Raw genomic sequence first — 72,089 nt, forward strand, 5'->3', positions numbered from 1 at the left:
GTGAACATGAAAACAATTTCTTCAATTCTTTGGGGTTCACACACAAAGGTCCCTCGCATCGACGAAGATGATGAAGTGAACTTGAACTTTTCAACATTGAGCATGCCTTTGCATGGACCGTTTGTTTGCGGTCTTTACAAATACAAAACAAAACAAAACAAAACCTTCAAAAGATAAAACGGAGGGAAAGTCAATGAACGCCAAATGAGAAGGAATTTAAAAGTAGTAATCCGGTTAGGGCTCATGAACGGCAGACCCCTGATCCAGGGGATTCACCCTCCACACAGCTTGTTGCCAAAATAGTTGAGCTGTTCGAGTTCATCAAGGACAAGCAGTCCCGAAAAACGGAACTAAAAGCACCGAAGAGAGGAAGCAGGTCCCCACGTGCGAGCTCTGGCAATCGAATCGGCAAAATCCAAGTGGAATGAAAACGGTGGAGGGATCAAGGTAATCAATAAAAAGACGAAGAAAAAGGCAAAAGTAAAAATTCGCCCAGAAGCAATTGTGACCTCCAGCAAGGGAAATTTGTCCTTCGCAGAGATACTGAAAAAGGTCAAAGCTGACTCGGACGAAAAAGATCTAGGCGGAAATGTCAGCAAGATTCGAAGCAGGCAGAAGGGTGACTTCATGTTTGAGCTGAAAAATCCAGCTTGAGAAAAACTGATGACTCCCAAACGCAAATTAAAAACTACTAGGTGTACATACAATGCAAGGATCTCGAGGAAGTGATATCCAAAAGAGAAATTTTGCACTACCTTGATGGATCAGTTCAAGTTGGAGGAACTTACCGAGGAGTGTTTCAAGTACCTTGCATTTGAGCACTTCGCGAAGGCATGCACCAGCGGCATTGATCGGTCCGATCGATGCAGAAGGTATGGGGAGAAAGATCACATTGCCAAAGAGTGCAATAGAGACCCCAAATGCCTATTGCGTGAAGCAGGGGCGGGACGGGATGACCGGCATATAGCCGGAAGTGCTAAATGCCCGGAATTTAGGAAGGCGCTGACTTCAATGAAAAAATGAGGTTTATTCAAATAAATCTCAGTCATTGCAGGGGCGCTTAGGATTTACTCCATCAGACCACATACGAATCCGAAGTGGAAATTGCCATCATTAGCGAACCCTATAGAAACCGTCACGGTGAGGTATGGGTTACAAATTCGACTGGTGGAGCGGCAATATGGGCATGTGGTCGACAAACCATACAATGTACTGGGAGACAGACAGCCAGCCGCTTTCTCTGGGCAAGAATAAACGCGGTATATGTGTGCAGCCGTGACGACACACCAAGCCTGACACTGCCCGAATTTGAGAAAATGCTTGATAGTCTTGTGCTCGATGCAAGGGGTCGTAGTCCAAGGGTGATTGCTGTTGACTTCAATGCTTGGGCCCGTGAGTGGGGTAGCAAAAAGACAAATGCAAGGGGCCGCAGCCTATTAGACGCTTTGGCACAGTTGGATATAATTATGGCCAATGAAGGTTATGTAAACACCTTTCAGAAAGGGGGGTCTGCCTCAATCGTAAACTAGTTTTTGTCAGCCCTGCACTGGTACGTAGTATGTCCTGGTGTGTCAACAAGGAGTACATCCATAGCATTTTCGCCGAGTATTTCGAAGCGTGCATGTCCGAGGGGATATTTTCAGCATCATGGAAACGAAAGAAGTTATTACTACTGCGTAAGCCTGGTGAACCTTCAGGTGAACCGGGTAATATATAATAAATTACTCTCGGTTGTTGAGAGCCAAGGTGGCCTTTCAGATCGGCAATGTGGGTTCCGTAAAGCCAGATCAACCATTGATGCCATCAAATCGGTTGCTGGCTTGGCCGAAGATGCAATTGACGGAAAGAGTTGTACCTGCAAGTATTGCGTGGTAGTAACCCTGGCCAACTGGAATCTAATTCGCGAATCCCTAGCGAAGGTTGGTATTCCCGTCTATCTGGCTGCTATCCTTGATAGTTATTTTGCTGAAAAGAGGTTCTGGTATGATACGATGACGGACGTTGTTTCCGCGGGTGTCCTACAGGGCTCCGTATTGGGCCCACTACTGTGGAACATCATGTACAATGATGTATTTATTCTTCCAATTCCGGGGGAAGTCACGGTGGTGGGTTACTTCGCCGACATAGCGCTTGTTGTTGTCGCAAAGTATCTCGGAGACGCTAAGTTGTACTCAGGCGAGACAATCAGTGGTGTCAAAAGTTGGCTAGAGAGCTCTGGTCTGATACTTGCGGAGGAAAAAACGGAACCGGTTCTCATCTCTAAGCGGCGTAAGAGAAATTACGTCTGTATTAGAATCGGAAATCATATTATCACTTCCAAGCCGACCATCAAATACTTGAGGATAGTGATAGACAGGAAGCTCAGTTATAGGCAACACTTACAATATGTTTGCCACAAATCATCCATCACGAACGTGGAAGGGCCGTGGTATACCTCTAGGTTGCTTATAGCAAGGTTGATAACGTCAATCATGTTCTATGCAGTTTTGTGGGAGGCGTTGCCGATGTCAGGTAACACTAACAAACTGAGTGCAGTGTACAGGAGGACAGACTTGAAGGTATGTTTTGCTTCCAGGACTCTCTTAGATGATGCAGCATTCGTCTGGAATGGTAGTGATTGACATCTTGGCAGATGATATGGCGAACATACATAAAGCGAAGCCAATCTCTCCCTCATTGCAGATGAAGAAGGCTGAGAGAGAGAGATCTGTAAATAGATGGCTAGAGTGTTGGGAGCGCTCGGGAAAGAGTCGGTGGACCCACAGACTCATTCCTGCCCTCAATGAGTGGTTGGAGAGACGACATAGTGAGATCAATTATAATCTCACCCAGTTTCTCGCATTGCACGGAGGATATCGTTAATACCTGCACAGGTTTAAATTGGAGACCTCACCCGACTGCCCAAATTACGATGGAGTCCCAGAGGACCCGGAGCATGTAGTCTTCCACTATTTGAGATTTGTGAAAGAAAGGAAGAATCTAAAGGAGACTCTAGGAGACTCTGGTACCAGAAAATGTGGTGCCGAAAATGGTAGCACATCAGGAAAATTGGGATGCGGTCAATTCCATGATCGCTTCTATCAAAAACAAACTGCGAAAGGCAGAGGAGATTAGAAAAGCGCGGTCATGTACGCCGCATATATAAGAGAGGTGATTAAGCTAGAATGAGCTAACTTCGCCCCGTGATGTAATACCTTATGGTGGTTCCGTGGGGCAGGGAGGGAGTTTGTGGTGGTTCTAGTGGGTAAAAATCCCACACGCTGGTGCGTCCAGGCCAGTGTCTTTTGCAGATTTCCACCTCCTCAAAAAAACAAGTCGGGAAACCGGAAGCTGGCCGCTTCAGGTATGAAAGGTTTTGTGTATTTGTTTTATAAAGACATTTTAGTGTGAATTTGCGCCATTAGTACGTAACACATAATATACGCATATATTATGTGAGAATATTCACTATCGGGTGATATTGACTTTTAAAATCTTGAATTTCCAAAGAAGTGACAATTTCGGCCTATTATAACTTTGTCAGTAATAATGCGATTTCCACTGAACTTGGTAGGATCAAGCTCTATAATATAGCCTATATAGCTGCAAAATTGCGTGATGCTGGATTGAACTTAAGGTGGGTTCTGTAGCCAATAATTGAACATTATAGTAATCTGCTGTTATTAATTTGATTTGAACAGTTATCGGTATGAAATATATTTCGGAGCCTAGGTACCATATAGTGGCAGTCTCTTGGTTATTTGCAGATTTTTCGGTAGTTTCTGAGAATGGGTCCGTTAAAGAAATGATCACTTTCGACCCCCCTCCCCTCACCACCTTTATAACAAATGTTAAAACTCAAAAAAAAATTTGCACCACCCTTTTGCCTGTATGTTCACAGTTCCCACTGTTCCTCCAAATTTGGTGTCAATAGCTGCTAGTCTCCGAGAAAAATGCGTGTGACGGACAGACGCCTGTCCGTCGGCGGGGTCCCAGACGACCCAGCGCATGTAATCTTCCAATGTTTTACGTTCATGGAAGAAAGGAAGAACATAGAGACAACTCTAGGTGAAGTGCTATCACCGGAAAATTTTGTCTGGAGTATGGTAGCTTACCAGGAAGATTGGGATGCGATCAATTCCATGATCGCAGTAATCCAGGATAAACTGCGAAAAGCCGAAGAAGTGAGGAAGGCGTGGTTACGAACCCGCCGGTAGACGGAAGGAGACCTAGCTAAAGTAAGCTAACTCCGCCCCGTGATATAATCCCTAAAGGTGGTTCCATGGTGTAGGGGGGGAGTTGGGGGTGTTTTTAGTGGGTAAAAATCCCACACTCTGGCGTGCCCAGGCCAGAGTCTTTTGAAGATTTCCACCTCCTTAAAAAAAAAGACAGAGTTTGTTTTACACAAAACCTTAAAAATGCTACTTTCCCCATTCTCTAGCTGTTAATTATCGTTCCATCTCCTTTTTCTTCTCTCTCTCCAAAATTCTCGAGAGATACGTCAACGACTAGTTGATCACGCACTTAGGTCACCTCATTATCAAAGAACAGCATGGTTTCGTGAAACATATACCTACTTCTTCAGACCTTTTGGTTTTCACCAATTTCGTTGCTAAATGTTTTAATTCACGACAGGAAATACAGCCCCAAAATATTCTCCTCTCCAACATTCATATCGTTCCTGCAGAGTTTCTTTTCATGGTTAATCATCCGGGTTTTATATACGGCCCTTTATTTTCCTGGTTTTTAATTGATGACCTCACTTCCCTACTCATCTGCTCGTGTTTGTTTTACTTTAAATTATTTGCTTTTGTTTAGTCTCCGCCGGACTGCCCTCTCTTGCAGTCCAATCTTGGTACTTTAGTCCGTTGGCGCTTGATTAACAACTCTGGACAGCCCCTTTCACTGCTGGCCTGCTTCCAAGACCCAGTTGTAATATTCGATGACAAATTTCGTTTCAGTTCCCACTTTTTTGACATCATCAATCGAGCTTCCAAAATATCTAGTTTTATCCTACGTTACTTCTCCGACTTTACTTCAATTAAGGCCTCCTTAGCACTTTCGTGTAGTATGGTCCTCCATCAGAAACCCTCTTTTTCAAAAATAACTTTCTCCATGAGGTCTATCGCAGCTCCGCACCCTTAATCTCCCTTCCTTGATATATAGGGTACACACGTCTTCTTTCAAACTCTGTAATTGCCTGATGGATTGCTCTGCCAACTTTTATATTTTCCGTTCCGTCACTACTGGTACACGTAGTACGGACATTTTTGAAGTCTCCTTCGATATTTACTTTTACTCTTCAACCCCGAGACTATGCCGGTCCTACAACGACCTTCAGCTTGGGTTTTTTTTTGGGAGATGGTCGTTTAGGAAAGAACATTGGCAGCACCACGAAGATATACCCCAGGGTCAATCGCTCACTGCTGATGTTCTAACTCACGAGATCGATGCTGACTTTATACAATTTACTGGTATACGCTTAAAATCTCATCAAGCCTTCCTTTCATTGGGGTCAGAAAACAATTGGGAAACTTGTAATATACTTCTGCAAATAACAGGGATCAGACCTTCCAAATCTAACATTCTATCCGGAGAAAACCTAAACGCTCAGAACTCAAAATCGGAGAAAGCACAGTGGGTAGGTTATGAATGAGTCCTTCAGAATTGCTTAAAATTTGAATCCATCTTAAACCCCTTTTTTGTAGGAAAGTGCGTTGTGGTACCAAATCTGAATTGATTCTCTATAAGGCCATAAAAAACCTGTCACCTTTTACGTAGTATACCTGTGAGTAAACTCTTGATCATTGAATTCTCCCAATAGATTAAGGTCGGTGAGTCACATCCTTTAATGCTGGGGGAATCCGCTAACATTTCCGAAAACATTTAAGTCATACCCATTACAACCCCCGGATTGCATGCTCTCTGGGGTTTTCGGAATTACAACGAATAGGCTTAGAGATACTGCCTCCGCGTGAAAATTGAAAAGCTTTTACATGAATTTCATTTATCTTATCGATTATAAATTGATATCTATTCACTGATTAGATATTGCGTTTTGCGTAGATATGTAGGTGTCTAGCGTGGCATGAATGTTTGTCTGATTCTCAGCCAAATATAAACTTTTTACTAGGCGTGGGTTCCTTCAGTCTAGTTGGTAGTACTCTCCGGATAGCATTAGTTAGAAATTAAATTCGACCCTGAAAATTCCTTCATTAAGTGCTTTCGTTTTTGGTTAGAAAGTGTTAAGTGAAGGAGAACGAAGATGAATAATCAAGGAGTTTCCGGAGTACCTGCTACTGCAGGGAGAACACAAACAAAAAGACAGGAACAGGCATTTTTTGGAGGTGAGAGATGTGATTTGGTGTAAAGAAATATCTGATTCGGGGTCACGTGTTAATCAACTTATAGAGATACATAATTGAATCTTTATTGTAATGGAAAGTGTTTACATATATGACTAATTGTGGATTATTGAAAATGTTTATATGTTGCTCATATGTGAATGAGCATACCCAATTTTCACAAACAGATAATTCTATGAATGGTGTGTGGCTACATACTGACAGATTGGCAAAAATAGATTTCGCTTCAAGAACCGCGTATCATTTCTGTGCCTTGTGGCTAAGGAGAAAGTGTAGTATTATATAACCGTCACATTTTTTTTAGAGTATATCAAGCAAGCTTGCTTTCATTGTTCTTTAAAAATACTGAGTATTAATCATGAGTTAAAAATGAATGTAATCTAGTGGTGGAATATCCAGCCAAGTTCCACAACTTTGTAAAATGTTAGTTCGTGGTGCTGCCAGCGTTTTTTTACATTTCGAATTTCCTCTGTTTTTTGTTGTGACAGAGACTGTGCTACACTTAGCAGGACAACCGGTGGATATATCGTCTCCTTTTTCTTCAGACTTTGTTCGGTTTACAAGTGGGGTCAGCTCGTTGTGATCGGTTTCGCCATTTGGCTCAATCAAATGCCTGATATGGATGCAATCTCGAGCCTTTTCAATCCCCATCTCACGTATCAAGCCACCGTTTTTTCGGCCTGCCTTTTGGTCGTTTACCATCAACTTCGATGTTCAGACCAATTTTGACAAGTGAATTCCCGTTAGCCCGAATTGCGTGACCATACCATCGAAAACGCCTCTCTTGCAATCTTTCCATGAACGGTGCAACCCCATATCGATCACGGATATCCCCATTTCGGATGGGATCAAAACGTGTCATGCCACTAGTCTAACGTAACATCTTCGCCTTCATTAGCGCAAGACGCCGTTCATTGTCTTTTATAGTCGACCAACACTCAGAACCCTAGAGGGCAACAGGACGGACGACATTGCGGTAAATTTTAGATTTGAGACGTTCGTTGATACGTCGATCACAAAGAACACCAGTTGTAGAACGTCACTTCATCCAAGTTGCATTAATGCCTGAAGCAATTTCATAACGTAGTTCTTCATTGGTCGACAGCGTTAACCCGAGGTATTTAAATCGCTCAGTTCTGAGCAGCTCACTGCCACTGACAGTAATTGTGCCTGTCTCGTGGGGATCGGTCGTTAAAAATTCAGTTTTGTTTAGGTTCAATCTGAGACCATGTTGCATGAGGCGATCATTCCATTCTCGGACAAGTTGCTCGAGATCATTTTTGCTTTTAGACGCTAGAAAACATCATCTGCATAAAGCAGTGTGTAGGGCGTTGGCCATTGGATATCCCGTGTGGCGGTGACGATAACAAGAACAAAGAGGAGTGGTGAGAGGTCGCTTCCTTGATGAACATCGACAGAGACACGAAGCGGTTTTGGTACACCAGCCACATGGCGAACTTTAGTTTTCGGATCGTGGTAGAACAGTTGTTCTGGCACTAAGTTCTTCTGGCACTAAGTGTTGTCGTAAAACATACCAGAGAAGTTCGTGTGCACACGGTCAAATGCTTTCTCTAGATCCAGAAATGTAATGTAAAGAGGGCGATGCTTTTCACGGTGTTTCTCCATGAGTAACCGCGCAACGTGTATTGCGTCAGTAGTTCTGCAGTTTTTGACAAATCCGGCTTGATTCACGGTTATCTCAACGATTTCACGAATACGGTTGTCAAGAATGCCTTCAGATGAGACAATCGTTTGATGAACCATGTATTCATAAGTACAAGGTAATGAGTGTCCGCAAAATCGATTATACGCTCGGCACCCTCATTGCGCGCTCCGCACCCCTTCCCACCATGGCACCTATTACCGTCTGCCTTTTCACCCACATGCCCATTAAGGTCGCCGGCAATAGTCGCCAGCAAGAACGTGACAAATCTTTTCATCGAGAAGTTGCCAGAAGGCATCTTTCTCGGCATCAGGTGGACCTGTCGGTGGTGTGTACGCGGTGAAGAAGTGAATAGTGCGATCAGCTGATATAATGCTGAGCTTCATCAGCTCATCATCAAATCGTTAGACTTCTTTAATGGCATCACGGAAACCTTCTGAGATGTGTCAACACCATATTGAATAGAGGAGTTTATAGCCATTTTTATCGCGTTCGTGGTCAATGTCGCAGCTTTTGGCACAATACCATCGGGTTTCTTGCAGAGCGCAGATATCAATACGCCTTTTCGGAAGAGCTCTTGCGAGTTCCTCGGTCCTTCCAGTTAGAGTGAAAACATTTAGCGTGCAGACTCGTATTTGTTTTGCTCGAACTAACTTGCTTACGTCCTGACGCCGTCCATGCGTCAAGAGCCTTTCCCCATTTCTCGACAGGACCGGGGCACGTCCTGCCGCGTCGACTGAGGTGGATGCTCTAGCATTTCGCCGAGGCTTATGACTCAATCCGATCATTTTGTTTGTAACGACATTGTATGCATTTTCTTGGTCGGTCTGTCGCGAGACCTGCGAGCAAGAGAGATCAGGTAGGATTTAGCATAATGGAATAACTCCAACTATACTCTATTTATCTCTTTTCCTCATCTCAGCTTTTATTTTTGTTGTACTGTGGATAGTACAAAATACGTTGCCTGAAAACCCTCCCCCTTTACCTGTGCTTGGGACCAGCATAATATGTTAATAGCATGGCGGAGTTAACCGGTGGATGCACTCTGATAGCTGTTAAGTCCTCTTTCGGTCCCTTTTTCCTCCTCCTCCATCTACGATTCTGCCCCTTCATCATATCCTGTATATATATTCCCTGCCCCAGCTCCGTTCTCTATACGAAGATTTCTTCAACAGATTATCAGAAGTTCTATCCGTTTTATTCTCCCCTCTGGCCTTCAATCTCTGTGGCGATTCTAACCTTCCTATGCTCCTCTGGCCTACTGCTTCCGGCCTTCCTTTCCTGCCGCACTTCAATTGAAGTTTTGCCGAAAGCACTTAAACCGCACTATTGATCTTGTCCTCTCTAACCTTCCTGTGCGTTGCTTTTCTCAATCCCCTGACAAATCCTCTTACGTTGCTCCTGAAGTCCATCATCTTCCTCTCGAGTTTGAAGCTCAGATAACCTGACTCTACTTTTCTGTTGGGCGAAGCATGTCAAGTTTAACTTTCTTAAGGCAAATTGAACTCAACTCTCCCTTTTAACAAGTTTGCAGTGTTATCTCAACCCCGCTTGCGAACGGGACAAAGGCTGAAGGAAAAGAAAAAGAAGATTAGGTTGGGACTGTTCTTTGATAGTGTTTTCTCTGTGTTGCTACATGGGAGTTACACATGGAAAGTAAACTCCACTGTTACACAAAAGCTTCAAGCCTTCGTGAACACTTATCTGAGTCATCTAGTCGGAATATGCCGGCCTGATACTATTTCAAACGAAGAACTTGTTCGACGCATACGTGGATGGCTAGTTGCAATAAGTAACCGCGATCAATGGCGCGTAGATCTCGTTGACATGCTATACTATAAGGGGTAAATGAGAGCTATGTATATATATGTATAATGAACGAAACACGCCCACAGTCCATTCTGTCCATCAAGACAGTGTGATCCTTCAGAAGTGTAGAGTATATCAAGTGGTTCTGTGTCCTGATAAAAAAAAAATTGTCGATGATCTAAAAACACATGGAGCAACTCCTTGCACATTGTGCGCAAAGTAAACACTGATTGACGAGCGTGACGAGTACCGTGTGTATAAAGTTAGCATGACCAAATCGGTGCCAGATTAGTTTCTTACAAGATTACACTTCCTGCATAGAATGCAGTACTTTCAGTGGTGGAGTTCCACAAAGCCTCTAACCACATTCCAGTGGAACCAGATGATATTCCGAACATGGCCATCGTTACACCAGTTGGGTTTTGCACATGGACGTTTCACCACTTCATACAGGAAGTTTTATGAGATCAAGACCTCGTATTTGTCTCTGTTGACCACATCTTAGTTTATAGCTAACAATTATTGAGGAACGACTGGGAACGACCCGTTCTCCCTCCCTTAGCACAAGGACAACCACTTCATTAAAAGTCATAGGTGGGGTATACCCGTATCAGAATTTTTCAAACGGGATCTAGGATATAAGGTATTTATGAATCTGTTTTCGACCGTGGGTTATTTCTGTGTATACTCAGCACTCAGTATCGGTACAGATTTGAGGTAGTAGGTTAAGTCTCCCTCAACGACACAGCTTACGAATTCTTTCCTGTGGGAGTTATACATAGGACATAGGACATCTTAGAAAATGGTACGTATTAAGTTCTGTCACCTCGTTTTTCAAAACGGTAAGGCCTTCCTACAACCTTTCATTGGATTGCGTATGTATTCAAAAATTTCAGCAAACAAAAACAAAAGCCATGCCAACCTCACATAAACAAGCTACAACCTCATCAAAAGAAAAAGCACTTGTATAATTTAGTGCTTAACACCTTCTATTCCATTTTATCAGATGTTCTTCCCTACTACGTCCTTAAGTTCCTGTGCTCTTATTTTGTTTTGCTCACCACAGAAGTTCACAAAGAATTCATCAAAAATTTACTGCCACGGAAAAGTTGAGCTTGACACCAATGTAGACCTTAGTCACGACAGTCGTCTTAGTCTCTTTCTGTTTAAAGGTGGTCAACTCAGAGCCTCGAAGAGAACCATTTTCCTAACCTGTAAAAAGAAGCTCTTATTATCCACTTTCACGAAAGTGGCGATCACAATTTTGTTGAAAATTACTGTCCCACTTCGCACCACTCCTCCTATTCCAAAATCTTTGAAAGGTGTGTCAGCGACTCGTTGTCGGCCCAATTTGGCCACTTCATAGTGAAAAAGCAACACGTCTTTGGTAAGCGTAGGTGCAGTGTCTCTAACCCGGTCGACTTACCTAACTTCGTGGCCAAATATTTAAATTCATGTTAGGAAGTACTTATTATCTACATTGATTTTTTCAAGAACTTTCGACACTGAAAATCACAAGATACCTTTTTCCAAACTCAACTCTCTTAATCTTCCCATATTAGTTCTTTGAAGGCTTGCCTCTTACCTTTCCAACCGGTTCAGCTGCGCCTTTTTTTATGGCTGCACAGCCCGCTCCTTAGCCTCCTCCTTTGATGTCCCACAGGGCCCTATTCTGAATCCTTTATTATTATTGGTCTTTATCAACGATAATTTTCTCTTACCTGCATTATGCGTACACTTTTGCAAATTTGAGAACAACCCTGGAATTGGCCTACAATCTACGGAATTTTGTGCCTGACGACTGACAATGAGGCATTATCTGTCCTAAACAAAAAAAAAGGAGACATCACGCAATGCAGCAATTATAGAGATAGCGCGTTGCTGAGTTCCATCTATAAGATATTCTCTGTTATCTTGCTAGGCCGGATAGCCCCATATGCCCATAAAATCATTGCTCCATACCAAAGAGCCTTCACTCCAGGCAAATCAGCAAAATATCAGATTTTCTTTGTGTGGTAAGCGATGGAAAAACTGCTGGAATACGGACATCAGTTGTACCATCTATTCACCGACTTTAAAGCCGCCTATAATAGCATAGCCAGGGTAAAACTGTACACCGCCATAGGAGAATTTGGTATCCTGACGAAATTGATAAAACTGACTAGGCTGATCCTGACCAATGTGCGAGGCCAGATAAAAGCAGAAGGATCACTCTCAAGACCATTCGACATCAACAACGGTCTACGACAAGGAGATGCCCTATCATGCGTCCTCTTTAACCTGGCCCTGGAAGAAGTGATCCGTGACGCTGAGGTAAATGCAAGAGGTACGATCCTCTTCAAGTCCACCCAACTACTGGCCGATGCTGACGATATCGACATCATGGGAAGAACCACCCGAGATGAGCAAACTGCCTTTATTCAGATCGAGCGGGCGGCGATTGACGCGAGATCTAGGGCTGCTCAATGAAGGCAAATATATGGTGGAAAACCCACAGCACCAAACTAAACTGGTCAAACGAGAAGAACAAAGATAGGAGACTACAACTTTGAGACCGTTGATAATTTCTCCTATTTAGGGTCGAAAATTATAACTAATAACAGCTAGGATGAAGAAATTCACGCACGGTTATTGGCAGTCAACAGAGCCTATTTCAGCTTACAAAAACTATTCCGCTCGAAACGTCTTACCATAGGGTCAAAGCTCTTACTATACAAGACAATGATCTTTCCAGTCCTCATCTTTTCCTTCTGTGAGCGGTACCATGATCATCAGGTTGTGGATCCGGCTCAATAGGTTATGGTGGGCGGGTCACTTAATCCATATAGATTAGGCTGATCCAGTCCGGAAAGTCTATTAGGGCAATATCTATGGTAGAAAAAGAAGACGGGGCAGATCCTGCCTAAGATGGAGCGATGGCGTAGGTCAGGACGCCAGACAGCTTTTAGGGATATCGAATTGGTGGACCTCGGCGCAAAACCGGGATGTCTGGAGTTCCTTATTAAGGCAGGCCTAGACCGGATACCGGTTGTTGCGCCGTTGATGATGATGATGATTTCACTAAAGTTTAAGTTAGTAATTTCAATTAAAAATTTTCTCTTGATAACATAGCCTCTTATCAAGTGAATGTTTATACTATCTTTCAGATTTCAAAAATTCAATAAAACCTTTGCAATGTTGCCTTCTCGTATCTTTGATTAGATATAATACTATTGAGATTGCCAATATCCGTTGTATTTAGTCCACAATCAAAGCTATGCCAAACGAATGAAAAAGTGAGTAGAGCCATTTTCGGCAATCACTTGGTTGATATGACTGTGTCAACAAAAATGGACGGACAGTCATCTATATATACACTTCAAGCTAATTTTTATTAATTTATCGGGAATATACTATGGTAGACTCCCATCACTTTGGATTTCAGTAGAAATGACACTGAATGGTGAACATATTTCCTGATAAATTAGTAATCAATGTCGCGGATGCTGATAGTAAAGGAATGGGTCCGAAGGTTAAGAGTTCTAATGCTTTTACCTCAGATAAGAGGGGACGGTATTTATGGTTTCCATGTGCGATTATATCACAAATATTGCGGTTTAATTGGTTACATCCTCTAGAACAATAATTAGATATGAGTCCAAACTGACAGTTAAATCCTTTCATCTTGAATTGTCTACTAAAGTTACACACAGGTATCTTAGTGTCAGATTTTGGTGGCAGATATTCAAAGTCTATCTCAACTTCCCAAATAGCTTGACGATATGACCACATTTTGTCACTACTACTCTGGGTTATACCCAATTTCTTCTACACCTGATAAGACATTCAAACACTATATGTTATCAAATACCGGCGAATTATATTTAGCATTTATGCTATTCCACCAAGGGGGATTTTTTCCTATCTGTTGGTCTCGGTTGGTATCTGATATACTCGTAATCTGACAGTTGAGTAGAATAAGTCACAATTTGAAAAGGACTTTAGATTTGGAGGAATACAAATTAGTGAGTCATCCAGGAAAGTGTACCAGAATCAGACCTTTTACTGAAGGAAACACCTCAATCCCAAGTTATGATATTATCAAAAACTACAAATGCAGTAAGATATACCACAAAAGATAAAAGGTCGTAATTGAGACTTTTATTTTGTTTGAAAGCAATGAAATAGGATTTATTATAGGAAGTAAAGCCATTTCTGTTGAATTGTTTACTATCAGATTAGAAATATAAACAAATTCCGCGGACTTTCCCAAGAAACTGACTCATTTTAAATGGAAAAAATAATGAAAACTCCCCAATATAAACAATATCAAAACAGGGTAACTATTCACCGCTTCTCAGAATGAACGTAAAGATAAAACAAAAATGTTCTACTATGAAATAATTGATAGGGAATATCGCAATTGGCCTCCAATATAACAGACATATGAGGAAGAAATCAATTTTAGGATAAGCCATAAATACGAATATTGTAGGGTTATATGTTGATAATTGAAATAGATTAAAACATTGAATACATCTTTATCTACAATTTTTTTTAAAATAATCTTAAAATGGAGGGGGTGAATGAATGAAGGTTGGTATTATATGGGGTATTATTTGTGGGGGTGATTAATCATTTTAATCGAAACGAAAGAAACACAATAATAGCAACATAGTAGCGATATTAGCGATCGCATCAAAGGTGGTGGGGCCTGTGTGGAGTTGCAGATCTCCCATCAGATACGTCCCTTCGTGTGGATAAGGGAAAGCTCGGTGGATGCGTTATGGGCATGCTTATGCGCAGGCCGGGTAAGTGGAATGTAAACGCCCACCCGTGGATGCAAATTGGCTATGGGAAGGACACCCAGAAATCAAACCAAATATGGAGGACGAGAAAGGTAGTTTTTTACGGTGCAGGGCTTCAGAAACTCAGTACCGGCGGTTTTTGGGAGTTGGCAAGCGGACTCCCGGCCGTCGATATCCAGCGACCGCTGTGCCTCAGTAGGGGGAAACTTTTGTACTTTGGCGTTGAATGCTGCAAGCGACCCTAGTGGAGTGGAAATGAGATCTACACCGGATGCTTTTCGAAAAAACTCAAAGCTTGAGAGGTCACCGCTGGGGGCAACATTGCCCCTAGGTAATCGAGATTCGTTGCTGGACTCGGAACGAAATTTGGAAACTCTATGAGTTCATTAAGGAGAGGCGGATTATCTATCTCGGAATATACTTGGTCCTATATTAGAGCAGTGGAGGAGAATCCGCAGAGAGACGCAGGTGACGCTTCCCCAACAAAAAGTAGGTGAGAACGCGGGCAACGGAGTAGGAGTAGGGATGGAATGAGTGAATCCCGTGGTGTCTAACAAGCAGTCAAGAAGAGAAGTCCTCTTCGCTGAAGAAAATTTCGGGTAGTTCTCTGATTACGGCCCCAACTTTGAAAAAAAAGGGAAGAGCCTACAGTTACTCCCGCGCTGAAGGATAAACAAAGGTGGACGGCGAAAAGACGCAGAAGCAGAAAAAGAAGATTCGTCGGGAAATTATCATTATTTCCATCATTACGCCGATATCCTTTGGAAAATCAAAGCGAATCCTCAATTGACAAACATTGGGCGGCAGTGTATGTCGCATCAGACGTACGCAAAAGAGGATTTGATGCTGGAGCTAAACAAATCTAGCGAAAAGGCAGTGGATAGTTTTCGGGGTCAGGTGGAGAAGGTGCTAGGCGAGCAAGCAGATGTGAAAGCTCGGAAGCAACAGATGGTAATCGAGTGAAAATACCTAGATGAGGTCACAGCACAAGAAGATATCTATGCCGCGCTAAGGAAACAATTCAACCTTAGCGACCCAGAAGAAAGAGCGATCAAAAGGGTGAAGAAGGCCTATGAAGGTGCATAGACCGCTATTATTGGTTTGCCGGTGGTATCAGAGATTAAACTGATTACTGCGGGCAAGGTAAGACCAAGTTAGGTAGTGTGCCGGCTTAGGGAGCAAATATCTCTTAAGAGATGCTTGATATGCCTCGATTTCCGTCACTTTGCAGCATGATACGTCGAGAAGGTGCAGAAAGTGTAGAAAAGAGGACCACCTTATCAAAGATTGCACAGGAGATCTACGGTGCATATTGTACAAAGGGAAAAAGGGAGTGGACGACGAGTATGTTGCAGGTAGTGGAAGGTGCCCGGCATATAGGAGGAACCTGAATCGTAGGGTCAAGTGAGGTTGCTAAAAATCAACCTTAACCATTGCGAGGCAGCTCAAGACTTGCTCTTGCAAACCATTTGTGTGGATGTGGCAGTGCTATGTGAACCGTAGCTAAATTAGGTTGGTGCTACCTGGGTGAAAAACTCATCGGGAAACGCGGCGATATGAGCATGTGGACGGTACACCATCCAAGAAACAATGGCATTCCCAGTGGCCGGCTTTGTAAGGGCAAAAGTCAACGGCGTCCATATCTACAGCTGTTATGCTCTTTGAAATGCAACATTAGCCCAATATGAGGAGATACTAGACGGCTTCTTGTTGGACGCTAGGGAGTACAGCCCCAAAATCATTCCCGGCGATTTGAACACGTGGGCCCTAGACTGAGGAAGTCGAGTAACAAACGCCAGGGGCCAAATCTTGCTTGATACTGCAACAAACTACTGGTGCGCTATTGAGGGCGGGGAGGCTTTGCCAAAGGACCAGAGGGAAGCCAGAACATCCGCAGCCGGAGAAGGAATACCACGATCTTCGAATGAGTCTTAAAAAGGCGATACGCGAAAGTAAGCGGAATTGCTATAAACAGTTGTGCCTTGCTGCAAATACGAACCCGTGGGGGAATGCTTATAAAGTAAAAGAACAAGATTTGTGGAAAAAAATCGACGTGACCGCTACTCTTGTTTAAAATAATCGCAATACATTTCCCACAACAGGAAGAAAGTGAACCTCAACCAACTGTGCAACAGGACGTCTTCGAAATCCCAGGGTTTACCGATAAGGGACTACGGGACATCTGTGGATGAATTGGGGATAATAAGCCTCCGGGATTGGACGGGATTCCGAACAAAGCCCTAAATTTGGCTGCTAAAATCAGGCCCGCATGGTTCATAAGTACGTTTGAATCGTGCATGATGTATGGAGTGTTTCCGGCCCAGTGGAAAAGGCAGAAGTTGGTTCCGCAACCGAAGAACCAGAAACCACATGGCGCACCCTCTACATATTGCCCTATCTGTCTTTTAGACATTATGCAGAAGATATTGAAGAGGTTGATATGCAACAGGCTGCATCCGTGCTTCGAACAAGCGGGTGGTCTATTGGAGCGGCAGTACGGGTTTCGTAGAGCATGGTCCACAGTCGATGCCATTGCAACGATCGCAGACCCGGGAGGGATCGGCCGCTGGTAAGTGGTGCGCGGTGATGACGGTGGATGTCAGGAATGCCTTTAACTCGGCCAACTGAGGTTGGATTAAGGGCACCCTGGCTAAACTAGGTGATCCCTTGTTACTTAGGTCGAATAATCGAGAGTTACCTTTCGGAGGGACTTCTTTGGCACGAGGTGGACGACGGGCCGAAGGAATTTGTTGTGACAGCAGGTGTCCCTAAGGTTCAGTACTGGGGCCCCTGCTGTGGAGCATAATGTATGACGGAGTGTTTGGCGGCGTGCCAAAGGAGACAATATTGATTGGTTTTGCACACGACCTGGTGGTAGCGGCCAAACACCACCAGGACGTGGAACTGTATGCAAATGAAATCATTCACGTCATCAAAGCATAGCTCCAAATGGTGAAGTTAGACCTGGCGGAAGATAAGACGGAGGCGGGCCTTATTACCAAGTTCAGGAAAAACAACATTATCAAAATCTGGGTAATTAAGAGGTCGTTCAAAAACCGATCATTAGATACCTGGGGGTAATGATCGATGCCAAATTGAGCTTCAAGGGACACCTGAACTATGCGCGCGAAAAAGCGGCAAGTCAAGCTCATCTCTAGCAAGGTCTGGTGAGGCAGTGTTTGTCATCGCGGGGATGATTCCCTTGAATCTTCAAGCGAATGAGGCACACTGTCCCTATCGGAGAAGGATGACGAATCCGGCCGAAATGATTGCAAGCTTCCGAAAGCCACTAGGAAGGAGCAGTACAGCAGGTGGCAGCAACGGTGGGATAATTCCGAAAAAGGCCGCTCCATTCAATGATCCCGCGTATTGAGGGATGGGTCGAGCGCAAGCATGGAGAGTTGAACTACCACCTAATGTAGTTCCTTACGCGATGCGGTGGATATAGGAAGTATTTGCATCGCTTCGGATTGGATCAATCCCTAGACGGTCCCGAATGCGCCGCTACATCCGAGGAGCTGGAGCATGTTAAGTTCCATTGTGCGAGATTCGCGAATGAAAGAGGGAGGTTAAACGACGCCCTCAAGGTTATCAGACCCCATAATTTCGTGGAGGAAATTCTGAGGTCTGCAGAAAATTAGGGTGCGATAAACGCAACAGTAATTTGGATAAAGGAAAAGCTGCAGGAAGTGGAACGAGCTTGGAAAGCGCGACGGACGCGTGATTTAGTTTTGCTGGTGTAAACCAGAGCCCTCCTCGTGAAGTAATACTTCACGGTGGTCCCGCGATGCTATGGGCGGAGTAGTGGGGGTGGTTTTAGTGGGTGAGGATTCCACACACTGCTGCAACCTGGCGCAGTAGCATCTTTTAAATATATCTACCCATAAAAAAAGGTAGTGGGGCCTTAAGTACATACGTTTTCTCGTGGTGGAAAGACTATGACCACGGAGGAGTTAAATTTCAATTTACTCCTCAATACACGAATCTTCCTTTACAATTGTAGGTTTGAATACTGTAATGACCTCAGTTGGCAAAAGTCGAAATGTGCTCTAAAATCTGCAAGTATCTAAGCGTAGTTACAAATATTTCTTGTAAAAGGAGAGTAGTCAGTTTCGTCCTGGGCAACCCCGTCTCACTTCTACCTCAGAAGCAGAATGACTGAAAGTGGCTTCAGATGGTGATCATTCCTGAGGTAGAGATATGGCAGCGTTTTTTTCGCCAAGGTAGCTTAGGTTTGTTCTGACGATATGGCGCTCGTTTTAGTTGCCTGACTGCGTATAAAGAAGTCGAGGTAGACCCTGCCCTGATGGAACGATGGCGTAGGCCAGGACGCTAGGCAGCTTTTAGGGATATCGAATTGGTGGACCTTGGCGCAAAACCGGGATGTCTGGAGTTTTTTATTAAGACAGGCCTAGACCGGATGGTGTGTCATTAATGATAACGATGATGACTGGTGACTGTTAAGATAACCTTTGGAGGAGGTCTATAGGCTTAAAATAGTTAGTGGCTGGAGTGAATAAATTCTAGCTTGTTTCTTTTGGTGACGTTCTTGAGTGAGGCTCCTGGGTCAGTCGCTGACGCCTCTGATAGTAGGTTCTTTAACCTGTTTGAATTTCCAATTGGATTATACAAAGGGTCCTTGCCCTCTTTAAAACTGAAGTTTATCTCATTAGTCCGTCCTGTTTGGTCTTTAAAATATTTTTTAATTTCAATCTATTTTTCAGGTGCGATGGTTATTATGACCACTGGATTATTCATAGCACAGACTTCATACATTTGGTTTATGCCCAATCAGTGGGCTTTCTACGGACTGAATACTGCAGGATACGTTCATGCTCTTGTTAGTTGGAATGTAGCATTCATAATGGGTTCAGCATTAGCTGCATTTGCGGTTTGGAAATTTCAAAAAGATAAAATCTACGTAAGTCATATTTGTGAATTTTTTTGACTATAGAATTTTGTGGATATTTTCCTGTTTAAGGTAATGGTGGCAATTTCAGGGTCGGAAGAAAAGATCTGCGGCGTCTGCTAGATTGTCTGTACTATACATTTGTATCTTTATGGGTTGTTTTATTTAGTTTTAAAGGATTGACTTTTAAATACAAAGCTAAATAGAGGCTCCGTGGTAAATGTGTTTCTACGCAATTTATGGGTTTAACCGTAGCTCGAAACTCCCATAAGAAACCGATCCACAAACAGCGTGGTACGCAGGAGACTTTCGGCAAAGATCATTCCCGGAGGGCTAGTTCATAGTTTGATATCATCACCACTTCGTGTCTCTTTAGGAAAGCTGATATAGAGCATCTTGTGTAAAGTGGAGTTCTCCTATCCAAAATTTACCGGAGCCTTATCCGTCCTGTGACCCTATATGGTTCTGAGTGTTGGTCAGCTGTGGAAGACAATGAGCGTCGGTTTGACTTGTGGCGTAACATGCGCTGATCGAATCCAAAATGAGGATATTTGCGATCAATATGAGGTTGCAACGATCGTAGAAAAATTACAAGAGAGGCGTCGATCGTATGGTCATGTAATTCCCGCTAACGAGAATGCATTTGCCAAGATTCGCCGATTGATTAAAGTCGATGGGAAAGGACCAAAAGGTCGGTCGAAAAAACCGTGGCTTGATACGCTTGATGGTGATTTGAATGCCTCCCGACTAATTCCAGATCAGTTGTTTGACAGAGCCAAATGGGGCCGCCGATCAAGATGCTGCTCATCATTCATTCCACTTGTGAACGAAACAAAGGCTGAAAAAGAGGAAGACGTTAGTCCGAAAAGGTGACAGAAATTAGGAATAGGTAACGCTCATCAGTGTTTACTCCCTAAGTGTAGCAAGTTGCATTAGAGAGAAATGAAGAATTTTTGATGAACTATCTTTTCTTCACCGGTTGCTCCAATAGCAAAAGGGTTTTTCCTTTTTTATTACACATAGGGAAAGCAACTACTACAGGAGATGCCTGAGCTGAAGAACGAGGATACATGGAATTTCCGCCTACTAAAAACCACTTACACGTTTAACTGGAATACAATTTATGTATTACCTAGGAGGGTGGGCTATTTTTGAATACTTCATTTCATCCTCAAATTTCGCAATTGAGCTTTCTTCAAACTTTATTTTGGCACTCGAGTTTTTAGGAAGAAATCCGAGTTCGGAGGGAAAATTATGCCTCTACTTCCTGTCCCACGAAATTGTGCAATCAGCCCAATCTTGTTGAAGATTCTGTTCCCTTTTTCCCTTTAAACCGGGCTTGCGGGCACATGTTTACCTTCAGCGGCTCATTTACACTCTCTCATTATGGAGCAATCAAAGCACATACTCTGGTGAATCTGATACCTTATGCTTTCTGGAATGATTCATGAGATCGTCCATTCTAAAGAAATGTTGATACTGTCGGGAACAGCTTGGCAGTGCTATGGTGAACTTTGTATTATAGTAATTCGTTCCTCCGTGACCCTGTTCAGTCCATTATTCGTCAACTTCCTAAGCAGTGAGTATCAATCTCATAGCTATTACCCATCTGTTACTATGAAGGAGGGGCCCTCTTCAAATGGAACCAAGGCACGTATCATGATCCGTGGAGGTGAATACATATGGTACATCCTCTGATTATTCTCTTGGTATGACCTTTTCTCCTAGTACCGTCTTTCGTTTGATGATCATCTGACTGAATCCCACGAGCTTGGCAGAAAAGGGATCTTTGCGAACCGATAGCACGGTGGGATTCCATACAGAGTGGCGGGTATCGAATGATGTCCTAATCCTAGAATACAGGCAAACTGACTTTGGGACGGGTATTGAACCACTTCTCACCGCCCCGGAATCCGCGAAAGGCAATGTACAAACAAGCGCTGACCGTCCCAGTTTCGATTCCCGGCAGGTGCATCAAATTCATTGCCAGAATTGACGAAACAACCCAGATGATTAAAATTAATATAATACAAGCCGTAATATGGTAAAACAGAGGGGAGCGGCATAGGTCTTCCCCAACCGAGTTCTGAGGTCTGATTCCGGAGTAGTCAGGAATCTCTAAAAAGAGGCTCAGAAAACTATGAAGAACAACTTGTGGTTTTACTAATTATCATAATCGAGGCGTTATTGCGAAGAGAATAACCCGGTTCGGAGTGCCTCGAACTAGAGTGTAGCCTTACCAAAAAATAAGCTTGGTGACCTAAATTTACAGAGTAGGAAGTATACTGAAAGTAATGCTATTCTGATGTGTATTTCCCAAACAACATCCAAAATGTCAGCTCAGGACCGGTAGGAAAATATAACCCTTAATTCAAAGACTAGATTTTGGTGTGAAAAATTGCGGCCTTTAAGCGACGTAAATGTAAATTCATTTGCAAATCTGTGAGGCTCAGGTGACGTCAATCTTGCCTTATGAATACTAAGAGGGTCTGCATATTTGAAATACATACTGGACGTACTTACTCGATAGGTTAGTTATGAAAGTTAGATCGGGTTCAGGGGTTTCCTCGGAGACCTCGACTATGGAACTGGATCGACCTTTCGGGAAAATGAGGCCCGTATTCCAGAGAGATATCTCCCATTTTATTGGCAGTAGAAGAATCTGAAGAACCTGACTCTATAATGATGGAATCAGAGCCAGTATTTTCTCTTAGTCCTCTCACTGGTGAGCCTCTTCTGGAGGCTAAAGTTACAATTACACGTAACGAGGTTTGAGTCCAGCGTACGGCAACTTCAGCTTCAAAGAACTTAACAATTCTGAAGATCTCCCAATATGGGTCCTTGTTTGGTGAACGTTTCCCCAATCATATGGTTTGCTTGGAACAGAAGGTCGAAGAATTCACCTGAGGGAATTATGGTTGACCATATATTATCTGTCCTGCGGTTGCGCCGAAGTCTCCCTTCTATGCTGTGTGAGTGCTTAGTAGTGCTACTTTGAGCTGACGGTGTAAACTCTCGACCATACCATTAACTACCGGAAGGTATGCGATGTGGGTTTCGCTGGTCATGCTCTTGAGTTATTTAAATAACCTTGATTCAAACTGTCTTCCTTGATCTGAGGCAACCCGAAGTGATATGCAGGACCAATACTTCCAGGAATGCCCTGGCAACTATCATGGATTCTTGATCGGGGATTTATGCTACTTTCGACCAACGTAAGAAACGTAGCACAGTAGCATTTATCCTTACAATAAGGCATGACGATAAGATTCAGGTGAGCGAGTCTTGATGATAGTAACGCAAAAGTCCCGACGGGTGACGAGTCACTTTTGATGGCTGACAGTTATCGCAACCACGCATCCAATCCTTGTAATCGACTTTGACAGATGGCCAAGCATACCTCTGAGTTATAAGTTTAATCGTAGCGTTTGTTCCTGGGCAAGATAGGTGGTATGAGCCGTCGGAAACAGTTTTTTGAAATGGATGGGTGATGTAAGGTTAGATGGTACCAGTAGACACATCACACCGTAGCTTACAGGTGTGCCCTCGAATGGCTTTAGGTGGAGCCTTGTGTTTCCCTGTTGCAGCATTTTGAGTTCTTCGTCCGCAGGCTGGGATGTTGCAAGCTTTGCGTAATGAATAACGGATTGCAACTCCTCAAAGCACGACATTGTCGCAACCGGATATACACTGAATATCGGTGGTAAACTGACCGATATAATCTAGTTGACGAAATTGACTGATGAGCACTCGTTATTTTTATAAAAATGAAGGTTAGCGGCTTATGATCCGTAAAGATGGGAAACTTCCTTCCTTCAACCATATGACAAAAGCATTTTATCGCTAGGAACATAGTTCGTAGGTTGCTGCCCGTATTTACTTTCAGCTGGACCGAGCTTTATTGAAAAGAAATCCAACGGCTGCCAGTTTCAATTGGTTGGTTGTTAGAGGACTGTTCCTTTCGCAAAGTCAGATTTGTCGCAGAAAATGGTGAAAGACGTGTCAGACTTCGGATATGCAAGCAGCTCTCTCTGTTCCAGTACTTTTTGGAAGTTGGAAACCTGCGGTAGATTTGCTGGTCCAGCTGATTCGTGAAGTTTCTTCTTTAATTTTGCCCTGAAGAATCAATTGTTAACGGTTGTCTGCACTGCAGCTTCGCTGGGTATCAACCTTCTGTAAAAATTTAACGTACCCGTGGATGCCCAGAACTGTTCCATATTGGTTTGTTTTGACTTTGACTATCAAAGGACGTGTCTCCTCCTTTAAGACCAGGTATCCTAGGATATTGACCGCTTGATGACCAGAACTGCATTTGCCTGGATTCTTCACTCCACTCCTCCTCCATATTACCTTTGGGGCAGAGTTTTTGCGTGTTTGGCATGCTCTTGACATGAAGATGAAGTGACTAATATGTCTCATGGAAGAATTGCTGTTTACGCTGCATTCCGTAGGTAAAATGTCATAAATGGAAACTAGTAAAAGTCAAACGGTGTTGTGATAACAATCTTTGGCACATCCTCTTCAACTACCGGGATCTCGTTAAATGCTTTTATTAAGTCTTTTGCTGAAAAACGACCTTTACCATAGAACGTTTGGGCGACAACTTGGATATGCCAAACTAGGTACTCCGTACGGTCTCCTCTCGTTGTCCTTTTTAGCCGCCATATGCTAGGGTATAAGCCACAGACTATTTGATAGAAGCGCTAATCCTAGTTGGATAATGGTATTGAATTCCTTTTCCGCGATGTTCAGGGCGTCCGGAGCAAATGGTCTGAGTTTTAAAATAACTGGTGGTCTTGGCGTTGCAACCATATGCCGCTTAGCTTAATGACACGCCAATTAGTTCTGTCCAGCTGAGTTATTGCAGAAACTCCTGTAGGATATCATGATAAGAGATTCCTCCGGTAATTGTCCTCTTTTTCGGGGAGGTAAGGTGCGTTGTTAAATCTTGAAGAAATCCGGATGGAAGTTTCGGAAGGAGTTCATAATATGCTAAGGAACCTGCTCCAGATAACTGGACTGGAAATCTGGAAGCAACTCGTAATATGCTAAGAGATCTGCTCCTCTCTCTGTGGGTCCAAAAACGTCTGCTATAATACATCTCGAAGATAAATCCCGTCAAAGGCCACAGATGAATGTGAGGTTAGTGATTCCTTGTGTGACACTTGGTATCCTGTTGGATGCCCACAGCTTGAGCTGTACCTTTTTACATGGTAGTTGAAACTTGAAGCGGGGTAAGTGCATATGTCGGCACTTGTGTAGCGTTATCGTATTTTTGCTGAACATAAACAGGAGGCACGATTCCATTTGCTAGCGTCGGCATTCACGGGGCAGGACTCCTTTTTGCAAATCAGTAAGTTGGTTTGATAATTCTTGAGTTAGCTGCGTTAAACGGCTTTACACTGAAGAAGGTGACAACAAAATATATGCATATGTCGGTATTTTCAGCGATAGAATTAGAAAATCGAAATAAAAAATGACCTTTCTTTCACTGGTGACACATTGTTTCCTTCCTCAATGCATGACCGTTGAGAGAGACTTCAAAGGCAGTGTCAAATGATATGACATTTCGTGTATTTGACACATATACATTTTGGAATATTGATGAGTTGATTTAGTTTTTCAGTCACGCTTCGCTCCATCGATCATAAGACACCTGATTGTTGTTCAGGACCTATGATGGACTGAAATACCAAAGACATGGTTCCCTTTTCGAACTGGCTATCAAAGTTTGTGGTAAATGCGGATTGGCAGACTCATGGTCAAACTCCTGGTAGAACTGAACGGTGAGAACGTCTCTCAGCGACCCTGCAATGGAGAAGGGTACAAACTGCTCAAATGTATATCACACTGGCGAAGAAAACATCTTTCTGAAATTGTCACCTTTCAAACTTTAATCAGTGAAAATATCCCACTTCTATGATTACTCTTCTATGACTTCAACTTTACTAAACCAAAACTTCTTTTAGTATCTTTCAGCCATTCTAGTCACAATTGGTGGCGTACTTATGATACCATCATGGGATTCAGCAGCACCACTCATACTAGCTCGATACATCGCAGGCATTGGACAAGGATTAGCATTTTTGCCTACAATCATCCACGCATCAGAAGTATCCCCATCAGACTTTCGTGGAACAACACTTGGATCCATTAGCTTTTACTTAGTTTGTTCTGGTGTAATTGGTTTCGCCATGATTGACATGCTCATCTACATCGGTTCAATGGACTTTTTTGTTGATCAAGTGCTCGGAATCCTGACGCTCTGCTTCGGACTGATCAGCATTGTCCTTAACTACTTCAGATGCATCGAATCGCCAGTCTATCATTTACAGAACAATGACACCAGCAGCGCTATCTCTTGTTTGGCGAAATTAAACGTAGATCACCCTTCATCACCCAATGTGGCTAGTGACCTTGTGCATCTGCAGGCTTTCGTTGATGGACAAAGACGGTTCAGTGGAAGTCTGAGACCCTTTATAAGGGTAGTGGCCTTACGCGCAGTTTATGCTTTATCCACACTAACCGTCTTCAATTTGTTCACGAATATGTTCCTCGTCGGAGAGTTGCACCAGAATACGTTGCTGATTGCCTTCTTGGTTAGATTTTCTGGTGAGGCCATCGGTATTTACTCTGTGGACAAAGCTGGACGACGTATATTGTTGCTGATTTCATTTGGAGGATGTGTTGCATCGTTCGTTGTGATTGGCGGCTTGTTTCTCGGTGATGTTGACTATTCGATAATTGTAACTGGCGGTGCTTTCTCCATGGTATTTAACTTCTTCTTGGGACTTGGATTGAGCCACATTTCTGTGATTTACATGGGAGAGAGTTTTGCTGTTGATCGAAAACCATTTTATATCTTTGTAGCACTGTTTTTGGAAAACGTGATACAAATAGTTGCAATGGTAATATGTTGCTATGTCACCATTGAGGTCGCGCCAGCCTATTTGATCGTGGCCGCTGTGCAGATAGTAGTTGGGGGCATGGTGTGCTGGAAGACTCCAGAAACGAAACGCTTGACATTGAACGAGAGCCGTGATATTTTGGAATGACATCGAAGTCCCTTTGGACCGTATTGGTCTCCAAAATAGCTTTTTACTATTTGTTAACTAATTGAGTGTAATGAAAAGATGCAATGCAATTATACTTTTCTAGAATTTATTTTAGAATTTTATTACGATTTTTTTAAATGATTATGTGAAGTTGTTATATGATCCTTTGATTATTTATAATAAATGATTTTTATATTTATAGAAATGTTGTTTCAGTTGGCAGAGTTCGTGAAATCGTGTGACCAACATACAGGGCAATCCTTGAGAATAAACAGCCAACACTATATTCCTCATTACCGTCATCATCCAACGGAACAATAACCCGTGTCGGTCCAAACCGGCCTTGATAAGGAAGCCCCATATTCGAGCTTTGTCCCTAGGATCTACCAAGTCTTTATTTATCTATTGAAGATACGGCGCCTATTGACTTTGCGAGGTGGACCATCTTCACCTATCTGAATAAGGTGACCCACCTGGCGCAAACTATTAAGTCAAATCTTATCCACAACCAAAGGATCGTGGCATCACTCATGAATTTTTTCGTTATATAAGTTACGAAATCAGCCCTGTTCCTGTAACAGACCAAAAATTCATTGCAGGATGTTTCAAGGGTATTCTTGGAACTCGCAAAGCAAAGCTTTGGTGTCGCATGATTCATCTCAAACATGGTCCTGTGGGTCCTGGGCTTTTTCTGACTCCTATGTTGTGAAAAAGGTACTCCACCACTTCACATTGTAGATTAATGCAAGTAATCAATGGAGAAGATTCTTCGCATCTTTGATTTTCAACATTAACGTTACGCTTAAAGTTTTTCCTGTTTCCCTAGTTGTGGCCTTTGGTCATGAGGCCGGCCTTGCAATATATTACGATTTTAGAGTCCTATCAAAAGTTTGCCACTCGTCTCTGAGAACGAGCTTATGTTGGCATGGACGCATCACATGCTTGCCGTAATTTTTCACCGAACTGAGAAGCCTCAGAGCTTACATTTCCTTCCAGTATTGTACTTTGCAGCAGAACTACTTTGCAAGTCTCCTTTCCCTCCTTCCTTTCCTGCCAGCAAATTGGTTGCTAGTTTGGCCGGAGATGCAATTCACGGAAAGGGTAGCACCGACTATGCAAGAAATGCACACAATTTGGACAATCTGAGCCTTATGGGGAAGTTCTTGGCGATGTTTATCTCGCCGCTATTGTCGATAAATATTAACAGAAGTGCAGGTTTGAGTTGAGTCCAGCTATGATAGTGAAGATGACGTTTTCTCGCGGGACTCCTTCTTAATCGCCCGGACCACGGTGATGGCTTGCATCTAGCCCAGTTATAACCGCAAAGAGTCTTGAAGATGCTGGCTGTACTCAAGCGAAGCAATCAACTTTGTTAAGGCTTGGTAAGTGAGGATGGCACTGCCTGGACTGGCACTTCTGGATTAAAAGACGTTGCCAAACATTGCGAGTGATTACACTCAAATACTTGGTGTTCAGTAGGAGTGGGGTAATAGATGCAAAAATAACTTTGGGTAGTCTACTTCCGACAGCACATGCAACACGAGAATGACTCTTGTCAAAATGCCGAATGTAGGAGGGCTGCTTTTTACTTATAGGCTGCTTATAGAAAGGTTGGTGAGCTTCATCTTGGTGCATGTAGTAGAACTAATTATGCACGACTTACAGGAGAACAGACTTAAGGTGTGTTCTGCTTTCAGACCCCATCTCAAACTACACGGCATTCGCGATCTTGAGAATGATCTCGCTGATGAATATGAGTAACATCAAATCCACCTCCCCCTCATCAAATACGAATAAAACCCGAAAGGCAGCAGCGATAGATCCACTCAGAAAAGGATCGTTGGATAAAGAGATTGTCTGTCAACTGTCAACTGGACACTACATAATTGTCCAAACTCTTTTAGAGAGTAAAACTTCCACCAATTGTGATGTCCAAGTTAATGTCTTTTGAAAATTTCCATCTCCTGAAAAAAAGACCCAGTTGATTTGGATTTGGCTGGCAGTCAGATCTCTTCTCGTCGCTTCAAGCGTGAGTCTTATTGACGCAGTTAGTGTGCCTCCATATGTCTTCCCTAGCCATAGAATATCTGTCTGCCGTACAGGCTGTGTTTCTACCTGGAACGGTAAGACTTGGCGTTCACCTGAACCCGACAACGAGGTGTTTGTGTTTACCTTGTGTAAACATATACAAGCAGCTTAGAAACCGCGTCTCTGAGCACACGTAACATGCCAAAGTCGCTTAACCCTGTTCTTATATTCAGTACAGAGTCGGCAGTAAGGCTCAGATTCCTCCCGTACACCATCCCCCCGGGGTTGGCCGTGAACTCCTCTCGGTGGGCTGTGCGGAGGCCAAGGAGGACGAAAGGCAACAAGACAACTCGTCGCGAGCCATTAGAGCAGGCTTCAGCGTCTGGTGCCAACGTTCCAGCATATCATTGTACTGTGGATGGTATGCAGTAGTCCTATGCGTTTGAAACCAAAGAGCTTTCCTAACCACGCCAAAAGAGTCGACTCAAATTGCATTCCCTGGTCCGTGATCATTACGGCTGGTACACCAAAGCACCGAACCCACTCTCGACAGAGGGCTTCGGCACATAATTGTACCGTCATGTCAGCCAAAAAGGTATTGCTTCAGGTCACCACGTAAACCTGTCGATGATTGTAAGGCAATACTTGTACCCGTGCCAGTCTCAAAAATTACCGATGATGTCGAGATGGATGGTATGGAAGCGCTTGGTTGACCTAAGGAACACTCCCACTTCTTTTCGTATATGCTTGTTGACCTTGCCCTTCTGACCCAAGAGTTTACGTCCTTGTTCACGGACGGCCGGAAATATTTCCCAGTGACTAACCGATTCCTCGTCCTGATGCCTCGGTGTGCAAGAACGTGTATTGTGTAAAATACTTCCCTGCGAAAACTGGGCGAAATGAATGGTCTGGGTCCCTTATCTGGGGTCTCGCACCGTAAATAAAAGTGTGAGCCGAAAATAGGAAACTCGTTGAACTTGTATTTGGAGTTTGCCATCAGGGTTTGAAGCGCCGTGTCGTCTTTTTGTGCCTCGGCGATCGCCGTATAACCAACCGCGGCAGGAATTGTGACTTCCGATATTTGAGATAAAACCCTGCAACAACATTGTCTTTCCAGACGTGTTGGATATCAGAAGTAAACGGCTGATATAACTCGCGTGCGGAAGTTGGCGAGGGGACACTTTGTCGGGCTTTTGTCTAAGCGCGAAAGTAAGGGGCTTGTAGTACATGAACACGGTGAATGGCCTGCCCTCAAGAGAGAAACGGAAGTATTTTATAGCGAATAGCTCACGATCGTAGGCCCCCTACAGCGCCGGTGTTTTTTAAAGAACCTCAACGGTTGCTAGATTTGATTCACCTGTTGATGTAGAGCGGCACCTATCGCTGTATCTGAGGCATCGAAGAACACGGCTAGCGGTGTATCTGGCTCGGGAAATCCCAATAGTGTTGCATCAACGAACTGTTGCTTGACTGTCTCAAACGCATGGACGGACTCAGCAGACCACGCAACCTCGCGGGAGTTCTTGGTTTTGGGTCCAGGCAAGGAGGCGTTAAGGATCGTTTGGAGATGAGCGGCCTTGGGCTAGAAACGACGATAGAATTCAACATGACCAAGAACCTTTGCAGATCCTTCACCATGGGGGGGGGGGGCTCCTAATCCTCTTAACTTTCTCTGGGTTAGGTTGGATACCGTGAGGGGTTATGGTGGTGGCCGAGAAATTTTAACTGCTTCTGTAGGAATCAACATTTTTCAAAGTTTAGAAGACGTTGAGAAATGCACTCGAGATGGTCAAAGTGCTCAGATTCGGAAGCAAAAGCGACCAAAACATCATCCATGTAGACGAGGCAAAAGTTCAAGCTTCGCAAGATAGAGTGAATGAACCCCTGGAAAGTCTGCGCATCGTTGGACAAGCCGGAAGTCAGTGAACTCCTGGAGTCCGAAAGGTGTCCAGATAGCCTTTTTGGTATTTCTTGGCAAGATCCAAGGTCGTAAAAACATGGATGAGTGGAATGGGGTGTCGGTCTGGAATTGTCTAAGCATTCAGATGTCTATAATCTCCGTTTGGCTTAGGGACCATATGGAATGGAGATGATCAGCAGCTATTGAAAGGTCTCCATATATCCTGTTTTACGAGATCATCGAACCCTTTATTTGCAACAGCTAGCCTCTGGGGTGATAGATTACGCACCTTTGAGAAGATCGGGGAGCCGGTAGTATTGATGTGGAGCTGGACATCGTGCTTAACCGGCTGGGAGGAACTACTTCCAGTAGCAATGTTGCAATATTTGGAGAGGAGTGCGCGAATGCGGTGGTCGGGAACGTCCTCGAAAATAAGAGTGTCGTCCTTGCAGGTAGGAATTTTCCCTGACGTCTGTAGTGGGGTCTATCAAGGCCCCGTTCTGCAGGTCCAAGCCCATAGTGTCACAGGAAGTCTGCGCCTAATATGCGGGTGCTAATGTCCACCAGAACGCATCGCCACGAAAACGTTCAGCGCAGTCCGAAACTCACGTCCACCTACCTATAGCCATAAGGTTCGAATGGGAGAAGAATTCGCGGTAGTCAGTCGTTAATTTTGTGGGAATAGGGTGTTCGGATTGGGTAGGTAGGTATGCGCGGAGGTATGCATCAGCAGTATTGATCGATTCGATCGATGCAGAAGGTTTAGGGAGAAAGGCCATATTGCCAGTGAGTGCAATATTGACGGAAGTAGTAAATGTCCAGATTTTAGAAAGGTGCTCACTGCAAGAAAGATTCAAAGAAACCTCAATTATTGCAGGTCGTTCAAGATTTACTTGAGTAGACCACGTTCGAACCTGAGATGGAAATTTCTGTCATAAGTAAACCATATAGAGACCGTCGCGGTGGCATATGGGTCACAGATTCGACTGTTGGAACGGTGATACTGGCTTGCGGGCGACAGGCCATACGATGTACTGCAAGTCAGGCAACTAGTGGCTTTGTGTGGGCAAAAGTAAGTGGTGTATATGTATACAGCTGCTACGCTTCACCAAATATGAGACTGCCTGAATTCCAAAGGTGATTGCTGGTGATTTCAACGCTTAGGCCTTAGAATGGGGTAGCAGGGAATCAAATGCCGGGAGCGCAGTTTATTAGAAGCTTTTGCCCAAATGGACATAGTTTTGGCTAACGAAGGTGTTGTAAACACTTTTCAGAATGGGAGGGTCAGGTTCAGTGGTAGATCTGACCTTTTTCAGCCCTGCATTGGCGCGTGGTATGTCCTGGTACTTTAGCGAACGGTACACCCACAGCGATTACCATCTTCTTTGAGGTATATGTCGAGACACAGGGCAAAGGTCCGTCATGCCCGAAACCGAGAAAGATTTTTGACTGGTTTGCAAAGCTTGGGAGGAGCTGACCTTCATAGAGGTGTGGTTTCATCAATTCGATAAAGCAGGCACCTTTACGGAAAGCGCCGCTCATGTGGCCCAATGCTTCACCAAAGCATGTGATGCGTCCATGCCTTGGAGGTGCTTATTACCCAGTAGAAGACTAAACTACTGGTGGAATGGTGAACTGACCAGCCCTCGATCGGCTTGCCGCTGAACTAGAAGAGCTGCTCAAAGGCGGTTGGTAGAGTCGACCAGGGGCAAAAAGAGTGCGTCTATAAGGCAGCCCACAAAACCTTCAAGCTCGCCATCCAGCGAAACAAGAGGAAATGCTTTAAGGAGCTCTGCTCCCCACGGGCGGCGCTTATAGAATCGTGATTGGACGATTCAGAGGCCGTTCATCTCCGTAGATCACGTGTCCTACTCTTATGATGAAAATCATCCAGGGGTTATTCCCCCAGCAAGAGGAGGGCACCGACACATTCCAGCCATCTCTGAATGCGACAGCAATTCCTCCAGTCGCCAGAGACGAGCTGGTGGAGATCTGCGGTAGAATAGGAGACAATAAAGCACCAGAGAGGGGGGGGGGGGGTGATTTCCAGTGCCATGAAAGCGGCAGAAGTTGGTATGAGTAGTTGGAGAGACGACACGGTGAGATTAATTATTATATAATCTCTCCCAATTTCTCACAGGGCAAGGAGGATATTGCCAATTTGGAGACCTCACCCGACTGTCCAAATTGCGATGGAGTCCCAGAGGACCCAGAGCATGTATTCTTCCAGTGTCCGAGATCTGTGGAAGAAAGGAGGAATCTAGAGGAGATTCTAGGAAAATCTGGTGCCGAAAATGGTAGCACATCAAGGGAATTGGGATGCGGTCAACTCCACGATCGCATCTATCCAAAATAAACTGCAAAAGGCAGAGGAGAGGAGAAAAGCGCGGTCACTTACGTCGCGTATAGAAGAAAAGTGACTCAGCTTGAATGAGCTGAATCCACCCCGTGATGTAATCCCTTAGGCTGGCTAAGTTTTCGCACTTGAATCTAAATTGAGAATTAAATCGAATTTCTTCATGATTTATAATAGTTGCAACTGTTGTTGATTGAATTCTTCTTTCAAATAGATTAAGATTACTGAATCACGTCTCCAACACTGGGCTAATCCGGTAATATGAAAACATTTCCATAATCCCAGATAAACCCCCCCGGATTGCATTCCCTTTGTTCCCTTTGCGGATTTCTGAATTACAACGAATAGATTCGGATACTGCGTTCCTTGATTTCATTTATCTTATTCGATTATTAATTGATATCTACTCGCTGATTAGATATTCTGTTTTCCGTGGATAGATACGGAGTGTGGAGTGGAGAATGAATGCTTGCTTGATGCCAAGCCAAATAGAAATTAAGCTGCTTGAGTCTAGTCGGTAGAACCCCTCTGATACATACTAATCGATTAAAGTCGACCCTGAAGATTCATTCATTGATTGTTTCCGTTTTTTGGTGAGATAGTGGTTAGTGGAGGAGACGATGATGAATAATAATAATCCAGGAGTTTCGAGGGCGCCGATCACTATAACGAGAAGGCAAACAATAAGACAGGAACAGGCATTTTTGGGAGGTAAGAGATGTGATTTTGTTTGAGGCCCCACGTGCTTATAGATTTAGATAAGGATGTTTGGATCTTTATTGAAATGGAAAACATTCATGTGATTAATTGTGGACATTTTTGGGGAAAAGCAACTTGGCAGTACCCATGGATGCTCCTAATAATAGAGTGTGAATAGTTTGGAAAAATTCTCCAAATGCCAATAAATAAATGATACCAGTGGTCTGTTGTTAACTGCAGACAGCCAAAGGTGGTTTTCTCGTCAAAATAAAAGCTTATCGTTAGTCGATTTTATGGCTAAGTTCAAAATGCATTATCAAAGGCACCGTACAGTTTCTGGGGTTATCTGCGATTAAACTTGTTTTCGCATTCACGTGAAAAATATTGCTGAAACTGGGGATGTGTCGTGGATTACATGCCAAAGTAGACTGGTTGATAAATATCTGGAATATGCGCCGGTTCTGGTAGATCTCAGTTAAATTCTTGTAACGTTCCTTCAATTAAGACCCGCAGCATTGCCACAAATGGCCATTTTGCAGCAGTTTTCTCAAAAGAGCTTTCCAAACCTCGCCAAAAGAGCAGATTCGAATTGCATCCCCTGGTCCCTGATGACAACGACTGGAACACAAAAGCACGAAATTCATTCTCGACAGACGGTCTCGGCACATAATATCAGATAGAGGTATTGCTTCAAGCCATCTCGTGAACCTGCCGATGATTGTGAAGAAATACTTGAATCTTGCAAAGGGCCGATGATGTCGGAACGGATGGTGTGGAAGAGCTGGGTTAGCCTAGGGAATACACCTACTTCCTTTCATATGTGCTTGGTTCACGCCTCAGATGTGCCGTGACAAACTCCTTATTCCAAATATTTACTATTGTTCTAATTTACCCTCTCGAAAATACTCCTCTTGGGGGGTAATACCCTTCGCCCACCGGTATCTCCCCTGTTCCATTCATTTGGAAAACCCTGTTTCATGGATGCTGTTCAGTGATTCCAGGGTTTTTTCCATGATCTCCCCTATCGCCCCCCCCCCCCCCGCTGTCCTTTGGAGTACTTAAGTTTTGGGAACAGTCAGAAGTCACACCGAGCCAGGTCAGAAGAATAGGAAACGGTTGTCATCGAGTTTTTGGCGAAAAAACTTACGAATAAGGAGCGCGGTGGGACAAGGCACGTTGTCGTGGCGAAAAAACCACTCGCCTATTGTCCACATTTCTGGCCTCTTCTGACGAATCTGGTATTCTCAGGGTTTAGAGAGATCGATAACAATTGATTATCTCACCTTGTGGGAGGAACTCATGATGTATGACATGCTTTCAATTGGAGAAAACAGTGAGCATAGCTTCAACGGTTGATCACCTGGCGAACTTTATAGGTGAAGTTTTTTACTTCCACTGGGACGAATGTACCTTGGTTTCCACGTCGCAGCCGTAAATCCAAGACTCGTCATATGTAATGATGGTTTTTAAGAAGCATGACAAACCTCAAAGCGATGCTCTTTTTGATCATCATCAGTCGTGGAATGAACTTGGCTGCAACTCTTGTCAGCTTCAATTTTTGGGTCAAAATCTCCTGACATGACCCAAGTGAGATGTCGCACTCTCTACCATCTATCGAGTCATCAAACGACGATTGTAACGCACAGGGGCATTCACGCTGGGCTTATGAAAGTCGTCAATTGAGGTTGATGGTGCTGGAACTTTGGTATGGGACGCTGAAAGGCCGCCTTAATGGCTCGCGGCGATCTTTAGTGGTCGCCGTCCTTGCCGAGCCTCATTGGCGGGATCACGTAGTCGGTTTGCTTAACAGAACTCACGATGTTTCAGCTGGGAGCGGAGTGGTGTCGCGGCACATCGGAGGCGCGGATCTAGGCACCATTACCTATTCTCCTCCGCCGCTGCATTCAATGGCCACAGAAACAGCTATGTCCCTCGAGTTGGGAGCCTTTGTCAAATCATCCCAAATGCATGCGATAATTTCAAAAAACTTCACAACTAAATGCTCTCCGTTATTCGAACGAAGGTCCAAATGCATACAATTCAACTTTACGTTATTCTCTTACTGGCCAATTTTCGCCATCCGTCCTTGCATCGGTCTCAAGTCTGGGGAAAGGATGTGAGTCTTTTTTCCGATCGTTCAAAGTTTGTGCGACAATTTCACCAAGATTCTTGACCACCCATTCCTATTTCAACGATCATTCACACCCAAGTCCCAAATCGTATTCTCACCCGCACAAGCTTAGATGCAATGAGAAGCCAAAATGCATTCAATTGCACACTTGGATGGGCATGTACGTAGCATTGTGACGCCAGTTATTAGAAAAGGGTCAACGATTATTTCCGGTATAAAAATGTATATAACGCTTGCTTATTCCACGGCCTAAGACCCAGAATGTCGAAAATTGAATTTGTGCACTATGCTCCTTTGCGTCGTCAATAATCAAAAATAACGTGTTTGGCTTGAATTACTTAGCAACTGCAATTGGAATTTTCTTCGATAAGTCCAAATAAATGTTTTTATCATCGCTTCCTCATATCTTTCTTCATAGACGGAAAATACAAGATTGTAATGAGATAAGCAATCTGCGTTCCATTGAGTAGCTGTAGGTATAGATGTACCCAACAAAAAAGGTAGCCAAATATAATCCCTGCTCTTGCACAATTTTTATGTCTTTGCTAATTGAAATTATTGCATCACCAATAATTTTCTAATGTGATTTTCATCACAATATTTTCCAGGTGGGCTGATTATAATGAGCACAGGATTATTCATAGCTCAGAGTTCATACATTTGGTTCTTCCCCAGCCAATGGCTTTTCTTCGGACTGAGTACGGATGAATTACTTCACGCAATCATTAGTTGGAATATAGCATTCATAGTAGGTTTAGCGGTAGCTGCACTTGCTGTTCGGAAGTTTCAGAAAGATAAGATCTATGTAAGTCATATTTTCGACTTTTTAAGTATGTAATCCTGTGATTATTATTAAATTTAGGATATTTAAGTTTGAAGTTGGTGGCCAAAGGTTAGACCCCAGGAGGAAACGTGGGTTGGTATCCACGATGGAGCAAAAGCTGGGACACGCCTGCAGGAATGACACCAACAGCTCTACCACCAAACTCTATCTCCACCTCCACGTGGTGACTGCTAGAAGCTCTTTCGTAACGAAAAGCTGTAGTCGGAGAACGATAAAGACGAGTTCCCCCGCCTAAAAACGGGACAAGTTGTACCAACTGGTCCTCCAGGTTGGGGGTTGGGTAGGGCTGACAACCCTACACGGAAAACCGAGGCTACCAAGTCACAAAAGGGCAACGCAAAACGGAATAACTATTTGCGCATTTCCTCATGGAACGTGGGCTATAAGGAGCTCTATACAGAGATTGATCTGCGTTGCAGGAGATGCGTTGGGCAGTCAGCCAAAAAATGAAACCTGCTGTTATCGGGACCACTTTGAACTAAAGTGACTACGTGCTAATTAATAGCCGCCACTTCTCAGCCTTGATCCAAGTAAGCAGGGTGAAGACATACGGCTTGAACCAGCAACTGATTACTTGGTACACTGACGGATCCCTCACAGCAGAGGGAGCGGGTGCCGGTGTCATTGGTCCAAGAAAAATGTACTTTGAGCCAATGGGCAGGTACACTAGCATATTCCAGGCGGAAATTTACGCAATAGACAAATGTGCCTCTTTTAATCTGCAAAGGAACTACAGGGCAGAATATAGCTATTCTCACCGATAGCCAAGCAGCGATCAAGGCACTTAGGTCTAACCAGGTGAACTCTAAACTGGTATGGGAATGCCTTGAGAGACTGAATACACTCGGCTCGTCCAACAAGGTCTGGATACTTTGGGTTCTAGGCCATGCTGGGTTGGAAGGCAATGAGGCAGCGGATGAACTAACCAAGAAGGGAGCAGGGATGCCTTTACACGGGCCAGAACCCTTCTGTGGAATCGGAAACGGTTTCATGGCTATGAATCTAAGAAACGAAGAGAAACGGTTGAGGGAACTATATTGGGCGGGCCTACCAGGGATTGAGCAGTCCAGAGTGCTTATTGGGGTATACGAACCCATGCGTACAAAGGAATGCTTAAACCTCACCAAAAAGAACTTCCGAATCATAGTGGGAATTCTCACTGGTCATTGTCGGCTGAACTACCACCTAGGGAAGCTAGGGATATCTACGGACACTGCCTGCAGGTTTTGTGAGGAGGTGGACGAAACCTCTATGCACGTCCTGGGACAGTTTCCGGCACTTGTGCAAAGTAGGTTGATACATCTGGGAGAACACTTAATACCAGATGCAAAGCTGAAACATGTGGAAGTGGGGAACATACTAAAGTTCCTAACGGTTACAGGCCTGCTTGAGATACTATGATCAACAGGTACACTGTAACCAGTAAAAGGGGCACAATAGTTCTTCAAGGACGCGGTGCGACTTTCCCTTAACAGAATAATAATAAGCAGGGTGAAGCCTTACACACCTCGATGTTCATCTTGCCGAGACAGGGAGGGAAATCTGATTTCCGACAGAATGGGCATATTGGAGCAATGGGTTGACTACTTCGATGAACTAGTGAACAGCCAGAATATCGGCGAGTTGTAGATCCCACCAGCTGAAAATGAGAGAAAAATTGTGCCACCACCAAGTATATTAGAAACAGTTCGTGCAATCCACCGAGTTAAAAACCATAAGTCGCCAGGAGTCGATGGAATTACAGCCGAATTGGTTAAATATGGAGGCGATCAAGTGGTTCATCAACTTATGCTCAAGGGTGTTATCACGCAGTGCAGCAATTATAGAGGTATCATGTTGCTAAGTACCATCTATAAGATATTCTCCGTTATCTTGCTAGCTCGAATAGCTCCATACGCCTAGAACACCGTTGGCCCATTCTAAACACGCTTCACTCTGATTCGCTCTCTGCGACAAGCGATGTAAAAAGTGTCGGAATATGAAAATCAGTTGCACCATATTTTCATCGACTTTAAACTGCCTATGATAGCCTAACTAGGGTACAACTGTACACGGGCATGAGGGAATTCGGTATTCCGGCGAAATTGATAAGACTGACTAGGCTGACCTCGAGACCATTTGGTATCAATAACGGTTTAAGACAAGGAGATGCCCTATCATACATCCCCTCAAACCTGAACCTGGAAAAAGTGACTCATGATGCTGAAGTAAATGCAAGAGGCACCATCCTCTTTAAGTCCACCCAACTACTGGCCTATGCTGACGAGATCGACTTCGTGGGAAGAACAACCCGAGACGTTCAAACTGCTTTTATCCAGATGGAGCAGACGGCGATTGACGCGACATCTTGGGCTGGACATCAATGAAGGCAAGACAAAATATATGGTGGAAGCTTCCGGACCAAAAACGAACAAGCCAACCAACAACATCAAATCGCACTGGTCAAGCGGGAAGAATAAAGATAGGAGAACTTTGAGACCGTTGAATACTTCGCCTATCTAGGGTTGAAAATCACAACCGGTAATAGCTATGACGCTGAAATCCGCGCACAGTTGTTGACTGCCAACAGAGCCTATTTCAGCTTACAAAAACTGTTCCGCTTAAAATGTCTCACGCTAGGGCCAAAGCTCTTACTGTACAGGACAATGATCATGCCAGTCCCCATGTATTCCTCGGAGACTTGGATTCTTAATAAGAAGAATTCCGAACTCTTGGCCGCGTTCGACAGAATAATCTTCCGAAGAATTTTTGAGCTCTTACATGAGGATTCCGTAGCCTACATAACGGCGAAATCTGTGAGCAATACCATGACCGTCTGGTTGTGGGTAAAATCCGGCTCAATAAGTACGATGAAGATGATCCAGCCCGAAAAGTCTATATCTATGGTGGAAAAAGTGGACGAGGCAGACCCTGCCTGAGATGGAGCGATGGCGTAGGCCAGGACGACAGAATGGGACTTCGGCACAAAAGCGGGATGTCCGGAGTTCGGTATTAATTCAGGCCTAGACCGGATACGGGTTGTTGCGCCATTAATGATAGTGAAAGGTGAAGCCTACACCTTAGAAAAACCCAATTACGCCCCCTGATAAAATGTTTAGTCTCAGTCTTTGTATGTTTATTGCCGAGTTGATTCTATCCCCTAAAGAGATTTAATTTAGTTTTCCTTTATGTAAGGTGTACCGGTGCCACCTACCAGTCTTCCTCTCTACTCCTTGTCATGCATTTTTTCATTATCCACTACAAGAAAGACAGGTGGTGTACAACAATTTTTTGGTGATTTGCCTGCGCGGGAAAATTTAGTTCGATCAGGAACCCGAATTGTTTAAAGCCAACCAGAATGTCCATTGTAGTTGGTGGAACACAAATGGAGTCGAAGATAAAGACAAAAGATTAACGAAAAAAAAAGAAAACTGTCGATAGTAGAGTGGAATCTCGAAAACTCAGAGGGCGTGCCTTTGACATCTTCAGTTAATATTGCTTTTTTGGTCAGTCACATTGTTGCCTAGAATTGGTTGGAATGTCAGATATATTTAGAGCACTGATCGTAAATGATATCAAACTAACCACACACGCGGGTGTACTGACTTTATCAACTTAGATAGTGACAAGATTAAACTATGCGTGGTTGCCCTAAATCCTAATATGGTGCGCAGCTAAGTGCCATTGCTAGTTCTAGGAGGATCGACTTGTTAGCGTTCCATTACTTGGTACAGGTCGCAATAGAGTTCTAGCCCTCCCTAAATTTGTGACCTAGTCACTGCAGGACCCACTCTATTTGATTTAGATACAATGTTAAAACGAAGTTTGCACTTCTGAACGATTATCGAAGTGATTCAAGGATTTGTTGACATCCTCTGACCGACATCTCCTTAGCGGCTAAATTTCCTTTCATTTTTGGGATTAGTTTTCCCCAAAATATAAAACAAGGACACCTAATTAGGCCCGCCAGAACGTCAAGCATGAATGGGTGCTCGTATGGTGGTTGCAGCGGCTTCCAAGGAGTGTCCACCCAAATGGGGACCTGTGACCACGTCTCGAGGTTCCTGTGAGTGTTGACCTCCATTGTCGCGTGTCGGGAAGGGGGAGTCGGTTGCAGCTCCGAAACCGCGTCCTTGAGCAGACGCAGCATTCCAGAGTTGCTTAACCCTGCTCTGATGTCCAGCACAGGGTCGGCGGGGAGGCGCAGATTCTCTCCGTACAATATCTCTGCAGGCTGGCCGCGAATTCCTCCCGCTGGTGGCCTTTAGCGTCCAGTGCAAACTTTCCAGCATACCATTAGACTGTGGATGGTATGCAGTGGTCCTACGCCGTTTGAAGCCCAAGAGCTTTCCTAACTCCTCGAAAAGAGTATATTCGAATTGCATTCCCTGGTCCGTGATGACAACAGCTGGACCACCAAACCATCATTTGAATCCGTGGGATTCTTGCAAAGGGCCAATGATGTCGAGATAGATGGTGTGAATGCGCTTGGTTCACCGAAGGAATACACCTACTTTCTATCAAACTTGGTTGTTGACCTTGCACTTCGGGCACACTATGCATTGTCTGGCCTAAGAATTTACGTCCTTTTTGGTGGAGGGCCAGAAGCATTTATCAGTGATTTTCCGGTTCGTCGTCCTGATGCCTGGGTGCGCAAGATCGTGTATTAATAATAATAATCGTTGGCGCAACAATCCATGTTGGATCAGGGCCTTGAAGTGTGTTAGAGCACTTCATTCAAGACCGTAACGGTACACTAGGAGGCAATGTGGTCAGCATTGCGCTCGCCCGAGATTATTACCCTGATTTGACTCAGGTACTCATTCACAGCTGAGTCGACTGGTGTCCGACGTCAAATCACGATACAAATCCCACTGCCACCAGCGAGATTTGAACCGCGACCTTCCGTACGGCAGCCTTGCGCTCTAACCACTCAGCTATCCGGACTGTAGATCGTGTATTGCTTTAGATAATTCCTTGCGAAAATCGGCCGGAATGAGTGGCCTCGGTCCCTTATCGCAGTAAATAAGAGTTTGCGCCGAAAATAGAAAATAGAATGAATTTGTATTCCTTCAGGCTCTGAAGCTCTGCGTCGTGTTTTTGCCCCGAGGAGTTCACAATTGTAGGCGCTGTAGTTGCGTTGAGCTGGGTTGAGCTGCTTTAAAAAGAAGCTCAACGGTTGCCAGATTTGATTCACCCGTTGGTAAAGAGCCGCTCCTACCGTAGTATCTGAGGCATCGACGAACACAGCTAGGGGAGCAGCTGGCTGAGGAAATGTCAGCAGTGTTACATCAACAAGCTGTTGTTTGACCGACTCAAACGACTGGACGGTCTCAGCAACCCACGCAACCTCGCGGGAGTCTCGCATTCAGCATCACCTGGTGATGGAGTTTAATATGCCCAAGAACTTTCGCAAATCCTTTACCGTGGTTGGTAGGGGAGAGCTCTTTATCGCCTCAACCTTCTCTGGGTCAGGTTGGATATCGTCAGAGGTTACGTTGCCGAGAAATTTCACCTGCCTCTGGAGGAATCTGCATTTTTCAACGGTGAGTACAAGTCCGGTCTCAAAGAGATGTTGAAAAATTTACTCGAGATGTTCCAAGCACTTAGATTCTGAAGAGGAAGCGATCAAAACATCATCCATGTAGACGAAACAAAAGCTGAAGTTTTGTAAGATGGTTCATCCACCACTAGAAAGTCTGTGTAGCGTTGCATAAATCGAAAGTCATCCCAGTGAACTCCAAGAGTCCGAAAGGTCTGCAGATAACCACTTTCGGAATGTCTTCGGCATGTTGCGACAGAGTGCGTGAATGCGGTAGTTCGCAACATCCTCGGAAATTATCGAAAGAGCGTCCTTTTCCCTGACGTCTATAATGAGGTTGCAGAATCTATCAAAGTTTTGCTCTGCAAGTCCACCAGCAGCCCATAGTGGCATAGGAAGTCTGCATTTAATATTGGGATGCTAATGTCCACCAGAAAGAAACGCCGCCAAAACGTTTGGCGCAGTCCGAGTCCGCAGTCCGTCAACCTGCCTATAACCATGGCTGCGGATGAGAGAAGAGTTCGCGGTCACTAGTCGTAGGTTTTGAGGAATTAGGGTGTTTGGACGGGGTACAGGTAGAACTGACACCTCAGTGCCAGGTAGAACTGACACCTCGAAGAATGTAAGGTACTGAGCTTCTAGTAGCCGTTGCTGAGGCACTCAGCGAGCCTAGTTCGTCGAGGTCGATGAGGGTCCCTGCGTGCGACGCAGGCCAAGATGGCGCGGATGTTCTTCGGCGGTCGACCTTATCTCCACCCAGCTGCTTCATTTCTCGTAGTTACTGGCTGAGGGTACGGCCGCCTAACGTCAGCTCATTCAGCAAGTGATTAAGCTATGCTTCCTTACTCACTGAAGGGCGCGCATCAGCTGCTCCTTCAAGCGGACGAACGAGCACTCCGCCAGTATGTCCGCGACGAGTCCAATGGTCTCCCCATCGAGACTGATGAATGCGTGGTTGAACGTGGTGGTGTCCGATGTGCTGCCACCCATTCACACCCTACTTTTCCGTTTTCTGGTAGATTTAAGAAATAATGCCGTGGGTCCCCTGTAGTAAGGTTTCGTTTTGCCTTTTAATGGAAATGTTCCACTGTTCTTTTTGAACTATTTCCACAATATGCTCCTTCCGCAGATTTTCTCATCGATTTACTTACTAAAATATGTAACTGCGATTCACTTGCACTTACAGATTGCCTAGAGTAAGTTAGTCTCTTCATAAAACTGCCTGAGAGATGATGATGATAAGATGATTGTCCAGCCAATTTCAATTTTTTTTTCATAGCTTTTCAGCTCTTTTATATCAGTTCCACATTTTAGTTGACTTGGTTTTCAGAACTCTTCTGAGGGGCATCCTGACCGCCTCTGGGAAACTGACGAAGAAGAAATCTAAAGCAAGACGGCAATAAAATCCATAGCCAAGTTTTGATTTTAATGCCTAGGGTTGACTGGGTACAGGAGTTAAGGAGTTGGTGAACCTTGAATACCAGTTTCAAGTTATCTGGCCCGGCAAAAATGAGCTCTGCTGCGGTCGATCTACTTTTCCCGGCAAAACAAAGGTCAACCCTCACTCTGTTTAACATAAGTTTAAACCTCGTTTCTGCACTTATTCAATTTGGAACCCACTTACTTGGGGTCCAGTCCTTAACGAACGGGTCAATATTTTTGAGCCTAGGTCCCAGCATCTTCTAAGGACCAAGTTTTATCCACTTATTAGCATTTGGTTTCGGCAAAAACACAACCTCCGGGCAACGCAATGCCTACCGACAAACCGCCATTTGGCAAACCGACTTCGGGAGAAACCAGTAAACCACGGCTCGGAATGTACCGAGGCCCAGGGGAAGGGATCGTCTAATAGTATTTGCGACTAGCAGTAAATCGAAGTGGTAGCGGTACTCTGATGACTTAGATGGACCTTATGTGACAGTACCAGTTCATCAGATTACAATAGCGGTCAGTAGAAACAGCGCCGGAAGAAAGCTCTCCTTTCTGTAAGGGCATCTCATTGCTATGAACCAAGCTTTGTTTTGAGACTGTGTATACCGCAAAATTGTAGGGCAAAGCTTTGTTGACAAAAGTGCGGGAAACTCACCGAGTAACCCTGAGGCGGGTTTCTGAGCTACCACTGTTCAATAATATTTCCTCTAGCGTCCGAATGGTGAGCAGAATGACGCTGGGACCCTGTAGCCGCTTGACTTCCAAACCAACTTGTATGGCACCACCTGGATTCTGCTTGATAACAACGCATTCCCGTTGCTTCTGGAGCATGACTGACATTATGCCGTCTTGCCTCCCTGGTAATTTTTCTGAGTTTGGAAGGATCTTCATTCTACAACGGTGGCAATATTTTTTTATCCGTATTCTGCAGGATACAAGGCTTTGACAGCAGTTTTTTTGTGTTCTTTACCAGAACCCCTTTATTTCCAGTGCGTTGCTTGTGTCAATATTGCCATTGGGATAGTTTGCTTTTGATAACGTAACCAAACTTCTTCCTGTTGATCCACCTCTATAGCAAGATTGACACTACAAAAGTAACCAGTTGTGCTCTGAGAAGATCTCTAATCGGACACTCTCTGGGTTTACACCTTAAAAGTCCCATTGTCAGTACGTATGGTGATATCAGTCGACACTGTTTTCCGAGCATGGAAAACTACTACTGCTCCTGCTACACACCCAAAGGTTTGGGTTAATATTAGAGTCAAAGAAAGACTTACCTCTTTCGTTGATTTTAAGCGCATTGGCCTTTCTTGTTACGATAATAGAGACCAGATCTTGTAGTTCTTCTGGTGGAGCTTTATAAACCAAGGAAATATACACGTACTCTGCACCTACCAACCAAACTACAGGTTTTCGGCTTAATAATAAATCCAGGGGAGAATTCATCAACATTAGCATGGAATCTGGTCGCTCTGGAGAAAGAATGTCTGGTGTTGAAAGCTATGAGCCTCTTAGATCATGGGCGCACTGCTTTCGTAATTGACATTTATCCGCCTCCGACCCCTCCATTTCAGAGTTCGCGGAAGACAGAGTGAGTGACGTAAAAACTTTCCTTCTCAACCAGATATTCCTGATTAGGTGCCATAGCACCCGAACATCGCTGACAGTGGGAAGGCTGACGGACTGGCTTGCCAAGGGTTCGGCTTCACAAGCTACGCTGTTGTCGAAGATTTGGCTGCCAGATTAACTCCCTCATAGTAGTTCCACCGAAGTCGACAGTCGGGAAAGTTCTCGGTGTATCAACTCTATTTAGCGATCTACAGACCAATTGCATTATGCAGTCCTGATCAGATTACTCTGGATACCAACGGGTTCCAGAACCTCAATATGTGGGCCTATCTGCCGGAGATTGTTAAGAGACAGTTGTGACATATAGACTCGATCCGGGTTTTCTTTCGTTTTAGGCCATAACTATTGCGTTTGCCGGGCACAACGGAGCTAGGTAAGGTTTAACTTGCTGCCATGTCGTCCGCTCCTAGTTATACATACCAAGCGAACTTTAACTTGGCAGAACTTATACCGTTAAGATTGAAGTCTTAAGCTCTATGGATAGTTTGCTTCCAAATGATTTCAACCAAACATTTTTTTAGTATCTTTCAGCTCTTATAGTCATAATCGGAGGTGCACTTATGTTACCATCTTGGGATTCTGCAACTCCGCTCATCCTTGCACGATACATCGCAGGCGCTGGACAAGGATTGGCTTTCTTGCCTACAATCATCCACACATCGGAAATAACTCCGCCCACTGCTCGGGGAAAAACAGTCGGATATGTAAGCTTCACGTTAGTTTCTTCCATTTTAATTGGGTTTGCCATGGTTGACCTGTTCATCTATGTTAATTCGGGGAGCTTGTCCATTGACCAAATGCTTGGCATACTAACGTTCATTTTCGGGGTGGTAAGCATTGTCGTTAACTATGTAAGGTTTATCGAGTCGCCAGTGTACCATTTGAAGAATAACGATATTAGGAGCGCCATCGATTGTTTGGCGAAGTTAAATTTAGACCATCCGTCATCTCCCAATGTAGCTAATGAACTTGCCCACCTGCAAGATTTCGTTCATGGGCCAAAACGGCCCAGTGGAAGCTTCAGACCCTTTATAAGGGTAGTTGCCCTACGCACGGTTTATGCATTATCCACACTAACCATCTTCAATTTGTTCACGAATCTATTCCTTGGAAGGGACCTGCGTCAATATAGCTTGCTAGTTGCTTACTTGGTCAGATTTTTCGGTGAGTTCATCGGTACTTACACTGTGGACAAACTTGGACGACGTCTATTATTGCTGATTTCTTTGGGGGGATGCATCATACCGTTTGCTGTGATCGGTGGTTTATATCTCGGTGATCTTGACAACTCGATTCTTGTAATTAGTGGCGCATTGTCGATCGTATACCGATTCTTTTTGGGACTTGGATTGAGCCACATATCTCTGCTTTACATGGGAGAGAGTTTCACTGTTGGCCAAAAACCGTTTTATATTTTCATAGCTCTCCTTTTGGAAAACGTAATACAAATACTTGCAATGGTGATATGTTGGTATTTTACTATGAGGGTCGCACCGGCTTATTTGGTTATGGCCGTTTTGCAGCTAATAATTGGGGGCTTTGTGTACTGGAAGACTCCAGAAACAAAAGGCTTGACATTGATTGAGTGCCGAGATATTATGGAATGATATTTGTGTCATTTGGGACTATATTAGTTTGCAGAGAGGTTTTCCCCTATTTGTTAAGTAATTATAAGGACGAAATTATGAAAGTCCTGATTTTGTAAATTAATATTTTAAGTTATTATGTACTTTTTTGATTATCTATAATAAAAGATTTATATGTATTCATGGAGGTTATTTCAGTTGATGGAGTTATTAAAATTATATACCTGCTGTGCACAATATAAAAGCCGTCTGGGTACCATCACTGTCTGTTCTTGGCAATGTGCATCAACTCATCCCCCGACTTTCCAAGAAGCTTGCCTCCTTCTTTCACTATTCTGCGTTACGTTCTTCTTGGGCGAACCATTCACACTCACAGGCTCAGAATTATTTGGCCAAGTTCTAGCGCTGACAGTTGAAGCAAATTTAATCAACATAGTTCAAATGAAGGAAAGATGACAACGACCATTAAACCCCTTGACGTTCTTCAGCCAACGCGGTATAGAGAACGCCACCAATAACAAAATGAAAAAGCATTGATGACAAGACCAATCTCTGGCGGATTCGTTCAAATTTTCGGCAAAATTTTGGAGAATAGACGCGGAAACCACTGACGAGCCAGATAGGCAGGACAAGCACAAGTATGAGTTCGAAATTAACAATAGTTTAAGCACTAACATCGTATCAGGAACGCGGTACTCCAAGTCAAATAAGGAATATTTGTAAGGAAGGTGAACCACTCCTTTTAATGAGTCCTGCTTGTAAGTAGCTTTAGTCGATGAGAAAATCCGGCAACTAAAAGTAAAACCAAGAAGACTGGAACGAGAAGATTGGATTTATCTACTCCTAAGATCGCGTTTCAAAAGACGCCCTCTCTTCTTCAATTTAACTCCACCAAATAATTCGTGCATTGTCGGTAACGGTGTGATAGGTCGCGCCTCAGGAGTTTTTCTGTGGTCGTATGCAGCTGCAGGTTATCATTGTCCAGGTGCGTCTGGACAACTCTGCCTAACAGCCAATGAGTAGGCGTAGAGTTGTAGGTCCTATTAATACAACATCCCCAGTTTGAAGCTCTAGAATACGTCGTTGACTCGAAGTTGTAGAATAGCTAAGTACCCGTCTCACTAGCGTCGCTAAAAGTCCTGATGAATTCGATGAAGCCACTGAAACAACCACCTGACTGGAAGGTCAGGTACTATAAGCTCTTGTAGTAGCGCAGTCGACTGGAAATAACGCGAATTCTTTATCTGGGTCATTCCGTAGTGGTGTAATTGGCCTAGAATTAAGGCAAGCTTCGATGTGCAGATTAAAGGTATATAACTGACACAGTCAAAGGGATTTTCTTGCCATCAGAGAAGATGGTCAATAAGCTATCCGGCACAGTCAGCGGAATTCTCGGCCAACCTTACAGAGCACCTTTCATCTGAGTTACAGTTGGTTGAGGTCATCCATTCCATTGTAGGCAAGGCGTATTGCAGTCCGAGTTGCCAGAGAGACTGAATGATGTCCCGCTGGCTGTCGACTCGATCGCTACCTGTCGCATGCCGAAATTTTGGAAGACCGCACCGCAGCTATGGTACCAGCTGATCGAGTCGATATTCAATGTCAATAAGGTGCGCTCCGATTCTAATAAATACGATTTAGTCGTATCAATCCTCGACCTGGATGTCATCTAGGAGACCGCGGATGTACTTCTCACTCCGCCGGCAAACGGGAAGTAGGAAAATCTTAAGGCGGCAATCCATAATCGCCTTACCGATTCAGCGGACCGCCAACTGCATAAACTTCTCACGGAGCAAAAATTGGGCGATGAAAAGCCATCGCAGCTCCTACGAGACAGATGCAGACGTTCGTCGGGAATGCGATCACGGAAGACGCGATTTGTGTAAAATGGCTAGACATGCTTCCGCCGAGTATTAGCAGACTCCTAAGAGTGCTAAAAGCCTCAAACCTGGATGAATAAGCCACGCTCGCAGACGAGCTCATCGCGACAGACCCGTCCGTTTCGGTCGTCAGCACGCCGCCGCCAGCCTCAACGATAACATTTTCACTGAGATCGGACCCAGTTGCTTGGGAGCTAACCACTCTTCTCTCAGCATAGCTCCCTCACGACACAGAGCCTGTAGGTACGAACCGCATTTCCGGACTACCCACCACCGTATCGCGGTCGCTCTCGAAGCAGGACAACCAGCCGCCAACGGACCCTTTCGAACACACCAGCCGCCAATACGGATTGGTGATGGTATTACCGCAAGTTTGGTGTTCACGCAAAGAGGTGGACCCTACGCCTCTCCGTATTCCGATAAGGAAAACTAAACGAACCACTCCTGTGTGAGGCGGGAAAGGTTGGCACCACGCTTTCAGTGGAAAGTCGCCTGCAGATTTTCGAGCGTGAAACACGCATCAGATTCCTCTTCGGTTCGAAATCTTCGGTCAACCGGAAACAGTTCATGCGCAAGACTCTCACGCTCCATACAGCCAACGTCTCACCAATTCGCACTTTCGGGCGGCACATTCTGATGCGCCCTGGCGGTTTATTATGGCAGATGTCCATTCAGCCGTTATTGGCGCGGATTTCCTAGCGCATCACGGTTTGCTGCTAGACATCAAAGGGAAAAAGCTGGTTGACTCGCTAACTGGCATCACATCGGAGCAAAATCTAATAGCCCCGACGACTGTTGTTCGACCGTGTTTCTATCGTGTTTGAGGCCGGCACACCGCCTGGCGAATCAGGCCTACCGCACTCGACACTGATGGATAAGTTTAATGACGTCTGTTCGCCGAACAGCACCACCATCTCTTTGTCCGATCTTCCCGTCCAGCATGAAATTCACACACACGAGCGACCGCGTAGGCTCACCGGCGCCCGCCTAGAAGCAGCCAAGGAGTAATTTAAACTTCTGCAGGAGCAGGACATCTTATGCCCCTCAGCAAGCCAGTGGGTCAGCCCTCTCTACCTCGTCCCGAAAGCAGATGGTTCATGGCGAGTTACAGGGGAACACAGACGCCTGAACACCTGTACTGTTCCAGACCAGTACCTCTTACCAATCGTCGAGGACGTCAGGAGATCAGAGGCAAATTTTTCTCTGACTTCAATCTGTGTAAAGCATTCTACCAGATTCCAATCGCCAAAAGGGATATTTCGAAGACGGTTATAACGACCCCATACGGTCTCTTCAAATTTATTCCCTTTTCAATAAGCCAACGAAACGCAGCTCAGTTTTTACAGCGCGCAATGGACTATCTTCTGCTCGATTGCCCATTCGTAAAATGCTTCTTGGATGACATATTCTTCGCCTCGGACAACCAGGAGCAGCACCTCCAGCATCTGCGACAGATACTACGCAAAGTAAGGCTTCCCCTAAACCCCGACAAACGCGCTCTCCGTATGAACCAGGTCGAATACCTCGACTACTACTCGACATTTCCGAAGAGGGAGGGAATCAACCCCCCCCCCCCCGGCCTACAAGATCCAGGTTGTCGAACGTTTCCCGAAAGCTGAGACAGCCCCCGAGCTTCGCCGGTTCCTCGGCATGTTCAGTTTCTACCGCCGCTGGATTCCCAAGGCGGCAGAAATTACGACTCCAGTCAATGACCCGCTAAAATGAAGCCAAGCTCAAGAAGGCTCGTTTAATGTGGACAGAGACAGAGGCATTCCATAAAAGCAAAACAGCGCCGCCACGACCTCTTTCCTGATAGCAGATGCTCCATTCACTTTGAAGACAGACACTTCCATCGGTGCGGCACTTGAAAAGGAATTTCTTCCGAGCACCTGGAAACCATTAGGTCTCTTTTCCTGGAAGATATCAGACACCGAGAGGTGACACAGCGTATACCACCGTTTCATCGAAAGGCCACCCTTTCATAGTATACAAGGACCATCACCCTTTCATATACGCAGTACAACAACACTCAGACAAGGCTTCGCCGCGCCAAGCTCGCTAGTTGGAGTTCATTTTGCAACACCAAGTCACACTGCGTTACATCAAGGGGAGGACAACATCGTCGCTGACGCTCTTTCGCGCATTTGCGCCGTCCCCATTCCGTCAATAATGAACCCATAGGAAGTCGCTAGAGCACAGGCAGACGATGAGGAAATGCCGCTCTTTTTCAACTCTACGTCCATAGCCGTTAATCATCGTCCTTTAGCCTTTAATCATCGACGGTTACTCCATTATGTGTGACACGTCAACAGGAAGTATTACGCCATATTTTCCCGTCACACTCCGCAAAATAGCTTTCGACTTACTCCACGACAAAACACATCCGAGTGTCAAGGCGACGGTACGCAGCCACAGAGATTCATCTGGAAAGGGATCAAAAAGGACACGATGGTCACAGCAATGCCAGCCCTGTCAGCGCGCCAAAGTACATCACCATAACCGTTCGGCCCTTGGAAAGTTTGTCGAGCCAGACGCACGCTTCAACCATCTACACGTAGAACTCATTGTACTTCCATTGGTGCAGGGGTATCAACATTGCCTCAGTATAATCGACAGATTTTCGAGGTGGCCAACGGGTATCCCGATACCCAACCAACATGCTTCAACGGTTGCCGAGGTTCCATACATCCAATGGATTTGCTACTTTGGCTCGCCATGGACTTTTACTTCAGACCAGGGCGCACAATTTGATTCGTCGTTGTTACTAAGCTCGCCAAACTCCTGGGCGCTAATCGAATATGGACGACTCCTTACCACCCGCAATCGAACGGCATGGTGGGGAGGTTCCATCGCGCGGTAAAAGCGACTCTAATGTGTAATCCAGACGTCCCGTAGCCAGCACTACTGCCAACGATTTTGTTCGGGCCCTGAACGGCGTTCAAGGAGGATTTGCAAGCATCCCAGGCCGAAATACTTTTCGGTACCATACTTAGAATACTGGGGGACTTCTTTGCAACGCAGAATCACATCCTCGCCAATCCACTATCGTTGGTAGATCTGCATCCAGACACGTCGCTCCAAACAAGCTCTTCATATTTAAAGATATGCGGACCTGCACCCACGTGTTTGAACGGGTTGATACAGTAAGAAAGCCATTAGTGCCACCGTATTCAGGACTACACAAAGTACTGCGTCGAATCAGCGATTGAGTTTTCATCATAGACATCAACGAACAAGCATGATCCTCCTCCATCGACTCGGTGAAGTCAGCGTACGTGGAGTGCTCTGACCAACTTACGACGGACAAATCAAAGTGGCCAACTGCTTGTGCCGCGTGGAATTTTCTAGAGTGACTTTGCCGCCTTGCGACGGAACAACGTTACGTCGCCGCCGCACTCCCAACTAAACCGATGCAGCACGGACCAGTCTGAGTTCGACCACCGAAGAGCGCGCGCGCAATTCTTGTTGCATCCGCCATTTTTAGGACTGGTAGATTCCATTCAAGACTCGTTAGAAATAAATTATTGTTTTCCTTTGTTTTACGAGGATAGCGTCTTACCCATAAATGGCTACCCAAATATTGAGGGAGATGTAGTCATCACACAACTTACCGAAAGGGAAGGACTTACTGCACTTTTTACGCAAAGATATATGCTGAATCATGGCGTATATACCGGGCTTGTCGCTAAAAAGGGCCTACCCCACAATACCCAACAGAAGAGGGGAAAAACACTAACTACTATGATTCTTCTTATTTTCCAAATTTGCCTTCCTACATAGTACTTTTATCGGCTCGGCGAGGATTTTTTCTACCGCTACATGTAACCACTAATGTTTGCTTAAGGGCGTGAAGCACTCGGTCCTATTTTTAGATAAGGCCCATTGTTCTTTAGATTCTCCATCATTTTCGTTAAAAATAACTTTATTTCATCCTAGTATATGTGCGGATTGGAAGATAGCGTCTACCAATAATTGAATAATTGTTCCTTGGAATTGGATTCAATTAAACCCTAAAATCTCGGAACAGAATCAAACAAAGCCACTAACCAAGTATCTCCTCGAAAAAATTAATTCACCCCTAAACCTACAAAGCTCGTTTACAGGAAAAACATTGTGATTGAAATTCAGCCAGAAGAGATTCAGAGAAAAAACCCCGAAAAGGATAAAAACCGGCAAAAGAAATTACCGAGAACAGAAAAACCAAAACCCTTCGGATGATATTTAAAAATTTACATTTCAAAGAAGTAACCGGTCGACTCCTTGACACCTATTAATCCCTTTAAGTCTCCAATTACACCAAAGATCTCGAATATTTGTCTCACTATTCATCCCCAAAATTTATCTTTGTCGAAATTAAAACCCAACATTGTCGTTTACAAGATGCTTCTTCCAACGTGACCACATAGTTCGTGCAGGGAATCGGCCAGGACCGCGGTTGAGGGTAATAGAGGAACAGTCAAAAGGGTTCGAACCTAACATCCCCCGCAATATCTTACGCCAACTCGCTACAAATGATGAGGAACTTTTTTCCTTACTTTTAATCATCCCGAGCGGTTTGGGTAATGGGTTCAATGGGTTCAGGTGTAGCCAGCCAGGATGACCAACTTTTGTGGGAAATTATTCAATGTTGGGGAGCATTACGTAAGGATTTCGTGTTGGTGTTTTCATAGGAAGCTTCGTTAGATAACTCTTACCTGGTCGCGATGGGTTTCAAACTTTAGAACTAATGAAAGGACAAGGAAAGGATAGTCTGTGTACAGAAGGTTTCCGTAGAGGCGGGTTGCAATACAAGTCGAAGGAAGCTGGAAGGAATAAAGTTTATCGCACTTGGTGATGACAAATTGGTCCTATGAATAAGAAAAACAAAGCATACCGGGTACATACATGGATGAAAGAAGTGAACGGGAGGAAGGATATTTAATTTACTTATTGTTCTAACCTATACACGTCTATTTATTCTCAAGTAGATGGGAGTCCTTTTTTCAAATTTTAGAAAAAACTTTAAAAGTTAGAAATATCATGTTCTTAAAGGGAACCTCATCTAAGTGCTGGTTACTTTCAGCAAAGCTTAGTTTCAACGATCAGGTAATAAACCTCCATTTTCAGCTGCTAGTTAGTTAGTTTTATGGATATTGTGAACCAAAATTACAAGTAAACTCAATTTGTCCCCCATCTAAGTACTCACCATTCTCAACAACGGTTAACCCTACTGGCACTTGGACTGCTGTTTTTCGTTAAAATCAATTGTTAACTTTTTGAATTTCTCGATTGCGCGATTTCAGGAGGAGATTCAATTATTTTTGCTCTTCATGTGCCGACCTAATGAGCCACATATCGATATGTACTGAATAAAAGTAATCCCATTGGCTCTTCGACGTAAAAATTGAAAGTGATAATGGTAACATAAAGTTCAACGCGGTCCGAGGCTAGTTGTCACTGAAGCAGTCGAAAATAGTATATAATAGTAGCCAAATAACATACATGTTTCTATATTATGTGTTAGAATTAGAATTCCCACCAAAGTTTCTACTATCGTGTCATATATTATGACCTGTGTTCGTGGTGAAAATGAGAGGCAGAGGACCGATTTGCCCCGAGGATGGAGTTTCCTTGAGGGCCTATTATCCCTTTGCTGGGCCCTTCTATTCTATATGATCACTGTAAGAAGGGGTACGAAGGGTTAACCGGCTCGTCTGATGCCGATGACGAAAAGGGGCATATTGCCACGCAGGGTGACTAAAAGGAACCCATGTTGTGTAAAGGAAGGCTTACTTAATTGCAGCTAAAAATTAGTATTTTAAATTCCGATAGATATCAACTGAAACCGAAGAATGAAAAAAATGAGACACCAATCCTTGAAAAGTCTCCCATAATTTGTATTTTCATGACATTTTCCAAGTGGACTCTACAGAAATCTTTGGAATGGTGCATGGATTACGAATTAGCCCGGTGAAACCACAGCATGAGTGTTTGGCAGTCAAACCATGCGTGTATGTTAACATAGCTGTGGTGGCCGGCAAATATGTGGATAGCTGCTGCACTGCCGCAGGTCTTATTTTAATAGAGTTCTAAGAAAAACAAGGTCCAAAGTGGGGAGGATGTCAATCTATTTGGAAATAGCAATGGATTAGCAAACTGTTGTAGAGATTTGGGTAAATTAGGTTAGTATAGAAGGAGTTTCCTACTGAATAAAATTGAAAGAAAGATTGTGAAACCTTTACCTAAACGGCATCAAGAAACACTGGTTAAGAAGGAGAGGACGAGCCGCTAAAAGAACCTGCATTTGTCTAAAAGCGGAGGAGACTCTTCCGATCAGCTTGCTCAGAGAAAAATATTAATTTGTGCTGGGTCCCTAGATAGTTGTGGAGGGTTCACTGAAAAGTCATACGAGGATTTACGTGTCCTCATTGTATTATCATTGAGGGATTATTCCTGTGATTGTCATACCAAAATTAGCTGTTGACATACTGCTGTCTTAGTTATAACGCCATTTGGGTTGTTCGCCTTTACTCGAATTTGTTTTGGTCTCATAGATCTTCCAACAATCCATTGATTCTATTTTCAAAGATCGACCCTTCGTCTTCGCGTGCCTGGACGATTTGGTTATTGCCTCAAGAGGATTTGGAGCACGAGCAGCACCTCAGGATAATCTTCAAGAGATTCTAAGAGCACGGAATCAAGCTCAACCCTGCGAAATGCGATTTTGGCTACCCAGAAATCGAGTTCCTAAACAACAAGGTAACATCACAAGGTGTGTTACCACTACCTTGCAAGGTACAGGCAATGCAGGACTACACACGCCCGGGCTAATACAGCTATGAAGATTCGGTAATACAGCTACGAAAATTCTTCGGGATGCTGAAATTCAACCGAAGATCCCTTCCATGTGCCAGAAGTCGCTAAAGATATTTCAACACATGTCAAAACAGAACGACAAGCCCCCGATTCCCTGGACCAACTCTGCAGTAGCTGCGTTCGGAAAATGCAAATCTGATCTTCAGAAGGCTATACTACTAGGTTATCCAGAGTCAGAGGTAGAAATATGATTAGACTGTGATGTCTCAGACCACGGTATGGGAGCTGTATTTCATCAACGAGTCAACGGAACTTGCCAACCGCTTGGGTTCTATTCAAAGGTATTCGACGAGGTCCAGGGCAAATACTCTGCGTATGATAGAGAACTTCTGGCTATCTACAGTATCGTACGTCACTTTCAGCAATTACTTGAAGGCAGGCAATTTACCTTCCGTACAAACCTTCGACTTTCGCCTTCAACCAGAAGACAAATACCGAACCAAGGCGATTAAGGCAACTCATCTACATTCCCCAGTTCACCACCGACATAACCCACCAGCGCGAAACCCACAGCACAGTCGCCGATGCACTTCCCAGGGTGGAAGGCATAAATCTACCCGGACATGCAACTAGACTAGGCAGCGCACAGAGAGATGATTAATCCTTACGAGACTTACAGGTTAATCCGAACCCCGGAACGGAAACCTATATTCTGTGTGAAACAACCACAAAACCACGGTCCAACGCTGTTGGCTGACAGCGTTCAGAAGAAGCACCTTCGACAGTCTTCATGGGCTCAGCCACCCACAGTTACTCTAAAGTTTGTTTCTCAACGCTACTTCTGGCCAAACATGCATTACGATATTGGAGAATGGTCACAAACTTGCGCAGCTTGCCAAAGATCGAAGATTTAGAAGTACACCTTCACACTAAGAGGAGCTTTTCCACCAGTGGACCCTTTCGAGCACGTTGGTTAGAAGCTATTCCAGTCGGAAAAACTTCAGTGAAAACTATCGCCAGGGCATTCCATGACCACTGAATAGTAAGATTTGGTCTACCTCACGGCATCACAACGGAACCTGGACGTCAATTCGAATCGAACTTATTCAACAGTCCCCAGTTCCTAGGCATCGACCTTATCCGAACCGCGCCCTACCATCCACAGGCCAACGGATGTGTCGAACGCTGGTGCCGATCACTAAAAAGTGCTATTATGGCTCAGTCCGATGATCTGCAGCGGACTCAACATTTACCCACAGTTCTATTAAGCCTTCGTTCCACGCCAAGAGAAGATGGTGTTGGGAACTAGGTCTGTTATAATTTATGGGATGTATATTTCGAACTTTTGCTTTACCAGGTGTCAACCGATGTTAAAAGAGGAGCCAATTTCAAAAGGTACTACGTGTCTAGTACTGATTTCGTACCCAAATCGATTACTCTGGGAGTGATATTACACCCTTTAAAAGGGTGAATTTAAAAATAGTTACCTCATCAACTCTGAGATCTTTTCCGATGACAAATGTGCTCAGAGGTATACCTATGGAAAGCTTTTCTCCCGGTATAAAAAATTACTAAGGGTTATTATTAAATAATTAAGAGCATTGTGTGAGCCGCTGGGTTGCTATACAAATATTCGGGAGAAGAGTAGGAAAAATCGAAAGAAAAACCTAAAACTGTTCTTTTGGCAGTAAAACACTGAGCGCAATTCTCACCCCAATACCAAACCCTCAGATATGCGAACAGTGTCAAAAAGAAGTAGCGCGTTCTCCTGCGGAAAACCAATTACTGGCGATCTACTGAACTGATTTATTACTTGTTAGCCCCAAGGAGGGTAGGCGGAATGAACTGAGAGCTGAGAAAGTTTTGAAGATATTTGTTGAAGGGTCGTGAAAGTCCGTGCTAGAGTACTCGCAGAGTTGAGATGGAATATCCAAAGAATTTTGATAGGAACGACTTAGGAGATGTAACCTCCGCAGATTATATATTCTAACCTTTTAGTGGTAATTTTCTCAGCGGAAAAGGAACTCCCTTCTTGAATTTTGAACACAATGGTAATGTTTGCGATAACCTTAGATGAGCTGATAGGAATTTCCTGGATAATTTTGGGTTTGGGTGAAGTAAGAAATAAAGCATTAAAATTTGAGGCGCATTTGACAGAGATCAATCTTTCTGAATGAGGGAATTGTTAAAAGCTGATCCTGGCGCCTAATGTTGGTAAACCTTTAGGCGGGCTATTATCCCATATCGCCCTCCTCAGACATTGTGGGGCAAATGTTGGAGCATAAAAATGTTTGGTTAGCGTACCCACTTGATGTCATATCGAATCAATTGGGTAGAAGCCTTTTTCAACTTTTATAGTTCACGGGCCCTTCTTTTTCAAAATGGACTACCGGCGCTTTTCCCAGGACAGCGGTCAGACTGTGTCTGATGAGTAGCCTTTATCCTCGATGAAACCATCGGTCGTCCGTTTTGTGAAAATTGCTTCCCGTTAAGCATCTAGGAGGTCAAATGAACGCTGGCGTCATCAAATTGGTAACCGACTTGACCAAGGATCCATTTATGAAAAAAGTATTGCCAGGAATTACATTTTTTCAAATGCGCAGATATATAGTAGGTGTCGTTGTCGTTTCGCTAAATGTGTTCCAGTTCTTTTCAGGATCTCCTGAGAAACTTTCACCCCTCTTGCATTGCTCTGCCGACTTACTCGTCGGGCATCCTGGTGGTAAAGTTGTGGACTTTCTTAACTTGTAGTTCATTTACTGTAACTTCTGTTTTTTGATCAATATTCCATTCGAAATTTGTTCAGGCCAAATTATTCCCATGATATGACGCAAACAAGTGCTGAAACTATATTCAATGTGCCGCGTTCATATAGTAGCACAGAGAAAACATCGACGCGGAACCAACTCAACTTGATTTTGGTGTTCAGCGTCTTAACTTGATATTGGTATTGAGGTACTTGCATTTCGATTCTTGGAGAAATTTAATGCTTTTTATGCATCGCAACGGAAGAAATAACGGTTTGCCCATTCTTGCAGATAGGAAGAGTGCAACAACGTGTCAGACTGAAAACCTTGGTTTGGTTGGTGTTTAGCTTCAGCTCGACTCTGCTTGCCCATTCGGTCAAGGTTTAAGACTCGCTGAGAGAGAAGGCAAGTATCACTAGGGTAGTCGAAGTGTTTGAGAAAAGTCGACATGTTCCATTGACGCCTTCCACGTCGTCTGAACAAGGCAACATGAAGAACGTCACCGAACAAATAATATCGGCTACGGTGTGCAATCCTGGCAGACTTCGCTCTAGATTCCAAATTGCTCTGAGAGGCATGTAGCATCAACCATTCCGAATGCGATGTACTAATGCTCACTTTCCGTGAAGTCTTCAGTGGATCCGGTGTTTAAATCTACGAGCCTGGGTTTCACCGCATCCGTTTCACTCTGAAGTCTGGCTGAGGCATGCCCCAGTCAAGGGTCCTAGTAATATTATTATCCAGACCATCAAACCGGCTCCTGAAGTCCGCATCGCTTCATTCGCCGCCAGGTAAACGCTAAATAACTTTATCCCTAAACATCGAATCCAGACAAACCCATTCCCTCGGTCTTAGGCAAAAATACGAAATCGAACGTCGTGCCGAATCCAGATGGCAACTGTACCCGATAACTCGAAACGCCATGAAGCCGGATCCCTGTTCTGGTATTGTTCGCTGATTAGCACTAAATCAGCCTTCACCTCTGCAGCGAATTACGCTCATAGCTGGTGAGTGATTGCACTCCTGTGCATGTTAATTTGTAAAATACGATTCATGCTATTCGTGCCCGAGCCCGAAGTGTGTGCGACACTCTCCCCAAATGCGCCACGATCCCTGCAGAGAACTCAGCATTTTCTTTCATTGCAAGTCTTCGTTTGGTGATCTAGCTGACCGCATTTGCGACACCTTTTCCTCCTGTCGGGTCGCTTGCAAATTTCTGATGTGAGTCCTTAGTCCAGGAACCTTTAGCACTTGATGGGGATTATCTAGATTCGTACCCTGCATAGTATCCATCCAGTTTTGATTTTCCCGCTGCTAACGAGTTTCCTTGCATATTGCTTGCGGAGTTCCACCACGCCGAGTTTTTAGCCCCGAGCTTTTATAGAGGTGATACCTATCCGGGCATCGGTTACCTCTGGACGTTCACGCTTTATGGCCTCCTCAGCTTCGACCTTTTCTTTGAGGCAGTCAAGCTCTCGGATTGTTTCTGCTTTCCAAGCGTCTTCCGCTCGTCTCCAATTTTGCCTGTAGAAGGAGATGTGGTTCCTCCAGTTCCATTAGCCCGTTTTTGATGCCTTTGCTGACGTTCCTCTGGAAGAACATTCCCGATCGCATATGCTTCAGCACTGCCGCCCATTTCCTTATGAACCTTTCCTCTTCGGCTCTAGCTAGGACGTCGGCTGCACTTCTACTCTACCCACCTGCTCAGGACTAGCGATTCTGACTGAGCTTTGTTCCAGAACAGGGACATTTTAGAGTTTTGGGGTTGCCGTCTTCCTACCGTCAGACATGCTCTTCATTTGGGCGTTCAGGCGTTACATCGTGTATTTCAGCCCTCACTACCTCTTTCGCTGGTTCCTGCGGGGTGCGACGCATTTTCGTGCTACGTATAAACGCAGTCAGCTCTTCCTCCTTACCTGCTATTTTGTTCATGTTTTTTGTATAAGATATAGATTTGTTCTCAATGAAAATTTTATCAGCTTACCGTGTGCAAGGGAGCCGGCCGCAATAGTCGGGGACGGGTGTACCCTCCGGGACATAGTTCCGTCCCTGGTTCCCTGAGGCCTGACCTACGATTAGCTGATCGCGGATATCATGGACAGATCAGCTCGGGGCAATGCGGTATATTAACACCGGTTCAATGCACACTATCCGATCAGGGTCCCGAAGGAGCAGCTTCCTGATACACGGCACAACTACCACCTTGTCAGAACTACACTCACTCAGGAGACGTGTACCGGTCATTCGCGGTTCGCTCTTCACCGAGAGACTTTCTCAAGGTTAATACCTCGGACGCAGGTATACTGCCAGCTAAGGGGTCAGAGCCACTTACTCGGGCAACTCGGGGACATCACTTCTCGTATCATACGCGGTCCATTAAAGGTCGTTGATGATCGCTGAGGGCAAGGTTTGTAATAGTAGGATGCCTCTCAAACCTTTTAAATTCATCAGTATATTAGCAAGCTGTGGTTATTTCTTAACCCCTAGAATATGTTTCAAAAGGAAATTCAATATTCAAAATTATTTAAATTTTCTGAACACATCCGTACTCAGCAATTTCCGTTTGTGAGAGGATACTTTCATTGAAAGCATTCCCTGCCATTCACTATTCCAATTAGTTCGAAACAGCAGGTGCAGCATCTCACCTTCACAATCGACAACCCCAACTTACCCCCAGTGCTGCGGTGTAGACGTGATTTCAAAGCGGTAGAGTCCCATTGACCGAGATTCAGAATCCTAACCCAAAGGATATCCTCTTAATTGACTTGAATAGCACCTTGCAAGCATGGAAGGAATTTAAATTAAGAACTTTGGATTCTATTAGTCCTATCCAGGGTGCTGGGCTCTCCTATCGGGGTTGGTTGAATATCTACGAGCGATGACTTGGCCTTACATTTGTATTTGCTTTTATAAGATTTATGCTGCTGAGAACGAAATACATCATGTGTCGAGTGTCCCAGCAGAATACGTGGTATTTGCGGGGCTTAGAGCCAGGTTGTCTCTCTTTACTTCATTATTTCGTGGATGGGTGACTTTATTGACACTTGAAAGATAATTGAATTGATGACTCTGATGTTTGTGGAAGGTGTACCTGTTTTACGTGCATGGATATTCCATAGAGAAAAAGAAGTCTAAAGGATGCAGGACGAGGCGAAATAGGAGTTGCTTCAAGGATTACTTGTACAACGTGTAGTATTTAATGAGCGGCGAGAAGAGGCGCTTGCAATTCTCAGGTGGATGAAAGCTTATCTAGACTGAAGGAGCCTCTTTTCTGGCACATTATGCAAAAATTGCATCCTCGGAGCCTGAAGTACTCCATGTGACTCCTATGTCAACTCCTGCATGTCCTAGTGAAGAAGAGTTCTCCAATTGCATTCACCTTCGCCGGTTTTCTTTGGACGTACGAAACGCTTTTCTTCTAATGACCCATGAAAATGAAGTGCGGAAGGGGTGAAATTTCGATATAAGTCAACATTATCTGGAAATACATTATCTGAAAGCGCAAACCATATAGATACATATATTGATACGTGTATCTTCCATAGTTCATGCCGCTAGTTTTGCTCCTTACAAATAATGTTATAGCGAAACTTCCAAGGCACTTTGCACAACGTGAGCCCAGCCATCGTCCTATGAAATGCCTCTGGCCAAGCACGAATAATATCCACCCTTCCTACCTGTCATTAAGAAGGAGGGAACCTTTTCGGTAAATAGATTAAATCTTTCATAGCTAAATTTGTATACGAAACATTGCTCCAATCTCCGTTGATGATAACTAAAGTCCCAAGACGAAAGTTTTCTGTTTTCAATTTCGAGTCGATAAACTCTTCAGGGCTGTTAATCAAAAGGTATCTTATTATCGGCTCGAGTGAGCATCAACGTTCACATTTCAAAATTGATTACGGTGGATGGCGCTCCACGTCGATTGACGACCGATAAGCCATGGGGACGGAAGGGAGGACGTTCCTCGTCAAAATAGAACACCGTTTGATCCGAAATTATTGACTCCCTGGTTGAAAGGAGAAGAACTGCACAACCGATGAACATGGCCAATCGACCTGTACATATCCTGCAGAGGCTTTGAACCTTTGTCGGAATTGGTTGGGCTCAGGAGACTCAGGGTTTGATGGTGGGATAGTTTTGGAGTCGATTTTTCTAGGATACGAGGTGTTTTTGGAATTGAGGCAGTTGAAAGAAAGATACGGACGCCAGGAGTTTATTTTAGTTCCTATCTACCCACGCTAGCCGAAATGAGGAAAATACCATGAGCTTGATTGAAAAAATCCAAAGAATATTTCACACAAAGAAGAGGAAAAAAACCAAAATAAAATCAACTATTTTGAAATGGGAGATTTATACAGAGGGATTTCATGCGGTATTAAAAAGTTGGCCTAGAACAAACATTAAATTTAAGGCTCAGTAAATACGATGAGACTGAATTACTAAATCCTCGATGAAGAGTGAAAGGAAGAGTGATGAAGGTACCCGGTGGGGGGGGCGGGGGAGGGGGGGTTTCGGCGAGTAAAAACAAGAGCCTTCTCAGAAAGAATCCTTACATAAGAATGAAGACGAAGTGCTCGCGTCCATTAGGCAGTCATAGCAATGCCTTTTTGCAGAGGTCGCCTAGTGGACTTCCCGTTCTTTCAGCAAGTCGGCTCTGAGTTTACTGGTGACAAAGAACACAGTTGGAGGAAGTCATGAATATGTAAGGCGCTTCATCGATCAACCCTTTTTCTCAACAGTTCTGACACTTAACAATAAGGTCGGCATGTAGACCTCTTGGACTACCAAATATCTGAATTTCTGCAGGCAAGATTTGTGTTGTAGATTTTCAGCAGCTCTGACCTTCAGCATCAATGGCATTACCGGGGATCGCCGGTCGGGTAGTGGGCATTGAACCGGTATTAGTAGACCACGTTGCCACGAGCAAGCGCTGATGCTTCCGTGAGTTCCGGGATCAGTTACCGTATGTTAGGCCTCAGGGAACTGGGGTAGGGGTTTCGTCCCCGAGGGTATACCCGTTTCTGATTATTGTGGCCCACTCCCTTGCACACGATGCACTAGCAAAACAATTTAACTGGTGAACAACCACAAATCAAACGAGGAGATAGTGGAAATGGCGAGTGAGCTGCTTCCGTTTATACGCAGCACGAAAATGTGTCGCTCGCCCCAGCGCACAGCAAAGGACGCAAAAAGGGCTGAAATACCCAACGAGACATCGGGACGCGCAGAGGAAGAGAAGGTATCCCAAAGTGATGCAGCCCTTGTAACGAAGACACGGACCCAGATCTTACCATGCAGTTCTGGAATTGCGCAAAGGCGCACAGTGCAAACTACCGAAACTAACCAAATGGTTTTGAATATAAATCGAGTGGGAGGGCTGCCGAGTACTCTGGCGCAAGCTGAAGACGAAAGGCTTATTAAGAAATGCGCGTCAGTTCTGAAGCACATACACACAGCACATCTGCGCCGTTTCTCCAGGAAAGCGTCAGCAAAGGAGTGAAAAATGGGCTAATGGAACTGGAGAAGCTCGTGGACACAGTTTCATATTATAGACGGACATGAAGAGTAAGAGCAAATCCGCGAGAAGCAGAATCAACCGCGCCTCCCGATGAAAACACTGCCGGATCGCAGACAGCCCGTTGCAGAGCATACGGAGGAAAAACGAAAGAAGGAAGGGACATCTGAAGGAGACTTCATTCATGTACTCTTCAGGGTTCAAAAGAAGAAGGCGTAGAGGGACAAGAGACAACAGCACGCCGCGTCATCAGAAAACCCTCTGCTTAAAATTGAGATGGACATGAAGGAAGGGGCACCAAAAGAAATGGTGGGAAGACGAAGGAGGACTAGACCACTAGCTCTACTTACTAAGCCGACGGAAAAGAAGACTTTTGCGGAAATCTTCAGTGAAATCCGTTACAAGATCAAACCTGAAGATAGTGGAGCAGAAGTGTCTTCCATTCTTAAAACGAAGGTTGGTGGAGTCCTTGTCGAACTAGGTCTGAGGACAATAAACAAAGTTACTTTCTGTGAAGCAGTCAAGGGGCTTCTGAGAGAAAAAGCTTTGGTTTCCAGCTTGTAACCCACGTGTTCTCCGGAAATTTGAAACCTTGACTGCCTCACAGAAAACAACAAGGTAGAAGAGGCCATCAAACGCGAATGTCCGGAAGTAACCAATATCCGGATTAGTTTCAACTCTGCAAACTCCCGAGGCTAAAAACTTGCTGTGGTGGAAGTCGCCGAGCAATACACCAGGAAGTTTCTAAACAGCGGAAAAAGCGGGAGAATTCGTTGGGTAGTGTGTAGAATACGAATCCGCGCCGCCCCAAACAAATGTTACAGATGTTTGGATTATGGGCAGAGATCTGCAACCTGTCGGGGACCTGACAGAAGGGCAACTGCCGAAAATGCGGTCAGGCAGGCCATAAAGCAAACACCTTCAGTGAAAAGGAAAGCTACGCCCAATGCAGGGAACGTGACGCAACTAATAAGGCGGTGTTCAGCCTTCAGAGCCTGTGAAAACCGCTTTCGGAGTTTTCCCACCGCTGTTCGTCCTTCTGCTCTCCCTTCGATTACCCTTTTATGTGTCCGAATGTCATCCATTCGCTAAACGTGGGCAGCCCATTGCAAATTCGGACGATTTGTTAATTTGGAGACTTCAGGGTCGTCAAATATTTGGTACAACTTATGGTTTTATGTGATTCGCCGGTTATCCTCCCTTTTATCATAGCTCCTCAGGAATTGACTAGTTTTTAGGAAGTTTGTGTTAGGGTCCATTGCATAGCACAGGTCTCATCATAGTTTTGTACATTCGGAGCTTTGCTTGATGAATCTCTGTTAGAAGTTAAGCAAGAAACAAAAGAATATATATTTGGCGATTACACTAGGCCAAAAGATACTCTAAAGAAGTACATAAAAGTTCTTAACAGTCAAGAAATGAGGGTGAACTCCGAAAATGTTACGCTGGGAATATATACAACAAAAATGAGATCAATGATTATCTATGCGGCAGTAATCTCGGTCGACACGACCAAAGTCAGCACAGCAGTCAGAGAGTTACACAAGCTTCAAAAACTGGTTTGAGTGTATCACGGCTTCCCTGGAAGTTTTCCTGGGGTTGACCCGTCTTTTTTCTGAGAATTGTGGGGTCCTTAGTCCGCATGAATTTAATGCCGGACCAGACCAAATGGGGAGCAACTTACTTCCTCTTTTTGGTCCACGGACCCCTCGTTTAGGGCTTAGTACCTAAACTTTAAAAAATGTAAATGACGGTTTTACGGTTTTTTACCAGGACAGAGGCAAATCTTCCGATGCTGCCTCACCTCTGCCCTGGGAGCAGGGTACGTTGGGCCACCCCAACGTTCCGGTGTTTAAAACTGCAAACCCTGTTCTTGCCACAATTACGAGAATTAATTAATGCGTTAGCAACTCGTGAGCGGTTGCACTCCAATGCATTTTGATTTGTAGGATGCAAATCATGTTGACTGCGTTCAAGCTCTTCCCAATTCTGCACTGAAGACTGGTCACCGCCCGAGCCTGCAGTGCGGGCGACGTTCTGACCAGTCACGCAACGGCCCTTACATAGAACGCAATTCTTCTTTCAGTTCCGGCTGGTCACTTTATGGCCTGCCTGACCGCATTTGCGGCCTGTTGCCCTTATGCCAGGCCCCCGACGGATTTAAGACGTGTGGCCATAACCCAAGCATCTTTAATATTTGACTGGGGTGGTCCAGATTCGTATCCAACACCCTACCCACCCAATTCTGATTTTCCAGCTGTTTGGAAACTTCCTTGCGTATTGCTTGGCAACTTCCACCACAGCGAGTTTTTGTCTTCGGTAGTTCGCAGAGTTGATAACAATCCGGACATTGGTTACCTCGGGACATTCGCATTTGATGGCCTCTTCTACCTCGTTCTTTTCTGGGAGGCAGCCAAGGTCTCGAATTTCCAGACTCTCAGAAGTCCCTTGACTGCTTCACAGAACGTACTTTTATTTGTTGCTTTCCAGCCTAATTCAACTAGGCCTCCACCACAATTCGATTTTCGAATGGAAGACAGTTCTGCTCCGCCATGTTCGGGCTTGATCTTGTAATGGACTTCACGCTTCACTGAGGGTTTCCGCAAAGGTGTTGCCTACCATCGGCTTAATAAGAAGAGCTGGTCCTTCGCCTCTCCCCCTCTTCTTTTAGCGTTTCGTCCTTCGTTTCCACCTTAAGTTTAAGCAGAGGTTTTTCTGATGACGCAGCGTGCTGTTGCCTCATGTCCCTCGTCTTTTGAGCCCTAGAGAGTACCTGAGTAAAGTCTCTTTCAGATCTTTCCGCTTTTCCCCAGTTCGCTCAGCAATGGGCGGTCTGCGATCCGCACTCATGGTGTTCGTATAAGGAGGCGCGGTTGTTTCTACTTTCTGCGAATATTCTCTTACTCTCTATGTTTGCCTGTAATATGAAATTCTGTCCAGCAGCTCTTCCAGCTTCATCAGCCTGTTTTTCACCCCTTTGCTAACGTTTTTCTGGAGGAACGTCGCAGATCCTATACGCTTCACAACTCTCGCGCATTCCTTTATAAGCCTTCCTTCTTCAGCTTTCACCAGAGTAGCCGACAGCGATCCCAGTTATTAGTTAGCCTTATATTCGAAACCTTAGTCAAAATTTCCCATGTTATACCCTCGTTATGCGTTCTTGAACTTCGATGAAAACCTAATGATTCCCAAGAGTTACGACTAAGTTGCTCGAGAAAAAACCACTGTAGTGTTCGAGGAGGCACTGTGAATTGCGAGGACTGCATTATTGACCAGCTGATGGGAAGCGCAGCATCGGCCATTTGTCTTTGAGTCTTAAAGAAGGCTCGGTCCAGTCAGTTTCAGCAGTTTCCATTGCAAGCAGTCAAGGGGCTTCTGGGAGAAAAAGCTTTGGTTTCCAGCCTATAACCCATGTGTTCTCCGGAAATTTGAAACCTTGACTGCCTCACAGAAAAGAAAGAAAGTGTCTCTTTCCGCAACTACAGCACCGCGTGGTACTGTATGGATTGCCGTCTCCGTCGCAAGTGCCGCATCACTTTGCGAGTATTCTTCTCTGTTTGCCCTTCCTGATGTCTCGTCAGGTATTTTAGCCCTTGCTGCATCCTTCGCTGTACGCTAGAACGAGCAACGCATTTTCGTGCTGCGTATAAGTGCAGTCAACTCATTCTCCATTTCCACTATCTCCTCGTTCGTATTGTGTGTATTCGCCATTTAATATTTTACCAGCGCATTGTGTGCAAAAGAGCGGCGCGCAGGAGTCAGGAATGGGTATACCCTCGGCGACAAAGTTCCTACCCTAGTTCCTTGAGGCCTGACCTACGATTAGCTGCTTCCGGAACTCATGGACGAATCAGCGCTCGCTCAGAGCAACACGGTCTGCTATTCCCGGTTTAATGCACACTACCCGACCAGGGTCCCGAAGAGGCTGACCCTTGATACACGTCACAACTACCACCTTAGTGACCTAGGCTCACATCACCGAGAAACTAGGTCGAGGCTACTACCTAGGACACAGATATTATGTCAGCTAGGGGGTCAGAACTACTTGTTCGGGTACCACGGACACTCCTGATATCGTAAGCGACCCGTTAAGGATCGTTTACGACCCCTGGTGGGGAGGGGGGCTGGAATTTGGAGGAAGAGAGTTTAATTCGTAGTCGCTTGTATGGAGGACGATTAGACCTTCGAAATGATGTATAGATTTGGAGGTCTAGGTGGTGGAAAAATGGGCGGAAATTGGAGGAATCAACTGAAAAACTTTAAAAGCCCATATCCCCGTTAATATTGGGAATTTGGAGAAAAGGAACTTAATTCGTGATCACTTGTATAGAAGAGAATTAGACTTTTGAAATGATGTATAGCAGTGCTCTGTGTAGACCGCTGTAATCTTATATGCACTTGCACGCTTCTGTCGCAGGAGCTCTCCCGATCGGGTTTTGTTGCAGGCGGGCTAAATCCTCCTTGACTTACCTTAACTTAGATGGCAAGGCTCCGCCATCTGAGGTCTGCGGCTGCTAAGTAGTGCGAATAGATTTTACTCTTAACATTCGCCAGCGGGACAAAAAGTGTTCCTACCGGAGGATTGCCAAGAGTAGAACCCGTCCTGGCTAGGCCGTCATCCCGCTCGTTCTCCTCTATGTTTCTATTACCGGGAACCCAGAAGAGGGGCTATTCTCTTATCTTTTAAAATCGAAGGGAAATATAAAGGACAGGAGACTGCGATTCAAACCTTCAGTCAGGCGACTATCAAGGCGTTTGGATCCATCCAGATGAACTTTAAACTGTTATGGTCATATCATAATAAATGGAATATGATTGGTATGCACAATCTGTCTGGTTAAGGTTCCAGACCATACTCGATTTGGAGGCAATCAAGCAGTGGATCAGCTAATCAGGAGAAAGACAAAAATGCTGCTATGTGGAGCAGAATCATTCTATTGAATCGGGAAGGGTTTTTTGACTACGATAAGAAAGTAGAAACTGTTCCGCTCGAAACGTCTCACTATAGGGTCAAAGCTCTTACTGTACAAGACTATGATCTTGCCAGTCCTCATGTATTTCTCGGAAACTTGGGTTCTTAGCAAGAAAAATTGCTAACTCTTGGCCGCGTTCGAGAGAAGAATCCTCCGAAGAATTTTTGGCCCACTACATGAGGATGGACGATTGCGTAGCCTACATAACGATGAAATGAGCGATACCATGATCGTCCGATTGTGGATAAAATCCGGCTCAATAGGTTATGGTGGGCGGGTCACTTAATCCATATGGATGAGGATGATCCCATCCGGAAAGTCTATAGGGGAAATATGATAGAAAAAGAAGACGAGGCAGACCCTGCCTAAGATGGAGCGATGGCGTAGGTCAGGACGTCAGACAGCTTTTAGGGATATCGAATTGGTGGACCTCGGCGCAAAACCGGGATGTCTGGAGTTCCTTATTAAGGCAGGCCTAGACCGGATACCGGTTGTTGTGCCGTTGATGATGATGATAAGAAGGTAGAAACAGGACTGGTTAAACGAGCCGCAGGGATCACAGGATTGTTTAAACCATACCAAGCAAGTCTGCTGCACTTTCATTGTTATTGATTTAGAGACTTCGTCCAAGGAAGATACTGGGTTTTTGGGGAACCTGGCGCTTATATTGTTGTCTATTATTTGGTATTTAAAGGAAGTTCTACGGAGAGTACGACAAGAGTTGGAAGGTGGTTCCAATGGGCAAAAATCCCTTTTGCGGGTTGTTCAGTTAAAAAAATGGGGCAAGGATTTCAAGGTATCTTGTAAGGTACTTCATAATGCAATAGAACCATCGTTCGTTTCTTGCAGCTACAACTGAAGCAGATCCTTTGCTGATTATAAATTCGTTCAATGTTTGACTAGTCTCAGTACTAAATTATGACTCCTCCTCCGGTACGACTACGGAAATATATCCATAAATCTTTTGCATTTGGTTAATTTCCTGAATACAAATCAGAGCCTCCCATGCTCTCTTAGTATCATCTGCCAGCATCTGCTCGCATCCTTCCTCCACATAGAAACTGAAGCTTCTATGACACCTTCCTCTAAAGGATTCACCTTAAAATTCAGGTCAGTGCGCTAACATAATTTGGCCGGAAATCCCGTATTGTTCTCCAATTCAGCGTCAACAATCCAACTTAATTTCTTGTTTTCCACACACTAAGCCAATTAGTAACACTGAAAGGACATTCATTCAGTCATATTCCCGGAGTTTGCAGGATAACAAGTTCAAATAGAAAATGGTGGCGGCGACCTTTTAAGTGAAAATTGCCCTTTGGAATGGCGACGCTGAATGGAGTCGACAAATTTTTATTAAGAAAGTTTCGAAGGAGGCAGAGTTAGAAATTTCCTCCATCCTTGGATTGACTTCATTTATTGAACTTTTGTTTTTTTTCTGCACACTTAACTCTCCTTCTCTCCGTTTCTTATAAAGGACAGAGTTAATCACATTTGGGAGGATTTACTCGGAATTCAAGATTCCATTGTTTCCACGCTGGGAGCAGTAAAGCAAAAGAACGAAGTGGCTCGAAGGATTTATTGCGGGAAGCTCATAATGTAAAATATTGCCGCCGTTAGGCTTTGCTGGAGATCCTGAATGGTGTTTGGAAATTAGAGCCTAAACAAGCGGATTGGCAATTCGGTACGAAGTACTTAACTTTGGCGTTTAAATTTGGTAATATTAACTTTGTTTTTATATTTTCCGCCACTTAATCCAATACAGAGCATCGTCCTTAATACATGACAAATCGCCCATTAGGTCCTGCACAATATCCTCCGCGAAATCCGAGAGAGTCGCTCATGAATATTTATTTGCAAATCTAACCGGATTTGTTGAAAGTGCCTTGGAGGGACGACATGAGACGGGCTCCTAATAATGAATGCCAACCCTATGCCCATTCAGCCATAAAAGGGCGGTAAAAATCTTTTGCAAATAAAGTCGTAATAGACCTGGGAGTTGGCAAGATAAAAGGAATAGAGATTCGATGGGAAAATTCTCATAAACCATCCGCTCCCCGGGTAGATACACCAAAGCAAATCCGGTAGAAACTGCAAGGCAAGCTGACTTTGAAGTGAAAAGTTTATATCCTATTTCTTGCTACAGGAGTCCGCCCTTAAAAACCTTCCAGTTGGTAATATACCTGCTCCACGAGGTATAAAGTATATTTTCCCACAAACTTAAACGTCAAATCATCAAAATGCTACCCATAAAAAAATTATCGGACAGAGAAAACTCGTTAAGCAATTTTTTCAACAATAAAAAAATCAAATTATGTCGTTTTGTTGGTGCAGGCAGAGTCCCGGGCGCTCTTCCTTGGCCCTCAGAAGAAATTGCTTCATCGATTTCGTTTTTTCCTCTGTGACGAAGGACTCGGAATTGGATGCCTTTAGAGGGAAGTATTCATCGCATTCCAGGAGTTGCTGCATGGGCCTTCCATCAACAAGTTCTCTCCCACTCAATGGCGGCGGATGCTTTCCGTGTCATTATCAGACATTGATTTTCAATAAGTCCTTTAAGTTGGAGCAAGTTTTCGTTAGAATCTTATCTTGGAGATAGCAGAAAAATGTGATATTTTTAGAGCAGGATAAGATTGTGGTATTTGAGACGGACATTGTACGTAGTTGAGTTTTGGGTCCTTTGATATGAATTGCATTTCTTCGGAAACTAGCATCTCAATGAAATGAATGATGACCGACCCCCTTCCAAAGCAAGCTTTTTATCATGCTTCGAAGACGGTTTGATTACCAATTTTTGCAAAGTGATAAATTCTCCTGATGGAGGACATAAAGTTTTTCTGAAAAAGTTCGACAGGAGCTGGAACTCCATGAATATACCGTGGTGGTATAACAGTTGAGTTAAAATCAACGAGCAGATTTCTGAGTTTCCAGCAAAATATTCTAAGAGCGAAAGCATGCACCCCGATAGAGCATCGGAGGTGAAGTGGTTAATGATGGATGGCGTTGTTTACCGAAGTTAGCAGCGTAAGTTTTTCCTCCACTCAGCGGGAGCCAAATGATATTTAAACGTCAAGCTCTTACCTTGAAGATTACTTACCTTATCGTGATGAAGGAGCTCAGTAAGGAAAATCCTTCGAGAAACTAGAGGTGACACCTGAAGCTAAGTGGTATTCAAAATCCGAAGCCAGGGTGTGACTACCCTGCCGAGGGCTAAATGGTCACAGGGGTTAAAATGTGGCTGAGAACGGTGAACTCTGGGTACCTGGCCTTGCCTCGGCAAAAAGAGGCTCTGCCGAGAGCGACTTATGTTCCCCGGTAAAACAAAGGCTATGGCAGCCAACTATGAAGAAACTAAAAATTTATAAAACGAAAACAAAAGAATTCAACATGACAACTTTCTCAAGTGGCAACCAACCCAATTGGGAGCAAGTCCTTAACGAATGAGCCGAAGCAGTCCCCATCTGTCAGCATTTCTGATCCCGAGCTT

At 44.4% G+C, this 72,089-nt stretch overlaps 2 protein-coding genes across 2 annotated transcripts; both read left to right on the forward strand.

Annotated features, from left to right (window-relative positions):
• The first annotated feature begins 6,115 nt into the window (after positions 1-6,115).
• On the forward strand, positions 6,116-26,713 carry LOC119652802 (plastidic glucose transporter 4-like). Its single transcript, XM_038057126.1, has 3 exons — positions 6,116-6,326; positions 19,328-19,524; positions 25,482-26,713. Exons 1-3 carry the CDS (start codon positions 6,245-6,247, stop codon positions 26,565-26,567), a joined length of 1,365 nt encoding a protein of 454 aa, XP_037913054.1. The 5' UTR covers positions 6,116-6,244; the 3' UTR covers positions 26,568-26,713.
• Positions 26,714-33,336: 6,623 nt separating this feature from the next.
• Positions 33,337-46,834, forward strand: LOC119652906 (sugar transport protein 13-like). The gene is made up of 3 exons (XM_038057282.1): positions 33,337-33,562; positions 36,290-36,486; positions 45,628-46,834. Exons 1-3 carry the CDS (start codon positions 33,472-33,474, stop codon positions 46,711-46,713), a joined length of 1,374 nt encoding a protein of 457 aa, XP_037913210.1. The 5' UTR covers positions 33,337-33,471; the 3' UTR covers positions 46,714-46,834.
• Positions 46,835-72,089: the final 25,255 nt, after the last annotated feature.

This window comes from Hermetia illucens, chromosome 3 (genome assembly GCF_905115235.1).
Source record: "Hermetia illucens chromosome 3, iHerIll2.2.curated.20191125, whole genome shotgun sequence".
NCBI classification, from domain to species: domain Eukaryota; kingdom Metazoa; phylum Arthropoda; class Insecta; order Diptera; family Stratiomyidae; genus Hermetia; species Hermetia illucens.

Bases quoted from the DNA above. Each gene is read 5' to 3' on its own strand.
- LOC119652906 (XM_038057282.1), top strand. From the start codon at position 33,472: ATGATGAATAATAATAATCCAGGAGTTTCGAGGGCGCCGATCACTATA. The intron at 33,563-36,289 runs GTAAGAGATGTG...AATATTTTCCAG, and splicing joins GGAACAGGCATTTTTGGGAG to GTGGGCTGATTATAATGAGC. The intron at 36,487-45,627 runs GTAAGTCATATT...ACATTTTTTTAG, and splicing joins TTCAGAAAGATAAGATCTAT to TATCTTTCAGCTCTTATAGT.
- LOC119652802 (XM_038057126.1), top strand. From the start codon at position 6,245: ATGAATAATCAAGGAGTTTCCGGAGTACCTGCTACTGCAGGGAGAACA. The intron at 6,327-19,327 runs GTGAGAGATGTG...TCTATTTTTCAG, and splicing joins GGAACAGGCATTTTTTGGAG to GTGCGATGGTTATTATGACC. The intron at 19,525-25,481 runs GTAAGTCATATT...AACTTCTTTTAG, and splicing joins TTCAAAAAGATAAAATCTAC to TATCTTTCAGCCATTCTAGT.